Consider the following 60,690-nt stretch of genomic DNA (forward strand, 5'->3'; position numbering starts at 1 on the left):
GAGGTCAGACAATTAGTCGATTGGTCCACCCAGGCGCTCCAAATCTGTGATGCTTTTTAAACACACGAAATGACAGCTGGTTCTGCATTGAGGGTCTCTATTTGCATGGTGTGGGCCATGCAGCCAGAACAATATGCTTTCTGGTGTTTTCTCCAGATAGTTCGGGGCTAATTTCTGCCTGGGAGAACAGCCCTTGATTGCCTAAGTCATTTAATGACTGATGGAGTCTCTGACGTCCTAGACTAACTTTGGAGCTTTTTTGAAAAATAAATATTTTAAAATGTTTATTATTTTTGAGAGAAAGAGAGAGAGAGACAAAGAGAGAGAGTGAGAGCGGGGGTAAGGCAGAGAGAGAGGAACACACAGAATCCGAAGCAGGCTCCAGGCTCTGAGCTGTCAGCACAGAGCCCGACGCAGGGCTTGAACTCGTGAACCATGAGATATGACCTGAGCTGAAGTTGGACGCATAACCGACTGAGCCACCCAGGAGCTTTTACAGCACCTCCTTGCTCATGCAGCTTGTTATAAGACAACAGTGATGTCACTTCAGAGATTGAAGCCTGTCACACTGAGTTGAAGAGAAACGTAAATCGCACCGGAATGAAGAGTTAATACAATTCTTTTAGGCAGGCAGGCAGTAGAGATTTGTAACTCTCCCTAGAGCCTGCTCTGTCGAAGGGGTCTCCCCTCGTGGGGTCTTTATTTGGTCCGTGTGGCTTCCGCAGCCCTCCCCGCTCCCGGTGAGCCGGCCTCGCCACCAAAGGCCTCTGCCCGCCACACCATACCTATGCCAGGCCTTCCAGATGCTTCCGGGGCTTCCTGTCGCTCCGGGGGCACCTCCTGGGACTGAGCGGAGGGGAGGGGAGGTGCTGATATGAGGAGAGTGTAAAAACTATGCCGTTAAAACAAATCTCGATAACAGATATTTGAGGCAGTGGGTGTTTGCCACTTTCCCCCAAGACTGGACTCGATTTGGGTGAGTACGAGCGGGTTGAAATAGGGCATTTGCGCAGGAGCCGGATTCTGGCTTAGGGACTGGGTGTCAAAGCTGGAGAATGGCACCTGGGGCATTGCTCTGGCATATGTCTCAGCGCCCTCCCTCTTATTCGCTTTACCCCCTTCCCACCTTCCTGAGCCCCTTGATGGTTCCTGGCCGGTTGGTGGGGTTGGTAGACTGAGCAAGCACGTGCTTCCTGGACCAGAGGTCCGGGGGGGGGGGGGGTGGGGGGGCGGATATGCGGTGCCAGAAAAGGTGCAGGGAAGAGCCTCTGTGGTCTGAGGGTATTAAATCTTTTCGAGCCTCGTTATAGAGACATGTTTGTCTGCCCGGCACCCCGGCCTTCTGGGACAAGAATTGCACCCCCCTCCCCACACTCTTGGGGGGACTGCCTCCCCTCCTCCCACTCGGCAGGCGTTCAGTGGGCGGGGGGGCAGGGGCCCACATTCCATTCCTGCTGAGTTGGTTGGTTTGGGGGTTTCTGTCACTCACTGCGGGTGTCCCATTTACGCCGGCCCAACACGGTCACGCAGAGGCTCGTTAATTCCAAGTTTCACGGTGTTAGAGGCCACGTTAGGCCTGGGTGTTAGGCCTATACAAAGGCACCAAAAACGCCTTCAAGGTGGAGGAAATGGAGCTGAACCTTGACATTTATCGTGAACAAAATGGAATTGGAAACACCTCTTAAGGCCAATGGTTACAAACCGTGGCGAGTAGAAAGCTTTGTTAGCGCGCGCGGCTGGTCTAACCTAGTAAAGGGAGATCATCCCTTTAGGTAAAGGCTTTCCCACGGGAGGATCCAACATACGGTCTCTGCGGGTCTCTACTGGCAAGATTCTGTGCTAAGCGCAAGGCACGCTCCAGATGGACCAACCTCTCTCTCTGGTTGGCTCGTGGAGGCTGTCTCCATGCTGGGGCTGGCTCCTAGTTCGGGCACGGTCAAGGTCCCACGGCTCTCAGCTCGTCTCCCTGGTGATAGCATACACATCCTGGCTCTTGGGCTGCTGTTAGGATCTTGGATCACGAGCACCAAAGTACAGAAGGGACCGGGAAGGGAAACTGTTGTTCTCCCTAGCAGAATCGAACCCAGATCCCCTTGGGTTGGCAATGGAGAGAGAATGTTCCATGAGGAGGGGCAGTTCGAGTTTCCCGCTTCTAGATTTCTGACCAATCTTTCAAATCACCGCAGCCTCTACTGTGCTGGGCTCTATGGCTGGCTCAGGTGAGGACACGTGACCATTCCACAATGACCCACAAAGCAGGCTGGAAGGTCTTTTTCTTTTTTCTAGAAGCTTCGTGCTTATAGGGGGAAACTAAACCTAACAGGTTACATACATTTAGAAAACTACGAAGTTTTTCTTCTACCAAGAATTCAATAACCTTCATGTTTTTTGGACTCTATTTAAGATGTTTTAAAATTTGTATTGGGATGTAACATTCAGGAAGTAAATAAACTTAAGCATATGGCTTGATGAATGCTTACAAATGTAACTACTTACAGAACTCTCGACAAGATCAAGGTATAGAATGTTTTCAGCAGCCCAGAAGGCTGCCCTTTTCCAAGGTGATACTCACCTCCAAGAGGAACACTCTTCTGACCATTAGTTTAACCTGTTCTTGACCTTCATATACATGGAATCCGATGGGAAGGACTGCTTTGCGTCTGAATTCTGTGTCTGTAGTTCCCTGTCGAGCTCCCACCCAGCCCTCCATTCTGGAAGATTATCTTTTCGCTCACTAGTCAAAATACTCTTAGCAGACAGTGAAATTCATTGATCTCCAAACCAAGACTGATGCCCAGAAGAACGCTGGCATGTTTTTTCTGTGGTTTCCCACCTTCTCTCTGGATCACTGGCAGGGAGAGTGTGTACCTTCTTTTCACAGATCCTTACTCTCTCCCTCTCCCCCAGTGACGACCACACCATGGCAAAGTAAATTTAGCCCCTGCACACTGCTGGTGGCCGAAGGGTGGTTTTGTCACAGGGGTTTTAGAATGCATCTCTTGTAGTCCATTCACTTTTCACATGAAAAAAACACTGGTTTAGCATCACCCATGAATGGAGTCGGTCATAACAAGTGAGAGGATTTGAAAGCCAATGAAAAAGAACCCCCTAAGAATGTATCTCCTGGAGCCTGACCTACTCTAGTCCTCCCCCCCCACCCTGCCCCAGTTTGTGATTCTTTTGGGTTGAGACCAAAAAAACCAAACAAACCCTCTTCTATTATGTCAAGATTATCTGTGGTGAATATCTAGTTAATTTTTTCTTGCTTACAATACTGCCGGCCGTACAAATTATCAGGTCACTTAGCTAGTAATTAAGCGAGTTCCAGAGAGGAGGACATCAGATCGAGGTGAAGTGACTATTGATGACTGCATCACACTTGGCTATGGGCGGCAGCCAAAGACAATAAGAAAGCACAGAATGAGGGGAGAATCAGCAGGTGTGGAGGGTGTGTAGCAATCATTTTTACCTGGGGCCACTGTGCCCCCTTCCTCTGCAGTTGGTGGTGACGACAGAGAGGACCAGGGACAGGGCGATAAATGAGCAAGTAACCCACTTCTAACTTGTAAATCACCGCGTGAGGACCCACCAAGCATCTGGAATTGGACTAGGGACAAGAGAATTGGCCATTTTTGTCGCCGAGGCTCAGCGGAGCTTGCCTGGACAGGCAAGTGTTTGCATCTGTGCAGAATATTTTTTAAAAAGATTTTATTTTTAAGTAATCGCTCCACCCAGGGTGGGGCTCGAACTCACCACCCCGAGATCACGCGTCACACCCTCTGCCGACCGGGTCCGCCAGGCACCCCGAGAGTTTTAAGTTTAACGCTGTAAGGAGTAAAGATTCTCTGCAGCGAAGATCTCGAAGACCAATACAGTTTCGCCTCTGGGGAATGTTGGCGTAAACAGCACAGAGGAAAGAGCACTGAGAGCAATGGGCACAGAGAGAGGGACGTGAATTTCCATCCCAGCTCTGGCACCGGCACGGAGCAACTCACGTCAGCGGACTTCAGTTTCCTCATCTGTGTAAGACCAAGTCCTGTAGCAGCAGATTTGACAGAGTCAGATGGCCTCCGTACCAGTCGGCGTTCCACTGGAGAGGCAGAACCGGTAGATCACGTATGGATCACATGTATGTGTGTTAGTCTGTGTACAGATAAAAATCATACAGGTTTGGGGGTTCCTCAGCTATAATCAGAACCCTGGCCCCCACCTGGGCCACTTAGCATCACCCCCGCGGACCTTGGGAAGCAGGGGGAACCGATGCAAACGTGAAGTGCCCGCCGCCTGCTCTGCCTTGAGGGTTGAAGTCCTTTGTCTCTGACCCAGGAATCCCGTGTCTCTTTCCGGCATCCGTGACCCTGGCCCTGGCGGGCTACGTTGCTCGTTTGGAAGGAGGGCAAAATCCGAGATCCTTCACAGTTTTGGACAGTAGCCACAGTCTTGAAGTGGGTGTGTGGTTACCGTCTCCTCCCTAAGGAGAGAGAAATCAAAGGGAGAGAAAACTTCAAGGTAACCTGGCTATGCGCCTCCGTGACAACATCTCTCATGACCTCGTAAACCGAGGCTACTTAATCGGACCGCATGTCTGTGTGTGTTGCCGTATATGGGAGACAAAGAAATAGCAAATGTAGAAAAAACTGTGCCACGTGACGTTCAGGGCTCAGTTCTTTGGGTGCGAACCCAATCGAGCAGGGCCGGCATGAATCAAGTTGCTTCCTGGAAATTAAAAAGCCTGTGAGAGAATCCTGCTACAGATGTACATCATTCCCATGTACGTTCTGGTAAGTTTCCTAGTATATATGAATCCATAACTAATACAAACAACTGTTTTATGTCTCTTAAATTGTGGGTAAGTGATATTAACCTCTATAAGTCATTTGACATTGATGTGATTTGATTGAGATGATTCAAAATTATACGATTTAAATTAAATGATTGAAAATTATATCCATAATGGGGCCCCTGGGTGGCTCAGTCAGTTAAGCATCCCACAGCTGATTTCAGCTCAGGTCTTGGTCTCAGGGTCATGAGTTCAAGCCCCGTGTTGGGCTCCACTGGGAATGAAGCCTACTTGACAAATATTATATCCATATTTCTAAAACCGAAAAATTAAACCGTTAATTCATTGTAGTGGTTTCATTATCCTTGGTTGGATCGTTTTCAATTTTATGAACAAATCTTAGACGATTTGTCACTCCTGTACCCAGACAGTTAGTCTCCTCTTGCTTTATGTCACAAACAGTGCTGCAGTGAACATCCTTGTGCATGTCTCTTGTGCGCAGGTGTGTGGGGGTCTGCTCTGGGGACTCCCCAGAAACTTAGGGACGTTGTGCGATTCAACTTTGCTCAGTATGGTCAAGTCGTATCAATTTACAGTCCAGCAGCCATATATAAGTCTCCAACGTTGCCGACATCCTGCATTACTGAGCTATTAACATGATCTAGTTTGCATGGCGTAACATTTCATCTGGTTGTCTTAATTTTCATGTTTGTTGAGGTTGAATATCTTGGCAGAGCATCATGGCCGTCTGGGCTGCCTCTTCTATGAAGAGCGGTTTCATTTCTTACGTCCGTAATTCTTACGAGTAGTTCAACCTTTCTTTACAGGTTCTGGACGGTGTTTCTTTGTTGATAAGCCTGGATCTACGGTAAAGCTAGTGAGACTTAGCGACGGGCCCCCTTGTTTGTATAAGCCTCCTCCTGTGCCCTGGGAGAGGGCACAACAATATGCTCATATATTTTTGTAAAATTTGCAGTTGTAAGAGATTTTGACGCATCTTGGTTAATGCCGGTTTTTCTTTTCACTCCCTTCCGTAACGCCTCTCTTTGCGGCGAGCGGTGCCGGGCATTTTTGGCATCTGACTAAAGGGAAACTGAGCTGGAAACCCATTTAGTGTGGAGTTAGGGAAATATGTGTATGGGGTTCTCAGTTACTTCCCTATTATTGCTGGACCCCCGCCCCGTGAGGCACATCGCATCCGGCCAGACTCCTACTGTTCGTGACATGGAAATTTAGTGCCGGGGACTACACTGTGATGCAAACACGTCCTACGGCGCCGGGCGTAGAGTTTGGGTCATGGAAGAGAAACAAGACTGAGATGTGCAGACCCAGACAGAGAAGGTGCTCTGTGGAAATTTCATCCAGCCGTCCCGTGTACGGACCTGTCAGTAGGAGAACGTGGCGATCAGTGACACCTAGTCCAAATGGAAATTGTCTCCTGCCAGGAATATACTCAGCGGAACATAAAAAATAAGCATCAATGCACCACGGTTCTTTCTCTTGTGACGGAAGTTACGGAAGATGGGTGAGAGTTTTTGTGTTTCTAAGGCACAAACCTGTAGCAGTACCAGAAAGAGCAGATGTATGTGCAAGGGCTCAGACGTAAAAGAAACTTGATCGGGAGTTTTCCAAAAACTGACAGTTCCAGAAATGTGCATGAAATGACCACTAGCTAGTTGTGAAGAGGAAAGGAACTGCTCTAAAATTAGAAATGTGCATGAAATGACCACTAGCTAGTTGTGAAGAGGAAAGGAACTGCTCTGAAATATTCCTACCAACTCTCCGCCCCCCAAAACAAAAACCAACCCCACCACACCGTTTGATCAGCGGTGTTGGTTACGTGAGTTACTGTGCAGATTCCTCTATTTGAAAACAGACACGAGCAGCAAAATCTAGTCCTAGTTTTTCCAATGGCTGCTTATTTTCAAAAAACTTAAATCACGTTAAAAGTTTTTTAGTGTTTATTTCGTGTGAGAGAGAGAGACACACACAGAGTGCAAGCAGGGGGAGGGGGAGAGAGAGAGAGAGAGGGGGGTAGACACAGAGTCGGAAGCGGGCTCCGGGCTCTGAGCCTCAGCACAGAGCCTGACGCGGGGCCCGAACCCATGAGCGGAGCTGCCGCTGGTTGCACACGTAACCGACTGAGCCACCCAGGCGCCCCTGAGTCACTTCACAGAGGCTCCCTTTACGCGCCCTTCCTGATCGTCGCATTGCCATCTTGGGTTCTTGGCGTCTGACGCTGCAGCCCTACGGGGGCTGCGGCCTGGCATTCGTGACGCAGGTCTCACTTGCGTGTTTGTGCTTTGGACTGCTTTGACCCGTGAGCGTGTTTTTTCGAGGAAGGTTGACACTCGCGTCTGGCTCATGCCCCCGCTGTTCTGGCTGCGGCTGCGGCCGGACTAGTCACCGCAAGCTTCGGGGGGGCGTTGAAACCGCAGCCTCGTAGGATGCTTCTGCTGGACAGGAATTCGAAATGGGCAGAGCCGGGGCGGCCGTTCTCTGATCCACGAGACCTGGGACCTCAGCGGGAAGTGTTTGGAACGTCTGCGTCCGGGCTCGTGGCGGGGAGGCCGGACGCGAGGGAACCCCCAGAAGAGAATCGGGAAAGAAGCTGGTGAAGAGGGCAGGGGTTACGGGGAAAGCAGCAGGGTGGCCAGGGATTGGGGTGGGGAGGGGGAGCGAGGGATGGATAGGGGGAGCACGGAGGATTGCTAGGGCGGTGACTAGCGCCTTTGTGGTGTTTTCAGGGCATATGGTGTGTGCAGGGTAGTCTAGTGACAGTTGCACGTTATTCGTTTGTCCGACCCACAGAACGTGGAGTTTGGGTGCTCGGGAGGCAGGGGGTGTGATCATGGGTGGTGACGACTCTGGGGGGAGACATGGGTAATGGGGAGGGGGAGGCTGTGCGTGTGTGGGGGCGGGGGGGTATGGGACGGGTCTGCACCTTCTTGCAGATTTCTGTGAACCCTGAAACTGCTCTCCTAAATAAAGTCTGCTTAAAAAAAAAATACTGTCTTGTCTTTTATGACCTGGCCTTGGAGGGCCCAGCATCACTTCTGTCCCCATCCCAACCAACCCAGATTTAATTCGGAGGGAATGCGGGCTCTGCCTTTGGATAATCGAGGAGGGAGAAGCGAATGTGGCCCCGGGAACCGTTCTTGGGGCCATTGTTGGAAAAACCCCTCTGCCACAGCAGTCTAGTCCCGGTTTGTTTGTTTGTTTGTTTTATAAATGTTTATTGATCTTGGGAGAGAGAGAGAAAAAAGAGAGAGAGAGCACGCAAGCAGCGGGGAGGGGCAGAGAGCGAGGCAGAGAGAGAATCCCAAGCACACTCTGTGCTCTCAGCGTGGAGTCCGAGGTGGGGCTCAGTCTCACAAGTTGTGAGCCCATGACCTGTGCCGAAATCAAGAGTCGGATGCTTACCCAACCGAGCCACCCGGGTGCCCCTGTCCAGTCCCGGTTTTAATGTTACCTTTTCCACTTGGCGTTTGCTCGTTCCTGAATTTTGACCCAACGCGAAGTCCAGAGCCTCAGATCCAAGGTTTTAGACTGACGCTAAATCCAACGTCTCAATTCAAAGTTTTAGACTATCACGGGAGAACTTTTCTTCCACTTAGAGCCCAGACAAGGGTGGATAATCTTCCACATAATTCTTTCTATGCCAGTTGGACTTTTCCAAGTTCAGCCTTTTGTGGACAACGTTGCCTTCTGAAGGTCAGGGTTCCTATAACTGCCTCTGTTTTATTTATTTATTTATTTTAGGCATCCTTCTCCCTCACTGGATGGAGCTCCCCCAGAACGGCCCCTGTGTCTCCACTTTGTATTTTAACAACAAACGCAGACACCCGTTCTCTGGTAGATGCTCCCCGAGTGTTTCTGAAGGGACACGAACTCTCTTTCTTCTATTTTGACCTCCTGCTTCTGTCCTTTATTCAGTACCCATTCATTCCTGCTGACTTCATCACATCTCATCTTGGTGTTTTTTTAAAAACATGATTTGTTATTTAAAGACTCCCTGACGTTCCTGGAGATATAGGCCTGTAGATATCCAATAAATTAATAATGTTGTCGGTTTAGCATTTATATGATCCTCTAGATTTGCAAAGCAGCAAGCGTAAATATTTCAGTGCAATGCACTTAGAAGGCAGCAGGGTAAAAAAGCCCACCCCGTGCCTCTGCGGGGTGATGCTTCCATTCCTGTTCTAGCCACATTCTAAAGAAAATCCAAATTCCATACTTCCTCCTTGCAGTGTATCTCGGGTGGACATTGGGGGTTCCTTTAAAAAGGCTGTGGCCTCCAACAGTGAGCGAGGTTTGGGGGTTGAGAGCTGCCCCCCTCGGTCCTGGCTGAGCTCTCTGTGTTCCCATTTCGCCAGAGCTGCTGATCAGTGTTTCCGTGATGCAGTTTGTGGATCTAACCGACGAAGCCTGTCCCCCTGGGGACAAATGCAGTTAGGAGAAATAAACTACGGACAGAGTGTGTTTCAGATACAATTTTAGAGGCACCTGGGTGGCTGAGTCGGTCGAGTGTCTGACTCCTGATTTCAGCTCGGGTCACGACCTCAGGGTGTGGGGATCGAGCCCTGTGTCGGGCTCCGTGCTGAGCTATTGTCCGTCTCCCTCTCTCTCTGCCCCTCCCCTGCTCTCTCTCTCTCTCTCTCTCAAAATAAAGAAGTAAACACTAAAAAAAATAAAATAAATTTAAATGTTAGTTTAGTCTTGAGAGGGAGAGAGCACGAGCAGGGGAGGGGCAGAGAGAGAGAGAGAGAGAGAGAGAGAGAGAGAGGGAGAGAGGGACAGAGGATCTGAAGCGGGCTCCATGCTGACAGCAGTGAGCCCGAAGGGGGACTCGAACCCACGAACCACGAGATCATGACCTGAGCCAAAGTCAGGCGCTCGACCAGCTGAGCCACCCAGGTGCCCCCTCCCCCAACTAAAATACAGTGTTATGCTTACTAACCATTATTTACGGCAGAATCTTTTCAACAATTTTCCCAGAATATCTGTACATCTCCTCCTCCCCTCAGCAAATGTTCCCCATTGGTTCTCACAGGGATGACTCCGAATTTTCCATGCCGATGGGGAGCCTGGGGCTGTTTTAAGCCTTAGCCCTCCCCCCCTCCCCACCTCACTCTAGCATCATTTAACCTTCTGCCCCCTCCCTGCAATCCAGCTATTCTGTGGGTTGCTTGATTAAGCAGCAAACATTGGCTTACTGGAACTCCAGCCCGTTCCTTTACGTTTAATGATGTGAATGGTAATGAGAATCATAACTGATATTTGTACCGTGCTTTGGATGCTCTGGAGTTTATAGCACATTTTCACACTATTTTGCAAAGTAAGATGTGATGGCTCCACGGAGAATTGTCTGGAAACGCTGCTCTCCTTCAGACACTTGCTAGCACGTTCCTGGGCTGTGGCCACGGATTTGGCTTTCTGCCTTCCCGGCATCCTGCAAGGCTGGTGGTTCCGTCTTTAATTTGGATTGTGTCCCCTCACTGCTCAGAAATCTTCAAGGGCCCACAGTCTCCGACGTAAATATAAAGGTCACATTCCTTCGCCTGCTGTTTAAAATATTCCAGAATCGAGGGGCACCTGGATGGTTCAGTCGGTTGAACATCCAGCTTCGGCTCAGGTCATGATCTTGTGGTTCGTGGGTTCAAGCCCCCATCCGGCTCTGTGCTGACCGCTCGGAGCCTGGAGCCTGCTTCGGATTCTGTGTCTCCCTCTCTCTCTCTCTCTCTGCCCCTCCTCAACTCCTGCTCTGTCTCTCTCTCTCAAAATTAAATAAACATTAACAAAATGTTCAGCACAAAATCCATCTGATGATCAAACAGATCTTTCCCTCATTAGCTTCCTACCCCATATTGTTTGTGTGATCCCTATGTCTGATTAAAAACAAAACAAAACAAAACTGGTTAATTTAAAAAAAATTTTTAAATTTACATCCAAATTAGTTAGCATATAGTGCAAACAGTGATTTCAGGAGTAGATTCCTTAATGCCCCTGACTCATTTAGCCCGTCCCCCCTCCCACAACCCCTCCAGCAACCCTCTGTTTGTTCTCTATATTTAAGAGTCCCTTCTGTTTCGTCCCCCTCCCTGTTTTTATATTATTTTTGCTTCCCTTCCCTTATGTCCATCTGTTCTGTGTCTTAAAGTCCTCATATGAGTGAAGTCATATGATACTTGTCTTTCTCTGACTAATTTCGCTTAGCATAATACCCTCTAGTTCCATTCACGTAGTTGCAAATGGCAAGATTTCATTCTTTTCGATTGCCGAGTAATACTCCAGTGTATATATATACCACATCTTCTTTATCCATTCATCCATCAATGGACATTTGAGCTCTTTTCATACTTTGGCTATTGTTGATAGAGCTGCTATAAAAATTGGGGTGCTTGTGCCCTTTTGAGACAGCACATCTGTATCCCTTGGGTAAATACCTACTCGTGCAATTGCTGGGTCGTAGGGTAGTTCTATTTTTAATTGCTTGAGGACCCTCCATGCTGTTTTCCAGAGTGGCTGCACCAGTTTGCATTCCCACCAGCAGTGCAAAAGGGTTCCTCTTTCTCCACATCCTTGCCAACATCTGTTGTTGCCTGAATTGTTAATGTTAGCCATTCTGACAGGTATGAGGGGGTATCTCGTTGTGGTTTTGACTTGTATTTCCCTGATGATGAGTGATGTTGAGCATTTTTTCATGTGTCGGTTGGCCATCTGGATGTCTTTGGAGAAGTGTCTGTTCTTGTCTTTTGCCCATTTCTTCACTGGATTATTTGTTTTTTGGGGTGTTGAGTTTGATAAGCTCTTTACAGATTTTGGATACTAAGCCTTTATCTGATACGCCATTTGCAAATATCTTCTCCCATTCCATCGGTTGCCTTTTAGTTTTGCTGATTGTTTCCTTCGCTGTGCAGAAGCTTTTTATTTTGATGAGGTCCCGGTAGTTCATTTTTGCTTTTGTTTCCCTTGCCTCCGGAGACGTGTTGAGTAAGAAGTTGCTGTGGCCAAGGTCAAAGAGGTTTTTGCCTGCTTTCTCCTCGAGGATTTTGATGGCTTCCTGTCTTACATTTGGGTCTTTCATCCATTTTGACTTTATTTTTGTGTATGGTGTAAGAAAATGGTCCAAGTTCATTTTTCTGCACATCGCTGTCCAGTTTTCCCAGCACCACTTGCCGAAGAGACTGTCTTTTTTCCATTGGATATTCTTTCCTGCTTTGTCAACGATTAGTTGGCCAGACGTTTGTGGGTCCATTTCTGGGTTCTCTATTCTGTTCCATTGATCTGAGTGTCTGTTTTTGTGCCACAAAACTGGTTAATTTTAAACATATCTCATTTTCCTTACTACCTAGGTAGGTACGGTCTTTGTAAGGACTCTAGATGCTACAACAGGTAAAACCCTGAATCTCAGTAGTTTTATACGACAAGACTGTAGTTTGCACTCAATGCGACCTTCTGATGTGGCTTCCTGGTCAGAAGAAGCCATTTGTTTCCACAAGGGGTGTGGACACAGAGACAAGTGGCAAATCTGGGTCATTTGTGTCTCATTCAACTGCAGTGAGTATGCTCCACATCAAGAAACTTAAGAACAAGGAATGGCCAGCTCCTTGACATTTTGTAGCTGGGGCTTCCTCGCTGGCTCTTGGGATCATTTTTCCTCTGTTCCAAGAAGAGCTTTGCTCTAAACTGCATGGCAACAAAGCAAATGGCTGAAATGATGACGGGATGATAACTCCACTTAAAGTACAAAGTCCTGGAAGTGAAAAGGAACAAGGCTTACACTGTGGCGATTCAGGTGCTCAGAGGTAGTCTGTGGTTATTTCTGTCTGCAGACCCTTAAACCCCATCATGGATGGGCACCTGGGTGCCTCAGTTGGTTGAGCGTCCAACTCTTGATTTTGGCTCTGGTCGCGATCCCAGGGTCGTGGGATTGGGCCCCGTGTTGGGTTCTGCACTGGGTGTGGATCCTGTTTGGAATTTTCTCTCTCTCTCTGTCCCTCTCTGCCCCGCTTGTGTGCACGCTCTCTCTCTCAAACAAACAAACAAACAAATAAATAACAATATATAAACCCCATCATGGAGATGGGTGGCTTTCTTCTTGTCAGGCTGTTCTGGTCTGGGCAAGAGTATCCAAATTACAACCATGATGGGCCCTCCTAGAGACATCTGGACCTCTCTCTTATAGCAACTAGAATCTATCCACAGTGCAATCTTGATAATTTACCTCCCACCCATTACAAATGCCCTGTGTTACTGGAAAGAACGTTATCTGTCCATTCATTGTCTAGTGGCCCTTCCAATGCACCTTAATTCCAATGCACCGCACAAAGGATTGGGGCTTTTTGATCTTGAACTGAGGAGAGCTTTAGGGCCAGGCCTGGAACAGGGTTCAGTTCAATACAACGCAGTATGCCAACCTTCAAAAAGACCACCAAGGTCGCCTGCTGACAAAGCAACACTGAATTTATTATTAATTGCAGTAAAGGAGTCCCTTCCACCTTGATAGAATCTTAATAGTCTTAGAAGAGAAAAATCCAGGATGGATGTTTATAGGATTTGGGGGTCTGGGGGACCATTTCGAGTCAGGTATTATTCAGATGCATGGATCGTTAGGGCGTTTCTGAAGCAGTCACTAACGTAATTTGTGACTTCATCATCCTGGGAAACAGTATCCTGGAATACGGTCATGATAATGTGGAGGGTCTTTGCTCTTGATCCTCTCGTGCCGTGGGGTGGCAGGCACGTTGCCCTCTGGCACATCACGGGCTTATCGAGCGTTGACCCTGTGCCAATAAGGGGCATCTGAGCGGAAGACGGACCGAACAGGTGACCTGGCAGCACTGGTCCACAAAAGAAGAAACCTCTTCAGGTAAGCTGCGTTGAATTCTAAAGTAGACGCCAGTCACTAAAAACAAAGGTGACATACATGTGACTTGTTAAACTCACATCGGCTTTGATACCTCTCCGTTCAACCAAATGCAGGATGAGGCAGTAAATGCCCCCTGGGCACTGGCTCTGCCAGGTGCAGGTGCTGGGGACAACGAGCTGAAGAGAACCCGATTCCCTCCCGCGTGGACACGGTGTGTCAACCCTGCAGCAGAGGCAGGCACAACGTGGCAAGCATGAGGCCAGAGTGATGACTTCTGGGGCAGATCAGGAAGCCTTCCTCCCTGCAGAGGCTGACTGTGCGTCTCAGGTAAGGTCCAGCCCTATTTCTCTAGCCGCTAGATGGACGTCTAACCCTGAATAGCAGCCATAATGTAGGTCACACCTTCTAGCCTCTGGGGAAGATGAGAGTGGTTCCCAAGAGCGAAGCCTTGGCCGAGGACAGACTGGAGTCCTCAAGGGATCTCTGAGAAGGGGATTGAGCTTCCACTGGGGCGGAGGGGGGTACAGGAGTTAGAAAGGGGGAGAGATTTGGGCCAATGCTGTCACTGAGCAACCCCCCAAGGATTTACTGGAGCAGGAACCCAAGCAGATAACCCACGCGAAGTGATCTGCGACCAGCGGACATGTTTTCCGTTGTGATATTTACTACCTTCGGTGGCTATTTCCCTTCCAATGAGCACACCCTGTCTCTTCGGCTATTTTGCAACCTCCTGATACGGAGGGATCACGTCTCTTTGTGTTTCAAGTGGCCCGTCAGCACGCCCTGCACATAGAAAGTTTCAACACCGGGGGCCTATGGGTCCAGCTGGAAAGGCACTTCTTGGTATGAGAACCCTCTGGTGGAGAACCAGACGCTTTCCCCAGATTCGCTGCCTGCCACTGAGCTTTGTGTCACCAGGCAGTTGCTTCAGCCTCAGGGCCGAGGGGACCTGGGATGGTCCCAATTTTCCTCAGCTGCCAGGCACTGGGCTAGGCGCGTCAGCTGTTCCTTTGCCTGAAGAACGGAGGCCTCTGAGCATGGGGCAAAGGGTCCACTTGATATATGGCATTCCAGCGTTCTGGAGGAAAGACTGCCCTGCCCCCCTGCTCCCAAGTGGGATCTACATGGGCAGATTGAAGACTGACGCCTAGGCAAAGATCCCACAAATGGGTCCTGAGGCAGCAGGGTCTGAGCGGAATATAGCGAGAGCTGGCGGTTGGAGAAGGAGGGGACAATGGCTATGTGAGTCTGGGGTGACTGATACGTTGAAATTGGGCTCGACTATTTCATGCGTTTCATTCCTGAGCGTGCGAGAAAGAGGAGGGCAGAGTTACCTTCAATTAACGTTAATGCTGAATGTTCTCACATTCAGCCATGCCCTATGGGAATGTCACAAGTTGCCTATGGTAATACCACCTAGTGGCGCCCCCCTCTGTCACTTACCACCCCCCCCCCTTTTTTAAAAAGTCTTTGGGATTCCTGTTTATCTCTGGTCTCTGAGGAAAGGACACTGGGGCCAACAAACTCGAGGGTGAGGTCATGTACATCACGGCCCCCTTATTTCTAGATTATCTCTAACACGAAGCAGAATAAAAGTGAGATTCTCCACTGCCCCCGAGGCAACTACCCGAACCTTCCTTGTTGGCACCTGTCACTTACCCCTGCCCCCCACGCCTGACATAGATCCGCTTTTGCGATCCAAAATAGCCTCTTACAACTCGTAAAAGTTAGTGTTTCTGAGAAAAAAATGTATTTGGCTTGGAAAGACCAAAAGAACCAGGGCCTCCCCATCTACATGAGAAACAGTAGGCAGGAGAGACAGGTGAGGACACGGGTGCGGGGCAGACGACGGTGTCCTCGGGTGAAATCAGTGTCGGCTGGGGAGAAAAGAGGCACACTGGGGGTCTCCGAGGGGCAGACCGCATACCGGCCCTCACTCTGGGCCGCAGCTCTAAGGAGGGGTTGTTAGAACCCCACAAATAAGTTCTAGGAAATAGGAACCTGAGGGGCGTGTGGGCCCAGGAAGGCATCGGGAGGTGTCCTTGGTCCTGACAGTCCCGCCAGGGGGCTTGGTGTAAACCCACTCCGTTTACTGGTGACATCGCCCCGAAATCACACTCTTCACTGAGTGTGGGTGAATCACACACCCCTTTGGCTCCTTCCCTCCCAGGGGAGCTGAGAACCTTGACAGCCGCGCCCTGTATTCTGTCACACCCGCCCCTTCGCCTCCACGGTCCGTCCTGACCCACGCTCTTTGCTCTCTCCCAGGAATCTGGAAATCGTCGTCAGATTCCAGTTCAGTTTCAGCTGGCCTTCCAGTGCACGAGAGATGGCCATGGCCATGGTTGCCGAGGAGGGGCCACCTTCCACCCTCTGTCCTCCATGTTGCCCTCTCTCCCGTGCAGCTGGAGAGGCCGAGGACTCCGGGCAGCTGGGAGAGAAGCCGACAGATGGGGCAGGAGACAGAGTGCTAGAAGACCCAAGGCTGCCAGAAGAATTTCCCGTTTGCTCCAGTAACACTTGAAGGCAGGGTCTCCGTCTCCCAGCCTTGAGAGGTAGGAGCCTAACTTCAGTAAGCGCCGGTTAGCAAGCCCAGGTGCGTGTCACCCGCACCCACCTCCCCTCCCACCTTTTTTGTAATTTTTCACTTCCCGGACTCTGCCGGGCCCCTGCTCCCCCTCTGCTCCCCCCCCCCCCCACCGCATTCCCTCAGACTCCCTTTAAAACACCCACTTGGGGCGCCTGGGTGGTTCAGTCGGTTGAGCGTCCGACTTTGGCTCAGGTCGTGATCTCGCGGTCCGTGAGTTCGAGCCCCGCGTCGGGCTCTGGGCTGACGGCTCAGAGCCTGGAGCCTGCTTCGGATTCTGTGTCTCCCTCCCTCTCTGCCCCTCCCCCGTTCATGCTCTGTCTCTCTCTGTCTCAAAAATAAATAAACATTAAAAAAAATTTTTTAAACACCCACTTACCTCTGTGCAAGTCAAAGCGGAGTTCAGTTCCTGCTGGAATCTTCCCTATCGCTGATTCAACCCGTCCCTACCACTTTAGCGCCTGCCTTTGACACCTTCCTCTTATTGGCGCCGCCTAAGACCGGTTTGGCGTTTTTTTTGGACAGCGGTTCCAGGTCAAAGGCAGTCAGCAACCCCATCACCTGCCATCAAGCCAAGCTGGCACATCCTTTATTTGCGTGATCAGCTTAAAAAAAGTAAGCTATCGGCAGGCTTTTAGTCTCATCTCTTAGAAGTCTGTTGAATTATGGGGCACCTGGGTGGCTCGGTCGGTTGAGCGTCCGACTTAAGCTCAGGTCATGATCTCACAGTCCGTGAGTTCGAGCCCTGCGTCGGGCTCTGTGCTGACCGCTCAGAGCCTGGAGCCTGTTTCAGATTCTGTGTCTCCCTCTCTCTCTGCCCCTCCCCTGTTCACGCTCTGCCTCTCTCTGTCTCAAAAATAAATAAACGTTAAAAAAAAAATTAAAAAAAAAAAAGAAGTCTGTTGAATTATTCTCGAAGGAAATTCTGTCACAGAATGCATTCTCAGTCTTCCCCAGCCTGTGCAATATGGAATTTATCAGCACATCTCCGAATCTTCTTCCTATGTATTAGCAGAAATATTCACAGGACACAGACTGTGAGAGTTGTAACTACCAGAAGCCACTTTCCTGGATCAGAGACAATGTTTGCCTTAGCTCTCAGATAACGAAAAATTTGAATTAAACCTCCCTGACCCTGATCCTTCTGAGTAAGTGAAGTTCATAGCATTATTTTTTTTTAAGTTTATTTTATTTATTTTGAGAGAGAGAGAGAGAGAGAGTGAACGAGCACACACAGGAGGGGTAGAGAGAGGGAGAGAGAGAGAATCCCAAGCAGGCTCCACACCAGCAGCACTGAGCCCGATGTGGGGCTATACCTCACTACCGTGAGATCAGAACCTGAGCCGAGTTCCAGGTGGAGGCTTAACCTACTGAGCACCCCCCTCCCCAGGCGCCCCGAGTTCATAGCATTACTATTAAAGGTTTGAGCAAGTGTTGTGTGAGTGTTCCCTGTTGTGTTCCCGTACAGAATACACACCAGGAGCTACTGGGGCTTTGGATTTGCAGATGGACCCCAAACAGCCAGCAGACATTTTTAGTAAAGCTGGCGTTAGCTTTTTTTCCTTGAATGTCTGTAGTTGAGTCACAGGGTGCTGTCCAGCCCTTAGGAAAGCAGGCTCATCACCTTGATGGCTGGCGTCTCCTGGAGGTTTCCGCGCACGGATTCCACTAAGATCGCTTTCTCTCCCTTGGTTTTAGTGCTCAGAACTTTCTGTAGGGGCTTGAGGCGCCCAGAGGAGGGGAGGGGGGGGTCTCAGGGGATTCAATCCTAGCACGTGGGATTCAGGTGGGCGGGAGAAATCACCGAGGGCAAACTGGAAAGGTCTGCGGGGAATGGGAGAGTGCTGGCCACACCACCGGCCTCGCCCTGGTGAGGACGAGGGGCGGGATGGGTGGCTGGAGGTGGGGCGGGGGGTGGGGGCAGGCTTGGGTTTTCTGCCTCTGGGTATGCATGGTCGACCTCCTGAAATCAGCCGTATAACCCAGAACTCTGCACCCCCGTGTCCGTGCAGCACTGGATCTGGGAGCCTGCGGACCACCGGCGGACCACCGACTGTGAAGGTCCGCAGAGCGCCTGCTCCGGACGTCTCTCTTTACCGCTGCAACCCCGAGGCTCGACACTAGGTGGCAGCAAAGCGCCGGCCACACAGCGTCTGCAGTCTTCTGCGGCAGAACTTGAAAAAAAGTGGGGCCGCAGATTTTCCTTTCAGAGAAGGACCCACCCAAGCAAGACGAGCAGCTGTAAAGACAGCAATAGAGATAACTGAACAGTCGTCAGGACAAAAATGCCTTCTGAATAGGATGGGCAAACAAACCCCCGCCCCCCCCCCCCCCGCCCCCACCGCAACGGGCCATCGTTTATGAAACCCCTCCGAGGACGATACAATGCAATTTTGGTCGATGCTTCGGAGCCGATCATTTGATATTGGGTGTGGATATTCTCTGAGGCCCGTTCTCCTGGCAGTTTGGCACCTAAAATGTGAAAGTCTCATGAAAGTTTACTGGCCGCAGAGGAGGTAGTTCTGCACGCTTTGGTGACGTCCGTCATGGTGACCTCGCGTCATGGGGCCTCGTGTAGATCAATGCGTGGATCCCAGACTGATGTTAACACGGGGTTTCTTTCTAACCGACAGGGATTAGCTCGGGAGGAAGAATCCACCCGCTTTTAAGGCAGAGCCTTCGGAGAGTAGACCATTGGGCCCATCGCATGACACAGCCCTGTCCCAGCTGCATCCCAGAGCAAGGAGAGGGACAAATGGGGGACCGAGGTTGGCGGTGAAAACAAGCACTTTGCTAGGGTCCGAAACACCCGAGTCCCGTCTCCCAAAGACCAAACGGTTCTTAGAATTTAGTGAACCCGCCCCCATCATCCCTGCTCCCCACACCCACCCCTGCTCTTGCTTCAGCAGGGTATTTTTAGAGGGCCAGCAGAGTTCTTTGAAGAAGCCAGCCCGTTTCAGCTGGGCCTGCTGTGCTTGGAAAAGCAATCTTTTTGCTGAAGACCAGTGTTTCGGCTTGCCCCAAAGCTATTTACGTGGCTCCAGGGTGGGCCTGGAAGCTGCGAAAGGGCAGGGAGAGGAAGCGAGAATCCCGAGAGAGAGGGAGAGCTCCTGTCAGATTACTCTTTCTCTCATTTTTCGTCACCTAAGCAGCCTACAGTTTCAAGGGCAGTGGAGAGCTGTACGTTTACAGAGGATGAGGCAACCCATCTGGGCGGCGGTGTTGACGTCCTCACCTTTCAAAGTCTCCCTGCGACCTCAGCGAGACATAACGTGGCCCGCGTGCCCCTTGCGTTCTCTTAAGAGCCTGGGTGATCGATGAGATCTATCTACTTGCTGTCCCGTCCCGGTCAGTGGACCACTTCACCCACATAGTGTGCGTTTTAGGCCTCATCTTTCTGATATTTACATGCTACCTGAAATCCCTCCTTCCTCAGAAAGCCTTCTTTGCTTAGCGAAGGAGAGTTGGGATCCCATACATTCAAACTCTACAATTCTGTTTTCACGTGTGACCTCACCGAAACTGCTTCAGGTCTTTGCTGACAGCAGTAAAGCGGTTCCTGGTAAATTTGCGTATGAATGCTAGGTTTGCTCATAACTGGCGTTTTCCCTGCGTCTCCAGAATTACTGTGCTGTGTCTCAGATTTCTGTTTGCCAGAGGGCATGCAAATGGGGAGGCAGACAAGAAGACCATCAAGCAAATCCACGTATAAACTATAACATGCAAAAATATGGCCATGGCCGCTTTGTCACTTGCAAAGAGATGTCAAGGATTTTTTTTATCTCACTTGACCTTTGCAAAGACTGCTATCCACGTCTTAATTGGGAAACTGAGGCTCAGATAGATACAGTAGGGCATTGGTATGGGGCACTCTTCTATTCAAGATCTATGCCTACCCTGAACTACACAGCATAACCTGCTGGGAGGGGGGGGTGTATATCGTCCATGCATACGCCCAGCAGTTCAGCGAAGGACAGGGGTCTAGAACATGGCAAGGGGCAGGAGCCTCTTGGGTGAATAAGGCAGCCCCATAATCCCAAGCCCCACCCTACCCAATGGGCATATTCACCCCGAAGGCAGAGCTGGAGGGAATGCGACCGTCTTCCCAGGGCAGTGCAGGTGAGTCTTCAGTCAAAGACAGCTGGGAGCCCTGGTTTCTGGAGAAGGTCGGGTGCTCATCAGGCACCAAGTTCAGATGGGGTCTGACTTGTGAATTTGCAGCTGACGCCTCAATGACATCTGTGGGCTGGCGGCTGCCTCCACGACTGAGGCTGTGCAGGTGGTTGAGGGTGGGTCCCAACTCCTCAGGCCTGGAGCGCTCCGGCTGCCCAAGGCCTGCTGAGGGGTGCCTACTGCTCATGTCCACGTAGTTCAGGGGAACCGGGGATAGGGCACAGGGCAAGGTTCAAGGGAGGCCTGGTCACAGGAGCTGTCTTTCAGAGGAACATGCCGTCTAAGTGTAAGCCATAACCTACCCGATAGTGAACATTTTCCCTGAAGGCAATTCCCTGGAGGAATCTCAACTGCAACGCAGGGTGGGGGGCGGGTGCTGGGAGGGCTGGCCTGAGTGTCTTCCCGTGACTCAGGGCTGCCCCAGTGCTGGAGAAGCCCCAGGTTCCGCCATGTATCAAGTCCAAAGGCAGCTGCCGCCTCAAAGAGATCTGTGCGGTGGAGAGCCTCCTTCCACCCGGATCCTCTGCAGGCGGTTCGGGACCAGCCTAAGCTCCACAGGCCTGGACAGCCCCGGCAGCCCTGGGCAGACAAGGGGGTGCCTGCTGTGCAGGTGCGAGCTGACACTCAAGTCAGGGGAGCCAGGGACCCAGAAGACAGCAGCTCTTGGGAGAGGCGGGGTCGCAGGAGTGGGCTACTGGGGGCATCTGGCATCTATCACACTCCAAGCCCTAAGTGACACCAATGCACGTATTGTCCCTTCAGGGAAAGCTGGAGGAATCTACACTGCTTGGCAGGCTGCAGGGACATCTTTTGCAAACAGACACCTGGGAGCCCTGAGGACTGGTAAGCTGGGGGTCCCAGCACACAACCAGTCCCAATGGTGACCGTCACCCCGTTTAAAGCTGCCGCCTCAGAATGACTTTTGGGGCCAGGTGTCCTTCTGCCAAGAAACTCAGCAGGCGATCGTGCACCAGCAGGAGCTGCATAGACCTGGAGAGCCCCGCTGAACTCCGGGGCCGGGCGGGGGGGGGGGGGGGGGGTGAAGCACCGTTGTGCGCATGCCCCCTCCCCTCTTGGCGAAGCTGGAAACCCAGGCGAGAGCAAGTGTCTGGAAAGGTTAGGTCAAAGGTGTAAGCTCTTGGGGGGGGATCAAAACCTCTCTCGAAATCCAATTCCTTGGACACTGAAGTCCAAAGCCTTGTTTGGGTGGCTTCATCTGTTCCAAATTTAACCTCATTAGGTCCTGGATACACATTCATAATGACAATGTTGTGAGGTGTGTTAAGATCGATTAAACACCAACTTGAAAATTGGGGCTGCATGGGGGCCACTCTTTTTTGTGACCTTTCGGATGGGAAAAAGCCCTGCTGGCCACTTCCAAAACCAGCCCCGGAAGATTAGGTGACAATGTCAGAAAGAGAGTGATTGTATTTTCAGAAACAGTATGAGAATCCGGGGGGGGGGGGGGGGGGCAAAGTAGATATTCGACCTCCATTTTATTGAGCCATGAAGTCAAGTACGTTTCAAGAAGGAGGAATCCAGTTTGGGCAGTTCTGTCTAAGGGATGCCAACCGTGTCTCCCACAGGGCAGCCCCCACCTTTGGACAGGCATTTTAACCCTCCAAGAGCGTCCACGATGACTTCTAAAATAACTGTTTAAGATCTTTATAGTCTCTCGCCTTCACAGGCGGTGCATTTTTCTTTCTGCCGAAAGCGCTTCTGAAGTGGTAAAGAAAATGCAACAGAGTAAAAGTTAATAAAATTATGAAAATTGCTTTCAATTCTCTCACTTTGCATAACTATTTCTATTTCTCATATTATCCTCTTGACATACATATCTATTTAATTGCAATCAATTTGGATGTTAGTTTGAAGTGTAGCATATTTATTTAATTTTATGCTGTGCAATCATCCATATATATATATATGTATATATATATATATTTTTTTTTTTTTTTTCCCAAGCAGGCTCTGCACTCAGCCTGGAGCCTGATGCGGGGCTCAACCCCATGACTGGAGCTGAAATCAAGCGTTGGATGCTTAACTGGTTGAACCACTCAGGAGCCCCGTCCCTTTATTTTTATAGACTTTCTATGACTTTCGTTTCTGTGTACTATTTCATCTTGTTCATGTTCTTGTCCATCTTGTTGACCAAAGTTATTAAATCATCATCAGACTGTTGGACCTACTTAGCTTTTCAAAAGATAGTTTTGAGTGCGTAAGATATACCTGGGACTGCGCCGACATTTTTATGCAGCATTGAACAGTTTTGGGCCTACGTATGTAGTTTTCTTCTCTTGGTTTCTTCAGGGTAACTTCCTTGGAGTGTGAGTTTCTTGTTGATCCTTGCTTTGCATTGACAGTGCAAAGTGATCGGGCCAAGTTAGCTTGGGACAGGCCATAAATAAGTATACTAGTTTTGCCGTGTGCCCATTAGCATTAAGAATGATCATTTTTTACTCTTTTTTCCAAAGGTATCATTTCATTTCCCACAAAAGTCCAAAATGGCCGGAAAAAAGCAGAACTGATTGCCCTTCAGTTGCCTGGTCTGAGGCCATGCATACATAATGGCAGGGAGATCTTAATCGGGTATCTCTGCTTTTATTTTCTTCACTGTGGTCTGTGTCTTCTTTTTATCCCCCTTGAGGGGAAATGCTCACACATTGACTTAGATTCCTATCAACCCCTTGCTTTGACACCTCCGACAGTTTCCTTGAAGGCAGGTCGTATAAAGGGAAGGGTGGGCTGGTGGTGGGTTTGAGGACGGGTGGCGTGAACTTGCACAGTGACTCAAAACAGACCAGCACCAAGCTAGGGAGGAACCAGGTCTGGCACCTTGGGGTGCAGACTTCCTCCACGGCCCTCCCACTCAGGGTGCCGCCTGCAGCACCTGAGGAAATTTGAAAGAACAGGGGAGGATGCTATACTCCATACCTAGGGAAAAGCGTGTTCGGAAGGGGTCTTAGGGCAGACTTCTAGACGTTGCTGAGCATAGAAAAGGCTTTTGGAATCTTGTTTGGGTCCGGAAATTCTCACTCTATACAGAAGCTGCTCAATATTAAAAAAAAAAAATTAATCTTCTCTTGGGATTCTTTTATTACATTTATTCCCCAATGTGTTTTAAAAAGGTTCTGATGCAAGTTTCCTTTTCTCCATAAGAAAGAATGGACAATTAACGAGAGCCAGGCCACTCTCCTCCTGGCAAGGCGGTGGTGAGTTCTCCTGAAGAAGAACGTAGGGATGACTTCAGAGCTTTTGCAGATAACCCTGAGAAATCAGGAAGATAAGCAAGGTGTTGATAGAGATCACATTAAAAACCATTTCTTAAAGGGATTCTGAGTATTTTGGAATGGATGCAGGGATCACTTCCTACAGGGAAAAAATATAAGAAATGAACATCATTCTATTTTTTAAAACAGGGCAATTAGTTTGCAAGTTTAAGGAAAGCTGGGGATACAGCATGTGCCATTCCTGCCTGGCATTTAGGAAAATGTGCCCTGTGTGATCTCGAGGGAGGAGACTGTATAATATTTGACTGGATGCTATTGTCAGATGTCCCAGACTCGTTGGTATAAACAGTATCCTTTGTCAGCCTGGGGAATGATCTCTGGTTGAGGCAGAGGACTTTGTCCTTGACCTTGGCTTTGTCTCGCTCAACAATTTTATTTATGCTTCAACTGAAGAAAGAAACATTTTATAATCCAGCAGATGAGACAAAGCTCAGAAGAACCTAGTAACAGTGATGGCAGGACAGAGATTTGAAAATAATTTCAGTGGCCTGGAATAGCAGGCTGAAACTAACATGAGGAAGTTAGAACTTTGCAGATTTAAAAAAAGCAACTGTCCAAATATAGAATGAGGGCTGTTTCTGGGAAAAGATCTGGGAGTCATCCCATAGAGCAGCCGACTCGATGGTGACAATTCAGAGGTGCACGTGTCTGGGTGCAGTGAGGGCACGAACCTGCGGCTGCCCCTCTGCCTGGCCCCGCCCAGCCTGGCTGCCGCTGCACAGCCGCCATCGCCATCGGGGAAGTCGCGTGGAGCCAGCGGGCCTGGGCAGAGCAGGCACCCAGGGGGTTAGTAGGCTCCCGAGCAAACAAAACACAAAAATCGTAGGGGTGTGTGAAGGAGGCGCAGGGAAGGGTAAGAGGACATGAGAGTTACTTGTAGACAGAGCTCCAGGTAGCATCACGGGCCAGAACCATTCCTTATACCCGTGCTCCCACCGCCCCCTCTCCCACCAAACCCTCCTCCACCCTCTGGGTCCTCAGCAGCTCTGCTCCCGCAGGGGCCCTCCCCCGGAGCGCCATTGGGACCGTCAATCATTGCCCTCTGCTCTGCAGGTCAGCATCTGAACAACAGATCCATTTGTTTCGGGGCAGTTGTTGTGTCGCAGCGTGACTTTGCCAAGGATGCTGGGCTGTGGCCTCCGACTGCAGGGTTCAGACCCTGGTTCTCTTCCTTTCCGGGTGTGTCACTTCAGGCATGTTTGGTAACCTCTCCCGACCCCACCCCCTCCTGCATAAAATGGGGGGGGGGGGAGCCATCGTACTCCTCACAGGGAAGGTATAAGCGGTAAGTGGCTGGCTCCCTGCAAAGAGCTTAGAAGCAGCCCTGCCTGTGTTCTTGGTGGCTGCTCTCTGTTCCTGTTCGTTGTCACCACGCCAGAATGTATAAAAGTAGGAACTCTGTTTGCTTTCAGTCCTACGATGCTTTGAAAACTGGCTGAGGGAATCGGTTTAATGGGTGGAAGTTTCCAGCAGCCAGATGTCATCTTGTTGTACGTGGGAACTTGCCCCGAATCCGAGCTCTTCAGGAGCAGAAAGGCTGTCACGGGAGGTGGTGGCCCCGGGCACCGGAGATCCCGCAGGAAGGACTCCTGGCCCTTGGTTTGGGGGCAGGGCACAGAGCGTCTCTGCTTGGGGGGCGGGGATGGCAGATCTTCAAGGTCCTCTGCTGCCACTGAGTCGGGAAGCGGCCTGATGAAGGCACAAGGGTCATCGCAGGGCAAGGCGAGCAGCTGAGGACCGACGGACTCCCCCTAGTTGGGCGCCGGGTGGGACTCCTTCGGGTGTAAATAACAGAGGCCGAAGCTCTGGTGCTTGAGCTTGCTGGGCAGCTGGAGAAGCAGACATTGCAAACGAGCGGGCGCCAACGAGGTTGGCTCTGGTGGGTCAGGAGGCAGGGAGCACCAGGTGCCTTGGGCGTAACTCTGGGTGACACAGCTCGCTGGCTTCTGCGGTGGGAACAGGGTGGACTCTCTCTTGTGAAGCCTCACAAAAGAGGAAATCCTCCCTGATCGGGGGGTTGCTGGATGGGTTGGTTGCTGGATAACTGGACAACGTGGCAAAGTCCTCCTACCCCCCCCCCACCCCCCCACCCCTCCTTTTCTGGTCTCCTCTGTTTTCCCTTTTACTTCGTTTTGTTCATTTTGGGACCAAAAAAAAAAAAAGAAAGGATGCTTGTTATCATTAATAAGTGTGTGATGATTGCTACCAATGTATCTGTGTGGAGGAAAGGAAACTTCTAGACCTGAGGTGATAATAGACAACTAGGGCAGTCAGGGTCCACATCCCGGGAAGCCATCCCAGGAAATCCACACAAGTCTTCAGATGCCTCCTTATCCACCTCTAACGAAACCGGCTTTATTCTCAAGCACCCGGAGTTCAGTGAGCAAAACCGTGCAGTGACGGGCTGTGAGCTGTGACTTGCAAGGCAGACGAACAGTTCACTAAGGAAGGCTCATGTCCTCAAGGAACTCTCAACCCAATTTTACTGGTTATTTAGAATCATTTCTTTGCTTTCATTTCTTATCTCCCGCTCACCCGCCACCTCCTCCACTAAATGGTTTTCCTTTTTGCAAGCGCTCACTATTTCAGCTATGTTTCGGGTGGAAGTAAGCTTTTGCAGGTGGTTTGGGAACCCAGCCACCCTTTACAAAAATAATTCTGAAATGCCCTTTCGGTGAAACCCACTTGGGCAAGAATAGAGCACCGTTCCTCTGCACGGGCCTGCAGGGGGCGCTTTGCGGGAGCCCAGCTCCCCGTCAGTAACCGACTTCGGCGGAAAGAACTCTGTATCTGGCACCATCTGGTGTTTGGGGGAAAAGGAAGTGCTGCTGTCTGTGTTTTTTCCTTCCCGACCTTATCTTGCAACCGAGAAAACCCCGGGCTGGAAGTGAGAACTGGAGAGGTAGAGACAGGTTTCTGGATGGGTCCCGTTACCTGCATTGACCGTTCACTGCCGTCTGTGGGTTTTGGCTTTCTGCCACTCCTCCTGCCACGGCCCCTTCCCGCCACCTTTCCTGGCTCCTGCCGCTCTGTCTGTCTGGACACTGTCCCTCAGCACAGCGAGCCACTCTGTCCCCAGAGGCCAAGTCTGGGAACGGCTGTGGCTGTGGCGGGATCAGGGAGCGGGGCCACCAGCCTTCTGTTCCTGGTTCTCCACGGAAGCCAGGTGAAGGCCTGAAGGGCTCGGTGGCCCCTGGCCCCTGGTCATTCGTGCACACAAGGTGCAAAGCTTGCACAGAGGAAAGGAGGGAAGCGAGGAGGTGAGTTCGAGATGCTTCTGTTTTTGGAAGACTCAGGAGAAGAGCAGCCTTCAGACCTGGATCCTTCAGGCCGATGCCGCTGGGTGAGGATTCCCGGCATTCTTGTTCAAAAGGAGAAAACATGCAGTCAGGGGGGTCCATTTTAGGCAAAAATTAGTCACGAAAAGTAGGCTGGGTCCGCAAAGCCAGAGCCCGACTGACATTGGGCAGGGGGCCGCGGGGCGGTGGGGCAGCTGGAGAGACTCTTCCTCTCTTGTGTTGCTTCTCAGCTTTGATTTTTCGGGTGACGCCGGTGATGGGGCCAAGGATATAGGGGGGCCAGTGAGACGGTAGCAAGATGACCGTAAACGTGTGGGTCTCTTAGTGGAAGGAGCCTCGGGTACACAAGGGAGGTGGCTGGCGGCGGGCTGGTCACTTCGAGGCAGCCAACACGGAGGCATCTGGTTTTCGAAAACTGCCTCTGTGGTTGATAAGCCTGCGGTCCCTTATGTGATCACTGGCATCTAGCTCCAGCCTCTGAACACTCGAGAGATGCATGATTCAGCCAGAAAGTTGCTTATTCAGCCAGTGGTTTCCTAAATACTGTTCTCTTGGCTAACGGATTACTGAAGCCGCGTAAGAAGAAAGTGTAGCAAGGGAGAAGACAGGGTCTCTTCCTTGAGAAGCCCGCGCTCCTAACAAGGAGAAAATACCAATATGTAGGAATTGGTGAAGGCAAGGTCGGGGGCCATAAATAACACAGTATGATACCAAGTACACGGACCTAACAGTAGGCCAACAAGGAAGGTCAAGGAGCCATGGGTTGGGGAGGCCCGGGGACAGCTGCGTGAAGGAGCAGAGGTTTGACTCGGTTTCAGAAGAGAGGGGGGACGTCAGGTTTGCAGAGAGGAGGGAAGGTTCTTCAGGTGGAAACAGGAGGCACAGGGAAGGGACCTGTTCAATAGGCGACGGGAAGAGTTTCACCTGAATGGGGAGCGGGCCGTTAAGAACAGGAAGGCCGGAGTGAGAACACCCAGTCCAGCCACCAGTATAAGCGGAGTCTGGATTCTCAGGGCAGTGGGGAGCCACTGAAGATGGTTGGCGTGGAGGAATGACATGGCGGGAATCAAGTCACGTTCGATATTGGGACAGACTCAAGGATTTTTTAAGTGGGAGGAATCCTTAGCATAGAGTCAAGCCCCTCAGTTTGAAGGTGAAGACACTGAGGCCCAGAGAGGCAAGAAGGTTGTTCAGTGGGTCCTCGGGCCAGTCAGGCCTCTGATCCCACCCAGTGTCCAGGGGCCCTGCCTTCAGTGCTTCGGGCTCCTGTGCTCTCTGGAGCACTGCACTTGTCACCTTTTGGGGAACCAGGCTCGGCCTGTGCCCCTTCCCGGCCACCGTCCCCCTTGGCTGTCTGGGATTCAGATATCCTCGGAAAAGAACCTTCTTCCTGGCGCTGAGGAGCCCAAACAACGATTATATCTGGAATGACTGGGGAGTTGGAGATATGGCTACTGATGACTGATCTATCGTACAGCTTGGACATTTGTTCTTGCATCGAATATTTATTGAGCACCTACTAGTCAATAAACACTGCGCGATGTGCTGAGAAGGACTGGTTTGTTAGGCCCGTGGAAAGCAAGCAAGCTTAGGAGGGAGATGAAACACAGGGGTGGGGTGTGGAGGAGCACAGGGGTGGGCAGGGAGGCCAGGAGCTAGTGGGGAAGAACCTTCTAGGCAGAAGAAAGTCCAGATATTTTTGAGACAGAGAGAGACAGAGCATGAACGGGGGAGGGTCAGAGAGAGGGAGACACAGAATCTGAAACAGGCTCCAGGCTCTGAGCCATCAGCACAGAGCCCGACGCGGGGCTCGAACTCACGGACCGCGAGATCATGACCTGAGCCGAAGTCGGCTGCTTAACCGACTGAGCCACCCAGGCTCCCCAAGCCCGGGGTTTAAATGCTGCGCAACAGGGAGCCGTTCTTTATTCGGTAAGAACGTTCAGGACACGCACTCTGTGCCAGATGTGGATCTGAGCCCCGTGTCAGTGTTTCCAGCACCTCTTAGAAGACAGACACTACGATCATCCCCTTTTTGCAGATGAGGGAACCAAGGCCCAGGGAAGTTAAGTCACCCGCTCAGGGTCGCCCGGGTAGCGATGGGATGGTTAGGACTGAGACCACACAGTCCAGTGTCCGCGGTCACAATCGTAGCCACGGTGCTCTGTGGCCTCCTCTGAGGGTTTTAGGGAGAGAAGCAGAGAAGCGACACGGGGCAGTGAGGGACGAGCTGGGCGGGCGAGGAGACGGGCTGTGCGGAGCTGTGTTTGGGAACCTTGGGAGTTCAGGAACCAGCCAGCCCACAGGTGCCACCCCTGAGCCCGGGGTGGGGGGGTGGGTGGCAGCCACTGCCAGCGTGGGGCTGACGACAGAGCCTCGGGACAGTTCCCTCTTCAGGTGCTGGAAGGGATGCCCGTTTGTGGGCGTCGTGGGGAGGGACACCCGCCCCCCTCCCTTGTGGGTTCATGGGCGGGTCTCATGATTAAAGGACGCAAGAGCTGCTTTTAATTGATTCCAATTAATTCCATACATACGGGAGCCCCAAAGACTGGGGAAGCTCCAAGACACCAGGCAATGGAGGCTGGGAGCTAAGGAGGAGGGGAAGGGGTCTGGGGCTGGGGGGAGGAAGCAGTTCACGGGACGACGGGAGAGCAAATGTCTGGGAAACAGATGTTGGTCACGTCGCTCAGTCTGATATAAAAAGTCATCTCTGGTAGGAACTCTCCTCCTGGCACAAGCCCTTGATCTATGTTTTTTAGGCAGTTAAGGGAAGGGTAAAACACAACACAACACAACACAACCTTTCCTGAGTCAGCTGGGTCCCGATTGCCTTCTGCTCACAACAATCCACGTGTCAGAGTGGCAGACTGTGGGGTGGCATCCCCTGCCACCCCCCCACTGTTTGGCGACAGAGGAGAAAACGGAGAAAGGACGGTGAAGGTCGGAATCCGGTGTTGCTGAGCTGAGGGCCTCCCCGAAGGCTCCTGTGGAAAGCGCTGTTGGGAGCCAGGTGGACAGAAAGCAGGGGTGGGGGGCGGGGAGGAGGGAAGGCAGGTCTGCACACCCTCCAGGGGGCAAACTGTGGACTTCGGGGAGGGGGGGGAGGGGCTCAGAGGCCCAGTTGCCTCTCCAGGCAGGCCGGCGAAGAGGGGCCCTTAGGAGACGTCCCCGCAGTGGGGGAGCCGGGGGGCCCTTGAGTGTCTGCAGAGGTGTGACGGGAGGAAGCAGGCCCTGCTCTGCCAGGCTCAGCTCTCCGGAGGGTAGCCGGCCTGCAGGGAGCCAGCAGGGAGCCAGCAGGAGCCCCACCAACCTGGGTGGACAGGCTGGTGTCCAGCCTTTTTACCTGCGGGGGTAAGAGGAAGGGCTGGGTGGATGGGATCCAGGGGGGTGGTGCTGGGCTATAACTTCAGCCCAACGCCCCTAACACCTGACGCAGCATGTAATGGTGCTCAGCCAGCCCTGCGGAAGGCCTGCCTGCATGCACGCATGCACGAATGCACGCATGCACGCATGCACGAATGCCTGCCTGCATGCACGAATGCCTGCCTGCCTGCATGCATGAACGAATGCCTGCCTGCCTGCATGCATGGACGAATGCCTGCCTGCATGCATGCCTGCGTGCATGAATGCCTGCCTGCATGGATGAATGCCTGCCTGCCTGCCTGCATGCGTGCATGAATGCCTGCCTGCATGCATGCATTAACGAATGCCTGCCTGCCTGCATGAATGCCTTCCTGAATGAATAAATGCCTGCAATACCCATCAGGAAGTGGCACAAAGCCCAATTTATAGCTGGGGGTATAGAAGACGCGAGGAACAGACAGAAAGGAGGGGTCAAAGGTATCTAAAGAGCTTTGCATTTTGGAAACCCGGACAGAGGAGGAGCTGGGTGGGCTTCACCCCTGCTCTGAAGGAGGGTCGTTGCTTCAGTGACAGGCCACTTCCCTTAAAGTTTGGGAGCCTCTGGGATACGACTCTTCCTTTTAAAGCAGAGAGAAGTGACCTGTTAGGCAGGTTAAGAGCTCATCTCCCAAGAAAACCCAGCTGAGCCACCCTGCTGCTGTGGGGGGCGGGGTTGGGGTAGGAGGTTGTCCTTGCCCTCCCCCCCTCCCCCCAGGCTGACTCATCCCCTTTGCAACAGACAGATTGTGTCTGGCGTGGGAGCTGCTATGCAGAGCTCAAAGCTGTTCCCGATTGTTGCAGAAATTCCAACCTGCTGAAGGGAACAGTTGATCTAAATATGTTCTTTTGATGATACTTCGTTGTTATTAGCATGTTATTAATGGGTTCCTAAGAGGAAACAGCAGGTCCCACTGTCTTCAGAAAATCATTTGCTTTTCTCCCTGGGGACTCGTGGCGTATGGGCTCTGAATTCTAAACCCTGCAGTGTCAGGTTGGGTCTGTGTGCCTGGCATAAATCCCGGGCTAAAATCCCGTTGTCAGGCTGCCGCCTGGGGATCAGGATCTCTGGACGTGCTCCCCTCCCGGCGGCAGATGGCATCACCAGGGGATCTGATGACTTAGCAAGACCCTGAAGAGGCATTACGGGGCTCGTTATTGTCAGGCTATGTCCGAACAGCTGACAGCTGTCAAGGCTCCAGGGCAACAAGGAGCAGAGAGCGTGTGGGTTCTATTTCCAGGTGCCCACACGGAAAGCTCACCTCCCCGGGAGGAGACCTGGCCGGCAGGGGTCCTCGATGCCTGTGTGTGCACCCCCTCACCCTGGAGGAGTGTTTTTGGTTCCATTCCCTGGGAGATGTGGTGAGAGTGAGGTTTCTAACCAATCCTCGCATGCAAAGCTCTGGTAGTGGCCGCTGATAAAACGTGATGTTCAGGTCAATTTTTATTGTGTGAACACGAGCGGGAGAGGACACCGACGGCAAGATCCCTGCTGGATATTATCAGGTGTCGGGGTGCTCAGAGCACCCCGCTGGCTTGTTGATGTAGTGCAATGTCGCGGCTGTTTTCTGAGTGCCTGCTGGAAGGCTGAGCGGGGGGCAGAAAAATGAAAGATATTTTCAGTGTCAAGGCGCTCACAGCCTGGCCAACGGTTCCCCAAGAACTCGATACAAGGGCCAAGAGCTCAGCTTCCACATGTATAGGATGGAGGTAATAAAAACCTAGTGGAGACCTTGGGGGATATGAAGGACTCCCGCACGCCAATAAAGCATTTTATGTGCATTATCTGGCATACGGTAGAGTGGATTTAGAGGCGGGAGGCTCCGTCTGCTAAGATATCATCTGTGTTGGACGTGTGTTTGTGCGGGGCTGACCTTGTCTTTGAAAGGGAGGTGGAGAAAGGAAGCTTCCCCCTCTTGGAGGCACTTACCTTCATCTCTGACTCCTTGGTCTGAGCACCCAGTAAGTGTTAAATTAATACATATTGCATTGAATGTCGTTTCCCTTTCTATTGCCCCCACCAGCTCTTGGCCCGGTAGTCCAGACCTTGACTCCAGAGCCAGGCTGCTTGTGCTACATCTGCTTTGCCACTTACTGGCGGGTAGCCTCCCTAGGCCATCTCTCTGCCTCAGTTTGCCATTTGTTAAATACGAACGGTACCTCACAGGGATGGTATGGGGATTGGATGAGTCAGTGTAGGCAAAATGCTTGGAATGGTGCCTTACACATCCTAAATTCTGTATAACTTATAGGCATTGTTATTACCATTTTCACCTTTGAAATAAAGATCCATGGGATTCTGGTGGATCAGGAAAACAGAGAGTCCTGATTTGGAAGGAGGACCCTTGGATCTAATCCTACATTGCCGTATCCTAATGCTCAGGGCCTGGCACATAATAGGTGCTCAGTGAATGCTTGTTGTTTTGAATCGTGTAGAGTGGGTTTGCCAGGGCAGGGTGGGGCAGGCAGGACAGGCCTGGGGCCCTGCAGGCAATTGCCTGACTTCAGGAAGGTGAGGGTCTCTGGGGTTGGGACGCAGGCATAGCTGGGATCCTTGAACAACAGACTAGGGGACCGGCTAGATGTGGGAGGCAAGGAGGGGGAAGACTTGAGACAGGCTGACCGGCCAGTTCCATCCGTGGATGGTGGGATCTGAGTTCGGGTCTGTGTTCAGCTTTTTGCTTTGGATAGGATCAGGCATCGAACCCTACAGCCTACCGGGAAATACCCTTCAGTTTCTTTTCGAGGGCACGTAAATCTATTTTTCCATATCGGCGAATCCTAGGTAGCAGATGCCTGTGTCGAAGGAAGCAACCCTCTTCTCTTGTGAGAGGGAGCATCCTCCTCTTTCCTTCCGCAAGGTGGTTGTGATAGGTAGCGTGGATTCTTAGGGCCACGGTTTAATGAGAAACGAGGGGAGTGGACTCAGGAAGGTTAAAATTAGGGGAGTAACGTAGCTGTCCAGGGAAACCGTCGCCTACTTGCAATTGGGACAAGCGTGATTGAGAGTGAACTTGAATGTAGGTGAGATACCTGGAGTACCACTGTGCGGCCAACTGTGGACACGTTCACCGCCTTCCTCCTCCTTTTTATTGACTGCCGCAGCACTTGACCATGGATGCCGACTAATGTGTTCATTTGCGTAAAAATATCAACTGAACAACATTTTGATTTTACAGCATGATTAAGACATCTTACAAGGTTATTAAAATGGTTTATTTGTTTATTTTAACTATAATTTACTCTCCCATTGGCTAACATAAAGTGTATACAGTGTGCTCTTGGTTTTGGGGGTAGATTCCTTCCATACAACACCCAGTGCTCATCCCAACAAGTGCCCTCCTCCATGCCCATCACCCATTTTCCCCCCTCCCCCTGCCCCCCCCCCCCATTAACCCTCTGTTGTTCTCTGTACTTAAGAGGCTTTTATGGTTTTCCTCCCTCCCTCTCTGTTTGTAACTACTTTTTCCCCCTTCCCTTCCCCCATGGTCTCCTGTTAAGTTTCTCAAGCCCCACATCATGAGTGAAAACGTACGATATGTGCCTTTTCTCTGACTTATTGCACTTAGCATAATACCCTCCAGTGCCAGAGCCTCCCCTACAAAGCTGTAATCATCAGGACGGTACGGTATTGACACAAAAACAGACACATAGACCGATGGAATAGAGAACCCAGAATTGGACCCACAGATGTATGGCCAACTAATCTTTGACAAAGCAGGAAAGGGTATCCAATGGAAAAAAGACAGCCTTCTTTAGCAAATGGTGGGGGGAGAACTGGACAGCAACGTGCAGAAGAATGAAACTAGACCAGGTTCTTATACCAGACACAAAAATAAACTCAAAATGGATGAAAGACCTACATGTGAGACAGGAAACTATCAAAACCCTAGAGGACAAAACAGGCAACAACCTCTTTGACCTCAGCTGCAAAAAAAAAAAAAAAAAAGTTTTTAATGTTTATATATTTTTGAGAGCGAGAGAGACAGAGTGCGAACAGGAAAGGGGCAGAGAGAGAGAGAGACACAGAATCCGAAGCAGGCTCCAGCCTCCGAGCTGTCAGCACAGAGCCTGATGCGGGGACTGAACTCGTGAACCATGAGATCATGACCTGAGCTGAAGTTGGATGCTTAACTGACTGAACCACCCAGGCGCCCCTGCAGCATGATTTTTTTACAGACACTTTTTTAGAGCAGTTTTAGGTTCACAGCAAAATTAAGAAGGTACGGGTATTTCCTATGTGCCTCCTGCTCCCACATACGCACAGCCTCCCCCATTATCAACCTCCTCCACCAGAGTGGTGAGTTTATTATATAATTGATGAATTTACACTGACATAGTTTACCATTAGTGTTTGGTATTGGTACATTGGTATTGGTACATTCTGTGGGTTTGGACAAATGTGGAATGACATGTATCCATCATTATAGTATCGTATGGAGTATTTTTGCCGCCTTCAAAATCTTCTGTGTTCTATTGATTTGTCCTTCTTTCTCCTAGCCCTTGGAAACCATTGCACTTTTACGGTCTCTTCTCTATAGTTTTGCCTTTTCTAGAACATCATGTAATTGGAATTATACAGTATATAGCCTTTTCAGGTTGGCTTCCTCTGCTTAATAATAGCCTATAGTTCCTCTATGTCTTTTCATGGCTTGATAGCTCATTTCTTTTTATCATTGAGTAACATTCCATCGTCTGGATGGACCACAGTTTGTTAATCCATTCGCCTACCGAAGGGCACCTTGGTTCTGTCCAAGTTTTATTTTATTTTTTAAAGTTTATTGTTTATTTTGAGAGACAGAGAGAGAGAGAGAGAGAGAGAGAGAGAGAAAACGTGTGCAGGGGAGTGGCAGAGACAGAGAGAGAGAGAGAGAGAGAGAGAGAGAGAGAGACAGGGAGAGAGAGAATCCCAAGCAGGCTCCACACTGTCAGTGCAGAGCCCAACATCATGAACTGTGAGATCATGACCTGGACTGAAATCAGGAGTTGGAGTCTTAACCTACTGAGCCACCCAGGCTCCCCTCATTGTTATTTTAATTTGCATTTTCCTGATGACATATGAATGGATGTTGGATTTTGTCAAATGTTTTTTCTGCATCTATTGATATAATCATGTCATTCTTCTTTTTTAGCCTGTTGATGTGATGGGTTACGTTAGCTGATTTTCAAATGTTGAACCAGACTTGCATACCTGGAATAAGTTCCACTGGGTCATGGTATACAATTCTTTTTATTTTATTTTATTTTATTTTATTTTATTTTATTTTAATGTTTATTTATTTTTGAGTGACAGAGTGTGGGCAGGAAAGGGGCAGAGAGAGAGGGAGACACCGAATCTGAAGCAGACTTCAAGTTCTGAGCTGTCAGCATGGAGCCCGACGCAGGGCTCGAACTCACGGACTGTGAGATCATGACCTGAGCTGGAGTTGGATGCTTCACTGACTGAGCCACCCAGGCGCCCCAGTATAATTCTTTTTATACATTGTTGGGTTTGCTTTGCTAGTATTTTGTTGAGGATTTTTCATCTTTGTTTATGAGAGGTATTGGCTTGTAGTTTTCTTTTCTTGTAATTTCTTTTCTTGCCTTTGTCTGGCTTCCGTATTAGGGTAATATCAGCCTCATCAAATTAATTAGAAAGAAACACTTCTGCTTTATTTGCTAAAAGAGATTGTAGAGAATTTAAATATTTGGTAGAATTCACCAATGAACTCAATAGGCTTGGTACTTTCTATTTTAGAAGGTTATTAGTTATTGATTCAACTTATTTAATAGATATAAGCCTGTTCAGATTGTCTATTAATTCTTGTGTGAGTTGTGTGTGTGTGTGTGTGTGTGTGTGTGTGTGCACGTGTGTATGTGAGTTTTCATAGACGGTGCCTGTCAGGGAATTGTGTTATTAATCTAAAGTCTCAAATCTGTACACACGGAGTTGTTCATAGGATGTGGTTTCTACTAGAAAATTGCCCTCAAATACAAAGGTATCTTGGTGTTCTTCCTCTTTGGGCTCAGTTTTTGGGAATTCCATCCAGATAATTGTTAGGGAATAAATTACTGTTCTAGAAGACCCACGAAGTCCCATGGATGGTGACGGCGCAGCAGGAAGGATGGCTGGAGGAGGTATAGTGAGGGGATGAGATCGGGTTATCAAAGGAAAGAATGAAGAGGTCAAGCAAGATTGAGAGATATGTGAAGGAAGGAAAAGAAAAGTGAGAACCAACGTACGTATAGAAATGAGGATACAGATGCAAATGAGAGGATACAGAGGCAAATGATATTTCACTCACAGTTTTTGGTGGGAGAGGGCATCTGGAACCCAAGTTGGGCTTGTCCTAGGGTGCGCGCGTGACAGAATGAGGGAAGGCCTGCTGGGGCTCCTTCAGCATGAGGAAGTGCTTCCCAACTTTCTCCAGTTCATGCTGGACAGCAATGAGTATGACTGTCCTGCACGTAGAGAATGGTGGTGATCAGGTGGCACACGGGGGTTAACTGTGGGAGCTATTGATCACAGGAGGGGTCCGGCCTGTGACTCTTGGCCCCCAGGCCTGGCCCAGCAACCCTGGAGACCTTGAGGGAATGATATCTCCTGGCACACCAAGGGGTGTGACCCATCTTGCAGCATGCTGGAAGGAAGCTCGGGCTTTGAGGAAGCAGTTTACCTTGCTCGGGAGAGAGAGAACTGAGGCCCACAAGCTTCACTGATCAATACCGCCTTGGAGCTAGAGATAGGGTGGGTTTTGAGTACAGCGTTCATCCTGTAGGACTCGCTGTAGTTCATGCCACCACCAGTGAAATGACGTTTATCGAGCATCATTCCATGCCATGCTCTGTGCGATGAACAGAAGACCCTGCGAAACATGCTTGCATCCTGGGAAGGAGGAGGAAAGCTTTTTGTCTGGAATCTGTGACACGGTCAGCCCAAAGGCGGGGGCGGGAGGGGCGCCTCTGCTGCTTTCTGGGGTTGGGACAACTGCGGCCCGTGGCTGCCACGGGTGGCAGGCCTTCATTGACCACATCTGTGGCCCTGGCTCCGGCAGCTTCTTCGGGCTCAGCAGACTCAGAGGAAGCAGTAACAGGGAACAGCGGCTCTGGCTATGGCTGAGGGCCTTTTCCAGGGACTCTGTGGAGACTGAATGCCTTGGCAGAACTTTCGGGAATTACAGAGACCTCAGGGCTGCAGCAGGAGAGAAGCAAACTGGCCAATGCCGTGTGGTGGCTGACAGGACTGTTGGAAGTCTTCCCTGCATAGCCGTGGAGACTTAGAAGGCAGACTGGTGATATTGTAATAATGAATAAGGGCAGTGGTGAATAATGTTAGGGACTGAATGTTGTGCACCCCTCCCCTCCCCCCCAGATTAATATGTTGAAGCTCTAACCCCCAAAGTGATGGCATGTGAAGGGGCTTTGGGGAGGTAATTAGGGTTAGATGAGGCTGTAAAGATGGGGCCCTGGTCTGACTGCGCTGAGTGCCCTTGTAAAAGAGACACCAGAGGGCTTGCTCGCTTTCCGTGAGCATGCGCTGAGGAAAGCTCACGTGAGCGCCCGGTGAGGAGGCGGCTGCCTGCAAGCCAAGAGAGGAGGCCTCAGAATTAGCCTGTCTGCCAGCACCCTGACCTTGGACTTCCCAGTTTCCAGAACTGTGAGAAATAAATGTCTGTTTAAGTCCCCAGTCCATCATATTTTGTTACAGTAGCTCTAGCCAACGAATACAGTTGTCATGCTTTATTATCACTCTTTTTTTAATAAATGTTTTTTTTAAGTGTTTATTTATTTTTGAGAGAGAGAGAGACAGAGTGTGAGTGAGGGAGGGGCAGAGAGAGAGAGAGAGAGAGAGAGGGAGACACAGAATCCGAAGCAGGCTCCAGGCTCTGAGCCATTAGCACAGAGCCCGATGCAGGGCTCGAACTCACGAACCGCGGGATCATGACCTGAGCGGAAGTCAGACGCTTAACCAACTGAGCCACCCAGGTGCCCCACCTTCTTATCACTCTCGATTTGATTCTCACAGTGATGCATTCTGGAAAACATATACATGTTTGAAAGTAGAGCCCACCCTCCAGTAAGAGGTATTCTTAGCCACATTGGTTAGAGTGGGTAAGGAGTATAGAAGGAAGGTCTCCTTTCTGGGCTTGGAGTCGGGCCCTATGCGGGCCCTTTACGGACGGTGTCAAAATACCTGTACAAATTGGTAATGACTATGAGCCTGGTCAATACCACTGCGTAATCAATCTGCTGTTACGTGCATCCAGGTCTGTAGCTGCCGTGGTACCTACAGAGGCCCCTTAGCCTCTTACAATGTCCAAGATTACCGAGGAAGGAAAGTTTGGTATAGTAGGAAGCCAATATCAGCACTTTAAAGATCACTACCATTATAGGTGGAAGACAGAGGAGACAAGAACTCAGAGCTTGTATGACCCAGAGCCCCAGCCTTTTTTTTTTTAAACTTAATTTTATTTTTATTTATTTATTTATTTATTTATTTATTTAAAACACTGGCTTTTATTTCCAATATATATTTAAGGTTAATGGTTTCATTTTTTAAGTTTAAATCCAAGTTAGTTAACGTATGGTGTAATAATGATTTCAGGAATAGAAGTTAGTGATTCATCACTTACCTGTAACACCCAGTGCTCGTCCCAACAAGTGCCTTCCTTAATGCCCATCACCCAGCCCATCCTCCCCCCCACCCAACACCCCTCCAGCAACCTTCAGTTTGTCCTCTGTGTTTAAGAGGTTGTTTACATATATATGTATATATGTATATGTATATGTATATATATGTATATATGTATGTATATATGTATATATACATATATGTATATGTATACACACATGTATGTATATCTATGTATATCTATGTACACATATATGTATGTATATATATCTATACATAGATATACATATATATACATATATACATATATATACATATATATACATATATATACATATATATATATACACACACATATATATATATGTATATATATACCACATCTTTATCCATTCATCTGTTGTTGGACAGTTGGGCTCTTTCCATACTTTGGCTCTTGTCAATAGCGCTGCTATAAACATTGTGATGCATGTGCCCCTTTGAAACAGCACACCTGTATCCCTTGGATAAATACCTAGTAGTGCGATTGCCAGGTTATAAGGTGATTCCATCTTTAATTTTTTGAGGAACCTCCATACTGTTTTCCAGAATGGCAGCACCAGTTTGCATTCCCACCAGCAGTGCAAAAGGATTCCTCTTTCTCCGCATCCTCGCCAACATCTGTCGTTGCTTGAGTTGTTAATGTTAGCCATTCTGACTGGTGTGAGGGGGTATCTCATTGTGGTTTCGATTTGTATTTGCCTGGTGATGAGCGATGTTGAGCATTTTCTCATGTGTTGGTTGGCCATCTGGATGTCTTCTTTGGAAAAGAGTCTATTTGTGTCTTTTGCCCATTTCTTCACTGGATTATTTGTTTTTTGAGTGTTGAGCTTGATAAATTCTTTACAGATTTTGGATACTAACCCTTTATCTGATGTGTAGTTTGCAAATAATTTCTCCCATTCTGTTGGTTGCCCTTTAGTTTTGCTGATTGTTTCCTTCGCCGTGCAGAAGATTTTTATCTTGATGAGGTCCGGGTAGTTCACTTTTGCTTTTGTTTCTCTTGCCTCTAGGGACATTTCAAGTAAGAAGTTGCTGTGGCCGAGGTCAAAGAGATTGTTGTCTGTTTTCCCCTGTAGGATTTTGATGGCTTCCTGTCTTATGTTTAGGTCTTTCATCCATTTTGAGTTTATTTTTGTGTCTGGTGTAAGAAGGTGGTCCAGGTTCATTCTTCTGCATGTCGCTGTCCAGTTTTCCCAACATCATTTGCTGAAGAGGCTGTCTTTTTTCCATTGAATACTCTTTCCTGCTTTGTCAAAGATTAAGTTGGCCATACATTTTTGAGTCCATTTCTGGGTTCTCTATTCTGTTCCATTGATCTATATGTCTGTTTTAGTTCCAGTACCATACTGTCTTGATGATTACAGCTTTGTAATACATCTTGAAGTTTGGGATTGTGATGTGTCTCAATCTGGGTTCTTTTTCAGGATTGCTCTGGCTATTCGGGGTCTTTTCTGTTTCCATACAAATTTTAGGATTGTTTGTTCTAGCTCTGTGAAGAATGTTGGTGTTGTTTTGATAGGGGTTACATTGAATATGTAGATTGCTTTGGGTAGTATTGACATTAAAAATATATCATTTATTTATTTTTAAGAGACAGAGCATGAGTGGGAGAAGGGCAGAGAGAGAGAGGGAGAGACAGAATCTGAAGCAGGCTCCAGGCTCTGAGCTGTCAGCACAGAGCCCAACATGGAGCTCGAACCCATGAACTGTGAGATGATGACCGGAGCCAAAGTTGGATGCGTAACTGACTGAGCCACCCAGGTGTCCCACGGGTAGTATTGAGATTTTAACAATATTTGTTATTCCAATCTATGAGCATGGAACATTTTTCCATTTTTTTGGCGTGCCTTCTTCAATTTCTTATCAGCTTTCTACAGTTTTCAATGCATAGATTTTTCGCCTCTTGGGTTAGGTTTATTCCCAGGTATCTTATGGTTTTTGGTGCAGTTGTAAGGGGGATTAATTCCTTGACTTCTCTTTCTGTTGCCTCATTATTGCTGTATAGGAATGCAACCGATTTCTGGGCATTGATTTTATGTTCTGCGACTTTGTTGAATTCATGCATCAGTTCTAGCAGGTTTTTGGTGGAGTCTTTGGGTTTTCCACCCAGAGTGTCATGTTTGTGAAGAGCGACGTGGTCGTTTTGGATGCCTTTTATCTCTTTGTGTTGTCTGCTGAGACTAGGACTTCCAACACTATGTTGAATAACAGTGGTGAGAGTGGGCATCCTTGTTGTGTTCCTGACCTTATGGGGAGCTAGAACCCCAGTCTTTTGACCCACAGTTCATGATCATATCTAGTGACCTAGGCTTTGGCCAGTTCCCAAGTCCTACACAGCGGTGCTTGATCTTAAAAGCAGTCTTTTTTTTCTTTTTTTTTTTAATTTTTTTTTTTTAACGTTTATTTATTTTTGAGACAGAGAGACACAGCATGAACGGGGGAGGGGCAGAGAGAGAGGGAGACACAGAGTCGGAAGCAAGCTCCAGGCTCTGAGCCATCAGCCCGGAGCCCGACGTGGGGCTCGAACTCGTGGACCGCGAGATCGTGACCTGAGCTGAAGTCGGACGCTTAACCGACTGAGCCACCCAGGCGCCCCAAAAGCAGTCTTAATGTGTTACAAAGTGCAAATATCGTGTGTGTGTGTGTGTGTGTGTGTGTGTTTACTTATTCTTCAATGACTGTTTTTTTAATGTTTATTTTTGAGAGAGAGAGAGAGAGAGAGAGAGAGACCGAGTGGAAGAGGGGCAGAGAGAGAGGGAGACAGAGGGTCCGAAGCAGGCTCTGCCCTGACAGCAGAGAGCTCGATGCTGGGCTTGAACTCACGAACCGCAACATCGTAACCTGAGCCGGAGTCAGCCGCTGAACAGGCTGAGCCACCCAGGCGCCCCTCTTCAATGACTGTTTTGTGTCACTCACCGAACGAACGTGAAACTAAATGTCATTTCTCAACTAGGCCCCCGGGCCCCCCAGGTTCTCTCTCTTTCTGCTGTCCCATGCTAGGATGCTTCTTGCTGTCAGGACAGGTTTTCCTCTGCTTGATCGGTAGGTATCTTGAGACCAAATACTGCGTCTTATTATTTGCTTTTCATAGCACGCAGGGCAGTGTGATGAGGCAGGCAGGTAAGTGCCAGTAAATGGTGTTGGTGAGATCATCTCTCCGTGTGCCGTGCCAGGCGGCCTCAGGCACAGCTATTTGTTAACCTGTGAGTTAAAGGAAAGGACTGGAGCTAATGAGATGGTAGAAGGGTAAGGGGTGGAGGGAGGCCAGACGCTCCGCAGTTTATATAAAGCATCGTAGTGGAAAACGATCGGGAATCCGGTAGTTAATTTACCACGCGTGCACAGTGTGGCAAATGTCTGAACGTCTCTTGCTGCAAAATCTAACTCTGGTCGATCACAAAGCATCAGGAAGACCCAAGATACCTTGAAAGGTAATGGCACCGGGGAACAGCAGAGCTCTTTGAAAGCAAATAACTTGAGGCTAAGTTGATTTCTGTTTGGGCCACACAATAGTGGTCGTGGTAGATGGGGAGCCGCCAGCGTCCTGAGGGGTTGGGAAACCTACGATCTGATCCGCAAGCCTCACTCACTCCCCAGAGGGTGCCGAGCTCAGCATTAATGAAACCGCGGTCACAGAAAATCAACTGCTTTCGACTGCCTGCCCCAAAATCTTTGACTAGTAATCGCGCTCTCAAGGCCAACGGTGGTAGGGACACCCTGTCGTATTTTGTCTCGTAGGTGATGTTTGGAACGTTGAGCGTGTTCCTCTCTGAGATTCTTTTGTTCCTTCTTAGTTTTTTAAGGAGTCAGAACATACGTCTTCACGCTTCGTTAGGACAGACAGCAAGGCGGAGGTAGGTTTAGGAGCTTGGGGGCCCGGGGACTGTAGTGCTTTGAAACACCGTCTTCAGGGCTTGCAAGAGGAAAATCGGCACACCAGTGGGACGGTTGATGTTGGAGCTTCTTGTAGCTCTCTTTATGATGTTGGCTGGCCTTCTCCCCTGCTTTCTCAGAAGCTGTCTCAACATACCCTTTTCGGAGTCGAAACTCCCGGACGCAGGGATTCATAACCACTTTTTTTTTTTTTTTTTTTTTTTTTTTAGTTTCACGGACATGAGTTCTTTGAGAAGGTCACGAAAGCCCCGCCCTGTCTCCCCAGAAAACGGCTGCCTATAATTGCAGGGGGTTCAAGGTAGGGACAACACGCTAAAAACTCTGACTTATTTCTCCTTAAAACGTAAATGCCCAGCCGTGCTCTCTCCTCCTTCTTCCTTCTCCCGAACCGCTCCGTTTCCCTGCCTAAAGCAGCGCCTGCATGAAGTGGGGAATAAGGACACAGCCGAGAGTGAGGCGGGCCTCCAGCGGCTCTGCGTCTAGAACATTGTGCTAAAGGGGGCAAGCGGGCAGGTCCGAAAAGGAGCAGGGGCTAGGATGCGGCCCCTGCCCTCAAGGGACTCCCGGGTGGTGATCAGTTTCAAAACAAATGGTAAAATACCAGGTCGTGGCTCCTTTACGTGGTCAGACGACATCCTGAATCCTCAACGATGCATAATGTTTCTCATACAAGGGAACGAGTGACAAAAGTTCCCAGGCAAAACGGGGCGAAAATGTGTATCTTGGCAGCTTTGTAGAGATTTCTCTGGCAGTTTCCGAGAGGGGGTGCATTTCTGTGGATTCAGTTCCTAGAAGTGGACTCGCGAGGTCAAAGGGCTTGAATATGGAAGTATTTAATAGAGGGACCACAATCACCCTCCGGAAAAGGTCGCGTCGGTTTCGTACCTCCTGGGGGGGGGGGGGGGGGGGTTTGGCACCCGGGTCAGATTTTGGGGGGGGGGGGGGGGGAGAAGGCTAGGAAGGGAGGAGGGGGACAGCGAATTTTTCTTTCAGCCGTGTGGGCAGCTGTCCAATTTCATTTTTTGAAATTGTTCTCGGAGTTTTGCTTTCTTCAGCGTGACTCAGTGTTGACGCTGGTTTGGAGGCAGGAACGTTGTGGCCTGGCCGGGCGAGGATCGCAGGGGTCGGGGCCACCACTGGCCCACAGCCTTCCTGTGCGGTACCCCCACGGGAGCCAGGGGGGTCCCGGGCGTCACCTACGCGCACATTTACAAACCAGGTACCTTCCTCTCAGGTGAACCCAGCTCTGAGCCAGGATGTAAGACAAGGGCCGGCTTCACTTTGGCCCCACTCACACCCTCGGCGGTGGGACTGTGCATTGGCCCGTCCACGGCAGTCCTGACCGCGGCTCCCACTCCTGGCTGTTGCCCTGACGGCATCCACGTCAGGGGCCCGTGGTGCTGCTGCTCGAAGGACACAGCCACGCTCAAGGGCTGAGCAGAGGCCTTGGTGTCGTCGGCCTCGTCTCCCCTGCCTCCGCCTACCGCCCGCTCCTGCTTCTTGCCCAGTCACCCCTCCTGCGTCCTGGAGACAAAAATAGCCCCATTGAGGGATTTTTGCTGGAACGTGTCCTCCCTCCAGTTAGAGCAGGTTTTGTGTTTAGCTTTGGTTTGGCGGCTTTTCATTCTGGACGCAGTTGTGCTGGCCCCTCAGAGCCTGAGAGCCCCGGGGCCAGGGCCTTGTCGCATTGGCCTAAACCCCGCTGGTGATAAAGCTGTAGGAGTTCATGCTGGCTGCTCTGGCAGCGACACTCTGAAATCCCAGCTGCCTAACCCAAGAGATTTGTATTTCTGACTCACCAAGCAGTCTGATGACTGTGTGTGGGGTGGTAATTCAGGGACCCAGGCTCCTTCTCTCCCTCTCCTTTGCCATTTATTATTTGAGAGAGAGAGAGAGAGAGAGAGAGAGAGAGAGAGAGAACGAGCAAGAGAGGGGTCAAAAAGAGAGGGAATCGGACCAGAAGATCATGACCTGAGCCGAAATCAAGAGTGGGATGCTTAACCCACTGAGCACCCAGGCGCCCCCTAGACGGCCTCATTTTGACTTGTAAATGAGCCGCCTCACTTTCGCTCACCTTCTGTTGGCAGGAACATGGGGCCTAGAGGCAGGATTCCCTTGGAAATACATCCTTGGCTGGGTAGCTGTTCCTCAAACACAGCTTTTACACCATGGAAAAGGAGCCCTGGACCGTGGTGGGCAGTGGGCTATGTCTGCCATGGAACTGAGCTGGGAACAAGCTTGCACTCCTGCCCCCTAGTTACCCTTCTGTTCCTGTGGGCAGAAGTCCTTATACTTTATTAAGCAAGAGGCTCAACCCAAAGGTGACCATTATTAATGCTTCAGGTAGGAACGGGTGTGGGGTGAAGAGCTTCACCCTTTCTTTGATCAGATTTACCTCTGTTCCTACTCCATGTGCTGGGCGCAGACCCCTCCCTAGTCTCTCTCCGCAGCCCATCTCCTTTTTCCCCAAATCTCCAGGCAGAGTCACAGACAAATTTGCCTGGGAACCATTCAGGACCTCACTCCCCCTTCTCCCTCCAGTTTTTTGGGGTTATTTTTTTGATGATTTTGGCTAGAGGGTGACCAGGGAGAGGACTTCCGATAAAGGCAGTTTCTTCTCTTCCTGCGTTTGCTGAGCTGAGTGGGGTTGGGCGGGTGGCGCTGGGAACTCCGGAGAAGCTCAGGGAATTAACGAAGTCTGACAAAGGAGATCCGGAAGGGGAGGGCCCACCTTCCAGCGGAGCCTGCCTTCCCTCAGTGGCGTCAGAAGCGGCTGCTGTTGCCTTGGCAACCTGATCACCCAAAGCCAAGGGCACGCAGACTGATCTCAGGGCTCTTTTCTTGATGAGGTGCTAAAAAGGAACCTCACTGCCCCCCAAATGCAACTTGATCATAGGGAGATACCATCCAATACTCGGGTGCGGTCTGTGGGTGAAGACGGCTCCAGGGAGTGGGTGATACTGGCAGGAATAATCTGAAGGACACGTGGGGGACCGAGAACCCTCTTTTTGCACAAACCCTGCACGTTTTAGAGAAAAGAAGCTGCCGGTCTGCCCTCTGACAGTACTCTTCACCTCCGCCTGTTTCGCATGAAAAGTCTCACCGCATCATGTGGCCCATTACCCCGGAGTCCTGCTGTAGGACTGGAGTGTTCTGGAAATATTGCCGCGGGGGGCGCCATTAGGTACCAGCATGGCAGAGAAGGGGGAAGAGCCGCTTGACCACCCGCTTTCAACAAGACACCTTCTTTTTCTTTCCATGCTCGCTTTCTGAGTGGCTGAGAAGTTCAACTATCCCAGTTGCTCACACTCGCGAATGAAGGGAAGGCAGACTTTTGTGGTGGCCACACAGGCATTTTGTGTCACCGTGGCCAGTGGCTCTGCTTGCTTCCTGCCTGGGTAGGCTTGACTCAAGTAATTAACCTCCCCGCGCTGCAGTATCTTGGCAGAGCGGCATTTTAGAGAATAAACAACCCACGTCAAGCGCTTAGCACGGTGTCTGGCACACAATAGATACTCAAATAAATGACGGCTCCTTCTCCCATTTAGGGTATTTCTTGAAATGTTGCCAGTTCAGGGCTGACACTGGCGCAGGTTAAACCTTTGCACAATAGAAGAAAGTGCCTCCACTGCAGACAAACGGAAACGAGGCGGTTCCCCCCCCGCCCCGCGGCCAGCCTTTCTGCAGCACAGAGGCTGGTGGCTCCCGGCCGGGAGCACAAGCTTCACACTGCGTGCCCCAGCTCTGCCTTAACGCTCCCACGTCTCTTGTTTCTCAGCCATTTTCCTGGAAGGTATCTTGGAAGGGTTAAGTCTCCTAGGAACATTAAGAAACATTTCAAAATAGGGGCACCTGGGGGGGCTCAGTCGGTTAAGCGTCCGACTTCGGCTCAGGTCATGATCTCACAGTCTGTGAGTTCGAGCCCTGAGTCGGGCTCTGGGCTGACGGCTCGGAGCCTGGAGCCTGCTTCCGATTCTGTGTCTCCCTCTCTCTCTGGCCCTCCCCCGTTCATGCTCTGTCTCTCTCTGTCTCAAAAATAAATAAACGTTAAAAAAAAAAAAAAAAAAGGAAGACTCTCAAAATAAGTAAGAGGTAGGAGGGGATTGGAGATGTGACCAGCTGTCACCGGAGGACATCAGGTGGGAGTCGAGCGCGGCTGGTCTGCTCTCTGCTCAGTCCCAGTGATGGGTGGTGGTGAGCTGCCCGTGGCATCGGCTGCTTGGTTTTCTTCGTTCCTTCTTGTTACTGTTGTTGTTATTATCATTCAGGTTGGCCTGTGGGAAGCTGGCCCTGGGAGCTGTAGCCTTTTTGCAGGTGCGGCAGGATTTCCGAGAGTTTCATGTTGGCTTCCGAAGTCCCTGCCCAGGGCCACTGTGTTTTCCACTGCGGTGCAGTTGTGGTGGGCATCTGGCCAGTCACTGACTACGTATTTGCAGGGCTGCTGTTATACATCACAGCCTGGGGTGAGGCCTGGGTATTACACACTGGACGTAGCCTTTGTTCTCAGGGGGCTCACATTCTAGTGGGGGAACAGAAAGACACCAAGGGGTCATCTGGTCCTGTATATTGACATATTTGGTGATCTCAAGTGTTGGACATTAAAAAAAATTTTTTTTTAATGTTTATTTTTGAGGGAGAGAAGCAGAGCGCGAGTGGGAAAGGGACAGAGAGAGAGGGGGGCGCGCAGAACCCGGAGCAGGCTCCAGGCTCTGAGCTGTCAGCACACAGCCCTATGCGGGGCTCGAACCCACGACCGCGCGCGCTCATGACCTGAGCCGAAGTGGGACCCTCAACCGACTGAGCCACCCAGGTGCCCCACAAGTGCTGGACATTTTATTGGAGAGGTTATGGAAGCTCTGGAGGATGCTGACTTTTCTCCGGAGAGGATTTATTTTTGCTCTGGCTGGCTGTTATCCTGGGGGCATGTTGCCTTAATCATGTTTGGATTGAGGTGATTCAGAACTGTGTTTCAGTTTCACTACTTCTAGGGTGTGTTGGCAGAATAAAGCCCCCCTCCCAAGACGTCCGCATCCTAATGCTGGGAATCCACGAATCTGTTAGTTTCCATGGCAAAGGGGAAAGAAAGGGACAGATGGAGTTGACGTTGCTAATCAGCTGACCTTAAAATAGATTATCCTGGATTTTCTGGGCGGTCCCAGCAGAATCACAAGGGCCCTTAACAGTGGAAAAGGGAGGCAGGAGAACAGAGTGATGCTCAACGAGAGGGACTCGACCTGCGGTTGCTGGTGTCGAAGGTGGGGAAAGGGCCCCATGTCAAGGAATGTGAGCAGCTTCTGGAAACTGGCAAAAGCAAGGGCACAGCTCCTCCCCGAAGGCCTCCAGCGGGAATGCAGCCCTACCAGGCACCTTGATGGGAGCCCAGCGGGACCCCTGCCAGTCTTCTGACCTCCAGGACCCTGAGACCGTAAACTTGGGTTGTTTAAAGCCATTACACTGGTGATAATTAGTTGCCACAGGAAGCGAATGCAAGGAGTCCCAGCTACAACGTTGAGTGCTTCCCACAGCATCCTCTCGGTGGGTCCCCAACTCCACATTGTGTCTCCAGAGTGCTGCGAGGCTGCTGAAACGTTTGCCTTGTATCTCAGCCTCTTGCCCAGCGGCTTCTGCTTGCGGCTCACAAGTCAGCAACTGCCTGGAGACCTAGAGGGGTCCAGAATTCAGAATCCCTTCCCTGTACTTTTCTCGCAAGGGTGGGCTCCCTCAGACTTGTGCTGCTTCGGTCGCCCTGACCTCAGATTTATGTCCCTCAGGCCACTAATACTGATCAGCTCCTCAGCCTTTGGCCCCGTGGTTCCGGGTCAGCAGATACGCCAGGCAATAAACAATGGGTAGCTGTGGGGTTGACACTATCGTCAAACGAGTTTAAGCAACCTGGGTGCTGGTCCCAGCTCAGCCTTAAAGAGCCTTGGGCGTATCATTGCCCTTCTCCGGGACTCATTTCTTTCCTGTGCAGAATGAGGTTTTCAGATGACGTCGTCTTCTGCTTCTTTGCACCTGCAATTCTGGAGTCCCCCCCCACTCCCCCACCGCCCACCGTGTGCCGGTTGGTTTGGCAGGGGTCACAGAGGTGGGATCCTTGCCCGAAGGTGCTTCCAGTGTTTATCATCATGGTGGAATAAGGTCTACTTATGTAGACAGCCACCTTAAGCCGCGATGCTTTCTCGTCAGCACAATTTGGTTAATTAATCCGTGAGTAATCAGAAAAGTTAATTGGATGTGTAGAACTTGGGGAACTAACACCATGAGGGATTGAGGATCTCAGTGGAGCTGGAAGCCATCTAACCTTGGTTATTTGCATGAGCTTGTGATTTAGACCCGACAATTGAGGGTTTTTGGTTTTTTTTTTTTTTTTTTGGTAAGCAGTTAAACGGATGGCACTTGTGTTCAGATTAAATAGGATGGAATTGGGTGGTATTTTGCAGGCTCTGCAACTCAATTTGTTTTCTGGGAAGGGAATCAAGAAAAAAGTAATAAAAACCCACGGTTATATAAGCATTAGACCAAAGCTGAGACTCCTCCCAGGGGGTCTGACTTTTCTTCCTCTCTGCCTCCCTAGTCCCTAGTGTGGCGCCTTGTGCATAGTCGAAGATTAGCTCCCTGACAGCAGACTAGCCCACAACGGACTAAAAACCAACTGGCCGAACGAATAAATAAATGATTCCTCCATACAGCATGCAGGAAATGTTCAATCGACCACCCGGTCCAGGCCCCGTGGAAGGTTCCGGGACTAGAATGAAAAACTCCCCCTGCCCCGGGAGAGCTCCCAGCCCATTTGGGGTGCTGACCCCCGACCGGCAATGGCATACAATCTGATGCAGTAGCAGGTTAGTGGAAAGAGTGGGAAGGGCTGGGAGACCCCAGAGGGAGAGACAGAGTGAAGGAGCAGAGGGAGTTTGGGAAGATTTCACAGGGCAAGTGGCATTTTGGGCTGCGTCTTCGAGGACGAAGGGATGTTTGTCAGGCGGAAGATTGGGGAAGCCGCATTCCGCAAGGGGTGGTGGGTGTGAGGGATGGAGAGCTGCTTTCGGATGACATGCGGCTTCATGTGGGACGGAGCGGATCGTGGGACGGGGTGGTTGGCTTGGAGTGAGGGTGGGAAAAGTCTAGGATGCCGATTGAGGGGACCTTGACCTTATTTGGACCCAACGGCGAGTCTCCGAAGGATTTCCAGTGTGTGAATGGCATGGTGAAGGGATTCTTGTAAGCGGATGGTGGGTGGGCTGGCGGAGAGTGGGAGTAGGTGAGGGGAGGGCAGGGGGGAAGGAAGCCAGAGAGTGGGGGTGAAAGGGCGGAAGTTCTGGTCAAGTTAGTGACCTTCGCTGAGCATCCTCAACTTTCCCATCAAATAATTTCCCAACCAATATTTCCAACAACAAATATTTCCAAAGATTTCCAAAAATTTTCCAAAATTTTCCAAATATTTCCCAACAAAGAATTTCCACCTCGTGGCTTGTGTTGAGGCTTGGCGAGAAATTGCATGCAAAAACTTTTGTCTAGATGGCCCGGCACAGAGTAGTAAGCACTTAGTAAATTATTGGTTGGTTATGGTTTACCTGGGGGAGAGAGAGAGATGACAGGAGCCCTGGCTGAGGCAGCAGCCTGCGGATGAGGAGGAGGAGGGAGAAGTCAGAGACCCGGGGGAGGTAGACCAGGATGCTGAGTCGTGGTGCCTTGCCCTCGAGCTGAAAGGCAGTTTTATGCTGAGGCTTGCTTCAGCAGAGTCCCGGCCTCATTATAAACTTTAGATGAGGCCCCAGGGAGCTTGACCTTGGGCTATCCTGGACTCCGGCAAGCCTGCAAAACGAAGTTAGTTGCCCGCAAGGGAAGCACTTCTCTGGATGAAGGCGGATGCACGGGAACATCTGTTTTGTGGCTCCCGTCCCCGCGGGCTGCGTGGCGATCGCCCTGTGTGCCTGAGCAGGACAGCCACGTGGGCCCTCAGTGGGGCAGCAGACGCAGTCATCCCAGGAGGCTGCTCCTGTGGAGGGAGGGAGGGAGGGAGCCTCCCCCCACCCCCCACCGTGGGTATACTCCCGGGGAGATATTGAGGGTGCCCTGAAGGACCCCTGCCCGCTCTCTTCCTCTTGGTTTGAAGCCCCACCATTAGGAACCGATTTGTTGGGATTTAGAGGCTCTTTGTCTCCTACTGAATGCAAATACCCCAGGGAAAAGTAGTTCATTAAGGGAAGGGATAACAACCGTAACAGAAATGAATAATAATAAGGGTAACAACTCGGAGAACTGTTTTGTGCCATAGATACCTTTTACTCATTGCCTTATTTCATTGTTCTGGCGGTCCTAGCAGGTGAATATTTGTATCTCTGGGCACATGGGAGCTCGGGGAAGTTCAGAAGGTCGAGGAAAAAACACAGCATACATCTTTGCGAGCCCTGCGACAGAGCGGGAACAGTGCGAGGGACAGAGGGGCAGGTGTTGGGCGTGGGATGTGGTGGGCATCCTTGCAGGAGAGAGAGAAGGAGGAGGTGAAAAGGGGAGAGGAGAGGTGCGGTCGTGGCCAGGACTGACCCTGTTTACCTCATAATCACTGACCTGGTAGATTTGCTTTTTGTCCCTGACTCTCCTCGTTCGGAGGCTCAGAGATAATCATGGAACTCCCAAGACAGGTTGGGGTAGAGTTAAGGACTCCACATAGGACCGCCTACGAGATTTAGTTTTATCCAGGTTTATCCAGCCATGGTTAGACAGAGCCACCCAGACCCCTCCTGACCAGGCCTGGGGACTAACAGTCTTTGTGTCCCCCGTGCAAGGCACAGAGTATGACAAACAGTAGGCGCTCAGTAGATGCTCCCTGCAGGAATGCTACCCAGGGTGTCCCCAGGCTTGCTCTCCTTAGAGCCCTGCCGACCCCTCTGGATGCTCTCCCTGTTTCCAATGGCAAAGGAATTACAGGGCTCTCTGCTTGTGAATTCAGGAGGGACCAGAGGAAGATCAAATACAATGGAGTTTCATTGTTCATTAATGGCTGCTTACCCAGCTCATCTGGACCATTTAAAATTTGAATCCTAAATTCTAAATTTCCCATCAGGCTGCGGACTGGAAGGATGGAGGTGGAAAAGGAATCTGGCTTGCTCTTGAAGGTCCTGGTGACACAAGTCCTAGACACGGGGTCCGAGTGGCTTGATGGTCTCCCGGACCAGTGTGATCCAATGAGTACTAAGCGTAAAATCAAAGGTCATAGTGGCAGCTCCAAAATGGAACGGGAGAAAGCACCAGAAGTGAGCAGATCCTGGTTTTGCCACTAGCTGTATGACCTTGGACATCATCATGTTCTTTCTTTGGGCCTCCTATTTGCTCATCTGTAAAACTGGGACATTGGGTTGGATGAGTGGTTTTCAAGCTGCCATCGAGAAGTAGGAAGAGTTCTGAGGTTCTCTGGGGTGGGTCTGCTTGGATCTGTTTACCATACTAAGGACTCCACATGGGACCGCCTACGAGATTTAGTTTTATCCAGGTTTATCCAGCCATGGTTAGACAGGGCCACCCAGACCCTATCAACCGACAGAAGAGAGCTAGTGCCCAACGCTTCAAGGGGCCCATTCGACACGAGTCTCTGTACTTGTAAAAGCTCTTTGCAAAAGGAATAATCCCTAACTGGATACCAAAAAACTTGAGCTACAGATCACTAGATAGAGAGTACCATTGGAAGGACACCACAAAGTTGAAGTATCCCCAGACTCTTCCTGCTTTTCAAGCTGTGCTGCCTTGGGGTTAAGACTTGTGGCTCTGGGGAACTCCCAGTAAAATGCAAATATTTATGTGGCTTTCCTCCCAGAATTACTAGCACCAGGGACGGCCTCTGTAGCACAAATTCATAGACATCTTTAGTCTTAAACTTTCACTCCTCCATCCCACCACTTACAACATTACCTCTTCCCTTGTAAAATTTCCATATGAAAGCCTGGCTGCTGACACTTGAAAAACGTTTATCCATTTGTCCCTGTCTCTGTGAAGTCAGGGCAAATTTCGGAAGAGGTTTTGCTTTCAGGAATATCAAAGAAGGAGACGGGGTGTTACGTGGGAGACAGCCCAGCCTTCTTGCAACATTCGCCAGGCCGGCCTGGAGGTGAGGTCAGGCTTAGGTAAACTTGAACCTTTTTCGTTCTTACTCCAGCAAGCCCAGTGAGTTAAGTATGCATTGGGCGATGTGAGAAGCTGGAGAATGTTTGGTATGATGTATGGAATAAGAAAGACGTTGCTTCTAGTAAATGATCTGATGTGGGATGATTGCCCACTTCCATTCCAGTTTCCGGGGACCTGATCCATACGCCTTGTATGTTTCAGGTGAAGCCTGGGGTAGCCCCTGGGGGCAGGGAGACACTTGGCTGAGGTTCCGAGTTTGACACTCGATTGCTGGCTTTGCTGGAGTGAGACTTCTAAAGGCTATGAAAAGAAGTTGAAGATTGGGTATGTTATGAACAACACATGGCCCCAGCTTTAAGTTCAAGGCCTATTATTTAGGGCCATGCTCTTGCAAAGATGCTTTGAAGTAAGACAAATATTTAAGGCAAGCTACAGATACGTTTGGGGGACGTGTTGGAATTTTTGTAGGTTTTCACCTTCAGGTTTCTTAAGAGACAGTAGTTGGAAGTGAAGTATATTCACATGGTTAAAGACTGGGAGAAAATTGACCAAGTGCAGTGGTTTGTTTCGAGATACAGAAATCACGAGTGAGCTTGTGTTCTTTATCTGCTAAGCTTTATATCATATGGGTATATTCTTCTGTAATGAAAAACAAGTATTGTAAACCTTTTTGCAGGTATATAACGTGCCTAGAATGCCAGTGACTGTATTTGCAATCTTTACTCCAACTCTTGGACCTGTTACATTCTGGCTTCTGTTCTTACTGCATTGAAACGGACTCACCCATGCTCTGCAAAACAAAGAGTACTTTTTAGTCTCCGCGGTCTTTGACTGTGTGGACTGCTTTCTTCCTGAACTTCTCTTTCTCTTCGGCATCCAAGGTCATCACTATTTGCTGGGCCTTCCCCGCCTTATCTTTTTTCATGGGAGCCTCTTCACTCACCCCCTTAAACGTGTTTCTCTCCTCGCTCCGTACCCACGTAGTGAGCGACCTCACCAAGAGCCAGCTTCGGCTTCCACGGGTGAGCACTGATTTCCCCTCTGATGTTCCAGTCCCACCGAGCGCTCTGTGGGACAGCTCCACAAGCTGTACACATACGTTGGAAGTTCATTATTTTAAATCCCTGGCCAAACATGCACCTGCTCTGGTGTTTCTTATCTCCTTACCTGGCATATAGCAGCCTCTTTATGATCCTTTCCAGGCTGGCTCCTTCACTAACTTGTACTTCCTTCCTTTCCCAGTCACAGTCCTTTCCCACTCCCAGGCCCAGTCACAACCTCCTGGAGCTTCCGTCTGTCTAAACTCTCCCGGACCCACCACCACATCTCCATCCTCATGGATGGCCTTGGATTAGTTCTCCATTGCTTCTCTCTGGGTTACTATAAACATTCTTCCTGCCGTCGGTGGCGTCTGTCCTCCAGGGCATCTTCATACTGCTGATTGAGTCACCTTTCTCAGAGTTCGTTTCCAAGCTGACCATGTCACTGTGCCTAAAAACCCGCTAGTGGATTTCGCAGTATGTGCGCCTTGATAAGGCCTTTCAAGGTCTGACTTTTGCTTGTCTCTGCAGCCTCTTATCTCGTCACTTGGTCCCATACATCCTTTGCTCCAATGATACTACCCAGCCAAGACCCCAGCTTCCAGTGTTTTTTTTTTTTTTTTTTTTTTTTTGCCTCTTTTTGTCCTAACTTGCTGTCCTGTGTTTGAGCTTTCCCAGATCTTCTTGAGGTCACCATGTTTAAGATCCTCAATTTTAACAATAGGAAACTTGTGCCATTTATATTTAATGAAACTTTCATTTCCTTCAGGAAAATGCCCACGTTAATCACATAAATGAATGAGAACACACACACAAGAATGAATGGGAAAATATGTTTTATGTTATAAAAACACGATTTATACTCAACTTTCTGACCACAATCGTAGAGTAAGGCAAAGCGCATAGCTCTAAAGAAAGGAAAGAATTTTACTCATCCATGTTAATATTGAAAAATTCAGTAGCTTGAGAATATTTTGCTCTTTATAAAGTCAGCAGTAACCATTCTTATGCTTTCTATGGATGGGGTGATGATGCATCTAATCGGTCAGCACATGAGTGTAACAGAAGTACTGTCCAAGTTGTGGGTCAGATACGACTAATTAAGGAAGACATCAGCAGGATGATTTTCTTGTGGCCTGGCCCACTTTTCTTCAGATGTATGTTCATAGGCAAGGCTTGATTAAGAATTAGACTTATTTTTTTTTCATTAATCAGAATTTGTTTTTTCTTAAGCTCAATCGTTGAAGACAGACAAATCGTTTAAATATTCTAACACGGCCTCATGCATCATCATTAGAATTAATGTAATGACGTATTACTGGAAACATAACAAATAGTTATCATCCTGCCCTCATAGTTGAGGGGATAGGTGGATTTGGAAAATCTAAAATGTCTCTGACTTGGTTTGTAAATAATTTTGACACATAACATCATGCTTTTGAGGGGTTACACTGTGAGAACTAATTTTGGCCCAAACAAAATTAAGGTGAACACTCCATTGTCTCCGTGGATCTCATAAATGGGGGAAAAGAACGTTATTAAAGATTCAATATAGTTTTCTCCTCCTGGTCTCTCAGCGGCGATGGTCATTCAGATTCACTGGAAAGAGTAGTCCCGTGCTGAAATAAAAGTATTGTGTGAACGCGTGGATGATACCCAGTTACCGTTCTGGGTCTACTGCTAGGATTAATTTTACATTATTTTGTGCTGGTCGGCGAATTCCTTAACTTCTTCGAGCCCCAGTTTCCTCACCTGTAAAAGGAAAAAAAACCCACTAGCAATCAGATTGCTGTTACAGCCCCCTGGAGGTGGGGCTGAGGTCACATCCCGGAAGCACCTGGCCCAGTGCCCAGCACATGGCAGGCCCCCTCTCGGTCCAACCCCCACCAACGGAGACATGCAAATGTGTGCACAAAACACACGGGCTCAGACACAGAGGGAAAATGTGCCTTTCATACAGACAGGAAAATCGTCCATATAGACAAATCATAGAGAAAGGAAGCCATGCTGAGGAAAAAGAATGGCTCTGGCGGGCAGGTGGAGTCGTTCATAGAAACCACTCAAAGCAAGCAAGACTCCTCATTTTTGGTGATCATTAGCATGTTTCTTTTATATGTCTGTTGGTTGCCGGCCAGTAGGGACATCTTATAAGTGTTTGGATTCAAATGTATAATTCTGGCTCTTCTAATTACTCATTCCCACCTGGCCTAGCAGTGTTTGCAGAGAGAGAGAGAGCGGGTAAGAATATTTTGTGAACTCGTTTCTCAGAAGGATGACCCCAGAGCTATAATTTGAAGCATTTTTACTGCATGGCGGATGATGCAAGGTTATTTCTTTTTGAAGGGGAAAGGGGGTGGGTGGAGAGCAGACTGAGGCTAAGGGGATCAGGGCCAGGAAAGAGTGAAGATAAAATTAGTACAAATATCTGGCACCATTTTCCAAATTAAGCCATAACATTTAGACTCTCACATACTCGGATTTCCTCTGAAATCTCAGGTTGCTTTCCTGTTATTGCAGAAGGAAGGTCCCTAAGGTTCCCCAGGGCTGGCTCTGCCTAGAATTAGCTGACAAGGGGGATCAATGAGAGCCAGCTTGAGGCTTCTCACGGACAGCTCTGAGCAATGGTGGGGGCCCAGAGCCAAATTAGGGTGCGGGCAGGGCCTGGGGCTGATCACACCGAGAGTGCCCTCGGATGCTCTTTTCCGGAGCGCACTTGGACTGGGGAGACAGTGGCGTCTGAGCATCGATGTGCAAACCCCAGCTCTGATTGGGTGAACGGTGTCATGCAAATCACATCACCTTTCTGTTTCTCACGTTCCCCATCTGCAGTGAGGCGAGCCCGTGCTTAGCAGCCGGCATTGTTTTGAGGCCCAAAGGACATCATTTACGTGAAGATACTTGGAAAATTAGCGCAGTACGAGAGGCAAAACACTTCAGGCTAAAATTGACATTCTGGGCTGCTTGAAGGATAAGAGGGGTTGGAAATCTCACCAAAGGAACAACAGGGACAAGTGCAGGGGTGAGGCAAGCAGAGGTGACACCGGCTGTGGCTAAGAACTCAGAACTGGGGTCGCATGCTGATGCTGCTTATCTATCTATCTGTCTATCAATCATCTATCTATCTGTCCATCTATTATCTATCAATCATCTATTATCTATCTATCTATTATCTATCATTTACCTATCATCTATCTATCTATCTATCTATCATCTATCTATCTTGTATCTCTCTATTATCTATCTATCTATCTATTATCTATCATTTACCTATCATCTATCTATCTATCTATCTATCTATCTTGTATCTCTCTATTATCTATCTATCTATCTATCTATCTATCATCTATTTATCTATCAGTCATCTATTTATCTATCATCTATGTATGTATGTATGTATCTATCCATCTATCTATTTATCACCTCCTTTTGTCTCAGTTTCCTCATCTGTAAAACGGGAATTATAAAATATGTATCACCTGGGTTGTTTTGAAGGTGAAACAAACAAAAAATGCACGCAGCGTGCCTGCCACACTGTCATTCCCTAGAGGACACTGGCAGCAGATGAACGGGCCTGGAAACTCTATCAGCTTTGTGCTGCGGGATAGCTACGTGTATATGAGACGCGCGTCCTTTTTCCCCCGTAAGATCTTTCCTCAGTTCTTCACGCCCTAAATGGTGGCGGGAGGATGGGGGAAACCATGGAAACTGACGGTTTCCTGACTTGTCATATTGTAGGTGTTGTCTCGCCGATAGTACAGAAGTCCCGTGGACGTTAACCCCTTCAGAAGGCGGTTGACGGTATTGATTGTGTGATTTTTTTCAGGGTGGCCTTCTCTGTGAGGTGGTCCGAAAACATTGCTATTCATTTACTCATCCCTTTGTTCAGCCAACCAACTATCACTGAGCACCTAGTATGTGCAGGATGATGAGCTGGGCTGGGAGGTGAGGATATACTGGAGAGCGGGACAAATAAATTTCCTGCCCTAAAGGAGCCTGTGCTCTAGTGGGTAAGACAAAGCAATTATGTACTTAGTCTATCACGTGTAGTGACAAGTGTTGGGAGGAAAAAGAAAGTATTAGAAGGTGACAGCGATGTCTTTGGAGGACTCAGGGTAGAGACAGTGGCCACTATTCCCTGTTCTGACCCCCGGAGTTGCCCCTGACTGCCCTCTGTGGCTGTATTCCATCATCCAGGGAACTGCTTGGAGACATAAGAGGACAGAATGACCACATATCTACTCTGTCTTTAAGGGGGGGGGACGGTGAGGTTGGGCAGTTATGATCCTGGCATAGCCAGAATAAGGCAGAGGTGACAATCTCCTCCTGCCTGTATCCCTGACCCCTGCTCTGGCCCATTGCTGTGTGTGTGTGTGTGTGAACATTGGAATGGGGCTGGGGTGGGTTACAGAGACGATGGGTAAACATACATAAGGTCTGGCTCAGAACACTTGAAATGCAGACCTCATTTGGCAGGACTTTCTGTGACTCGGGCATATTATCTTTACAGCTCACGGTTTCCCGGGACATTTGTGCAGATGAAATTGATCAGCGGCAGGAGGAAGATAGCTGTTGCCTAGGCAACCAGCCGATGACTCATCCTGGCTTTGAAGCAGCAAAAGCCATGAGCCTGCAGTAATTTTCCAGATGCTTAACCTGTCCTCCTCCTTCTCTGTCTTTCTTTGTTTTCCTCTCTCCATCCTTCATTTCTTTCTGCACCCTCACTTCCCCGGGTCCTCCTTAAACTTGACACTGAGTGCTGCAGGATCTCTGCAGGGGGTGGGTATAGGGGGTGGTCCTGAGCTCCCCAGAGCAGTTTTGTGGACCTCATCCCACCAGTAATAGGTGGCTTTCCCTGCTGCTGCTCCTTATGTCTCCTAACCGGGAAATGGCCAGGCTGTCACCGTCGGTGCTGCAGAGCCCCCAAGATGCTGCTTGTTGCCCTTGATCAGAGAACCTCAAGTGAACCCGGCACTTTTTCTTTGAATCTAAACTAAACGGAGCACACCCCTCTATCTCAGAGATCTGCAGTGTTCCTTTGAGGACAGACAGTTATCCTGTGGGCCTCCCAAGCCAAGTTGCGCCAGTGACGTTTACAGGCGACAGAGGCCACCGTTGGCAGCTCTCTGGATGCTGGGTTTTCCCATCCTCCTTCGCTGACGTTCCCCACTCCTCGTCTTGTGTCTGATGTTCCAGGCCCTTCTTAATTAGCCATCGCAATCGTCTCTACAACGCGGAGTATAGAAGCTTGAACCGTTCCCCTTCCAAAAGCATTTTCATTTTAACAAGGTTTTCAGAAGCAAAATATTTTAAAACTCAGGGGAACCAGATCGTTAGCCTTTTGGATAAAGATATAGGTGGTGGTGGGGGGTTGGGTAGTGAGCTACGCCTGGAAGAGGGTCTTCGTCTGCACGTTGTACGTGCATCACCCGTGGTGCTGCTGAGGCTGGCACAAAACATTTTATGTTGGTTACAAGTTGGTCCCCCAGTTCCGTATCCCACCCCTACCCGTACATATGTACTGTGTCCATGCACGTCACGTACACACACACACACACACACACACTGCCTTGAGCAGCAGCAGCAGCTAATGGGGAGACAACAACAAATCCCCAGCGATGAACGCAGAGCCACCAGGGGCACAGACATACGCTCATTCTCCTCCTCCTGCGGTGGAGAACGCTGTCCTCTGGTCTCAAGCACATGCTGGGCAAGGATGCCTTGGCCACCCTCATGATCTGAGGAAATGGCACTGGCTCTGGGAACACTTCAATCCCGCGAAGCATGGGACTTGAGATGGATGAGACTTGAGCCGTGTGCACCCTGGCCATCCATCCAGTGCGGGCATTGCCGCTAAAGTGTCCCCCCATGGCAACCGTGCTGCTGAACTTGAACCCGCAGGGATGGGGGCCGCTTGGCTCACAGGGCAGCCCAGTACATTTTTGAACAGGTGGGATTGTTCACCTCTTTATAGATTTATGGAGCAATTCTTTCATTCGGTAAAGACCGATGGAATGCCCTTGGTGTGAGGTGCAGGGGTGAGCAAAACGGTCCTGCCAGTGTGGGGCTCAGGGTCTCCGGGCTGGCGGAATCAAGGGCACAGCCCGACAGCACCGTGGTTGCCAGCGGGGGAGAGGGCGACCAGGAGAAGTTCAGGGAACTCTGGGGCCATAAGCGGGGGGGGGGGGGGATCGGTCTCTAATTTCATCTTTCTCAGAAACTCCATCTGCTGAGGAGCAAGAATTTCAGCTTCAAAACTTAGCGTGAAATAAAAATAGAAATAGTCCTTTTTGAGTAAACATGCTTAGATTTGGCTACGCTTACCGGGCAACTTTTCAGGCTGGCTCCTGAGCATGGGGCTGGGCTTTGGCTTGCTTGGTACTTGTAGCAACAGTGACAAAAGTGACCTTGGAGCCCTGAAGTGACCTGGACTGTTCTCCGCCACTTTTGGTCTTCGCAGTAGCGCCCCTTGTCTCTCTGGCCACCTAGCGCCCTGCTGAGGTTGGTGGCTTGGCCGGCAGTCTGTGCACCTTGTGGCTGGGCCTTCCTCCCTCCCTCCCCCCCCCCCCCCCCCCCCCCCCCCC

The 60,690-nt window shown here is 49.9% G+C and overlaps 1 long non-coding RNA gene across 1 annotated transcript; it reads left to right on the top strand.

Moving 5' to 3' along the window:
- Window positions 1-29,224: 29,224 nt before the first annotated feature.
- Window positions 29,225-59,428, top strand: LOC125925114 (uncharacterized). Its single transcript, XR_007458706.1, has 3 exons — window positions 29,225-29,307; window positions 43,157-43,245; window positions 58,617-59,428. It is a non-coding gene; the product is annotated as an uncharacterized LOC125925114 (long non-coding RNA).
- Window positions 59,429-60,690: the final 1,262 nt, after the last annotated feature.

Source organism: Panthera uncia, chromosome F1, assembly GCF_023721935.1.
Source record: "Panthera uncia isolate 11264 chromosome F1, Puncia_PCG_1.0, whole genome shotgun sequence".
Lineage (NCBI taxonomy): Eukaryota > Metazoa > Chordata > Mammalia > Carnivora > Felidae > Panthera > Panthera uncia.